Source organism: Hermetia illucens, chromosome 6 (assembly GCF_905115235.1).
Source record: "Hermetia illucens chromosome 6, iHerIll2.2.curated.20191125, whole genome shotgun sequence".
Classification (NCBI taxonomy): Eukaryota; Metazoa; Arthropoda; class Insecta; order Diptera; family Stratiomyidae; genus Hermetia; species Hermetia illucens.
Window position 1 is genome coordinate 53,789,539 of NC_051854.1, and position 72,089 is coordinate 53,861,627.

The 72,089-nt window shown below is 43.8% G+C and overlaps 4 protein-coding genes across 4 annotated transcripts in view; 1 reads left to right on the forward strand and 3 right to left on the reverse strand.

Moving 5' to 3' along the window:
• Positions 1 to 12,424: 12,424 nt before the first annotated feature.
• Positions 12,425 to 14,034, forward strand: LOC119659550 (lysosomal aspartic protease-like). Its single transcript, XM_038067700.1, has 5 exons — positions 12,425 to 12,536; positions 12,685 to 12,763; positions 12,820 to 12,937; positions 13,085 to 13,203; positions 13,272 to 14,034. The coding sequence occupies exons 1-5, from the start codon at positions 12,475 to 12,477 to the stop codon at positions 13,995 to 13,997; spliced, it is 1,104 nt and encodes a 367-aa protein (XP_037923628.1). The 5' UTR covers positions 12,425 to 12,474; the 3' UTR covers positions 13,998 to 14,034.
• Positions 14,035 to 22,674: 8,640 nt separating this feature from the next.
• On the reverse strand, positions 22,675 to 34,799 carry LOC119659580 (lysosomal aspartic protease-like). The gene is made up of 6 exons (XM_038067737.1): positions 34,647 to 34,799; positions 34,423 to 34,525; positions 34,232 to 34,349; positions 34,053 to 34,171; positions 23,346 to 23,607; positions 22,675 to 23,264 (listed from the first exon to the last, which is right to left on the reverse strand). The coding sequence occupies exons 1-6, from the start codon at positions 34,709 to 34,711 to the stop codon at positions 22,762 to 22,764; spliced, it is 1,170 nt and encodes a 389-aa protein (XP_037923665.1). The 5' UTR covers positions 34,712 to 34,799; the 3' UTR covers positions 22,675 to 22,761.
• A 10,469-nt stretch (positions 34,800 to 45,268) lies between these two features.
• Positions 45,269 to 47,369, reverse strand: LOC119659945 (signal recognition particle 54 kDa protein). The gene is made up of 7 exons (XM_038068290.1): positions 47,133 to 47,369; positions 46,884 to 47,060; positions 46,445 to 46,825; positions 46,228 to 46,376; positions 45,911 to 46,172; positions 45,477 to 45,848; positions 45,269 to 45,416 (listed from the first exon to the last, which is right to left on the reverse strand). The coding sequence occupies exons 1-7, from the start codon at positions 47,208 to 47,210 to the stop codon at positions 45,318 to 45,320; spliced, it is 1,518 nt and encodes a 505-aa protein (XP_037924218.1). The 5' UTR covers positions 47,211 to 47,369; the 3' UTR covers positions 45,269 to 45,317.
• A 19,693-nt stretch (positions 47,370 to 67,062) lies between these two features.
• The window catches only part of LOC119660371 (lysosomal aspartic protease-like), an 11,432-nt gene continuing 6,405 nt past the window's right edge, over positions 67,063 to 72,089 (reverse strand). The window contains exons 4-6 of the mRNA XM_038068887.1: positions 67,987 to 68,105; positions 67,353 to 67,916; positions 67,063 to 67,292 (exon numbers count right to left, since the gene is read on the reverse strand). Coding sequence (XP_037924815.1) covers positions 67,131 to 67,292; positions 67,353 to 67,916; positions 67,987 to 68,105 — 845 coding nt within the window. The 3' untranslated portion in view covers positions 67,063 to 67,130. The remainder of the gene's footprint in view (positions 67,293 to 67,352; positions 67,917 to 67,986; positions 68,106 to 72,089) is intronic.

The window sequence follows — 72,089 nt, forward strand, 5'->3', positions numbered from 1 at the left end:
TGCCGTGTTATTAGTTCAGATGACCGAAGACATCCATCGTGGAATATTGAACATTGGCGCAACTCATTAAGGCAGGACATTGCTGGTCTGTTCAAATTAAAACTGGCAATATCAACAAAGGAATGGAGAATAATGCGGAGATAGTTTACTGAAACTATGTCATCCCCAGTGAAACACCCGAAACACTGACACAGAAAATTTCGGTCGTGTGCAGATGACTGCGACAGTACGGCGAAAGATACTCCAGACGCGATTAAAAAGCAACAATCCCAAAAAAGCGGAAACTTCTCTATCCCAACAGACGTCCGGACAGTGCAATTTTCGATGGATAAGCAAAACAATATTGATGTGTGACCCTTGTGAGTTATCCGTCCAACATTTTGTGTGGATTACCACCAAAAACATCTTCTCTCCCACCATGCCCGCAAGGAATTTTGAGAATTTCCCCGAAGAAGAGGTCCAACGAGCAGAATTTCAGATGCAAAGTGCTCACCAGCATGCATGGTTGACATAGCACATACTATCATCATCATCATCAACCGCGCAACAGCCGATGTTCGGTCTACACCTGCCTTAATAAGGAACTCCAGATATCCCGCTTTTGCGCGAAGTCCACCAATTTGATAACCCTTAAAGCTGTCTGGCGTCTTGAATTTCATCATCGTTCCATTTCAGGCAGAATCTGCCTCTTCCTCTTTTTCTACTATTGATATTGCCCTTATAGACTTTCCGGGCTGGATCATCCTCATCGCCCACCACAACCTGTTGAACCGAATTTTATCCACAATCAAACGGTCGTGGTATCGCTCATAGATTGCGTCGTTATATAGGCTACGGAATCGTCCATCCTCATGTAGGGGGCCAAAAATTCTCCGGAGGATTCTTCTCTCGAACGCGGCCAAGAGTTCGCGATTTTTCTTGCTAAGAACCCAAGTCTCCAAAGGATACATGAAAACTGGAAAAATCATTGTCTTGAACAGTAAGAGCGGAACAGTTTCTGTAAACTGAAATAGGCTTTGTTGGCTGACAACAACCGTGCACGGATTTCATCATCGTAGCTGTTATCGGTTGTGATTTTCGACCCTTGATAGGAGAAATTATCAACGGTCTCAAAGTTGTAGCCGCCTATCTTTATTCTTCCCATTTGACCAGTGCGGTTTGATGTTGTTGGTTGATTGGTTTTTGGTGCTGACGTTGCCACCATATACTTTGTCTTGCCTTCATTGATGTGCAGCCCTAAATTTCGCGCCGCCTGCTCAACCTGGATGAAGTCTGTTTTTACGTCTCGTGTCGTTCTGCCCATGATGTCGATATCGTCAACATAGGCCAGTAGTTGGGTGGACTTAAAGAGGATCGTACCTCTCGCATTTACCTCGGCATCACGGATCACTTTCTCGAGAGCCAGGTTAAAGAGGAGACATGAGCGGGTGTGTCGCAGACCATTTTCTTGAGAGTGATCCTGCTGCTTTTATCTGGCCTCGCGCATTGGTCAGGGTCAGCCTAGTCAGTCTTATTAATTTCGTCGGGATACAGTTTTACCCTGGCTATGCTATCATAGGCAGCTTTAAAGTCGATGAATAAATGATGCAACTGATGTGTTTTTCCATCGCTTGCCACAGAGAGAATCCTGCCTAGCAAGAATATCTTACAGATGGTACTCAGCTGCTGCACTGTGTGATATCTCCCTTTTTAAGTATGAGACAGATAATGCCTCTTTATCAGTCGTCCGGCATTGATTCGCTGTCCCATACTTTGAGTGCAAGTTGATGAACCACTTGATCTAATTGGTCGCCTGCCTACATGTATGGGCGTTTATAATTCCCATCTTTTCAACAAATTTCGTATCAATCGGTATAGTCATTTCCGAGAAAAGTGCGTGTGAAAGACAAACAGACACTGAATCGATTTTGTTTTACAAGCAAAAATTAAATAATGCTTGGCAGGTAGGTCAGTGGTCGCTCTGACAGGCCCAGTTATCGGTGTGATGCGTAGTTTTTATGCCACGAGCTCCTTAAATTGTGACTGCTGGGTTAGGAGCAAAGGAGGTAGAGCCTAGCCGGCTCAGATCTCCAGAACCAGCCCGTAACCGTCACGATGAAAAGCAACCCTCCCTCGGTGAAACTAGAGGTCTCCCTGAGGTTCTCAAAGAACGGTTTACCTAGCGTCGGTAATTTAACTCTAGTTAGAGCTGGGCAATTGCAAAAGAAGTGCCAGAGTGCGTCCCCCTTTTCTTCGCAGCTTCAGTAATGCGAATTGTAAAATATACCGAGTCTGCCCGCATGCCCCATATACCGCTGCACACAGGATGCAATTGAACAAGTCTTGCAGACTGCATGTACACCTTTCCCAAAAGCTCTCTCCATGATTTCACTCATAACGTAGGAAATACGCCACCACCTCCACTCGCTCCAATCCAATATCCGTAGAATTTCGTCCACCACTATCAACCAGAGCACCTGGGAGATGGCACCACACCCTGGAGAGAAATTCTGCTCACAGTTCTAGTCAAGTAATCAAGATCAGACTGGATTATCCTAATAGTATGGATATTATCCAATGCGTAAAATTCCCCTGCAATCCTATTCTGATTAAGGTTTTCTTGATGGCGTTGGTATTAATGCTGTTAAATGCTTTCTCTAAATCGAGGACAGCTGCTAGAGTGTATTACTTGGGCTGTAGTGACCGTTCGACCTTGAGAAGAGTGATTTCTGTAGATTGGCCTTGGTGGTAGGCCGAGAGCTTGCGAAGGGTCTCCTTTTCATAATTGCCATCCAGAACGCCCACTAGCGTTCTTCAAAACGAATGAGGTGAGGCTGATTGTCCGAAAATTTTTCGCGGATTCGTGGCCGCGTCTGCCAGCTTTTGGTAACTACGCGTGCTCATTTTCAAGAGTGTGGTAAGTACGCCAAAGGTAAATTTCAACAAGTCAGAGCACAACCCTTTCTTTCTGTTTCTGTAATATGACTGGCATTATGCCATCTAGGCCGGGAGGTTTATGTATATGCGGAGAAACTTTATAGTAATCATAATCTCCGATAAGATAATCTCCCGCATACGGGACTGTATGCAGCAAAGCTTTGATTCATAGTCCTCCTCGCTAACGGGGAACTACGTCAGACCCAGGGCCCTTCGAAATTTTCATGAAAGGATAGGCTCTTGTGTTCTAAGTCTCGCAGATTTGTTGGGACTTTCAATCTTCAAATAATAGGCGAACCAGGAGCACTTCTAGGCAATCTTCATAGCCAATTTGTACCTCTTCGAGCAGTCCTTGTTTCGAGTACCGTTTCCTAAGCCCCAATCTTTAACTCCAGTTCTTCAGTCATTCGAATTTTACCAATTTGCACACCGGAGAGTTTGTTCTTGTCAACTTGATCAAACTTCCTCCAGTCCATTTTCCTGGAGTCCATAAAGAGACCTCTACAGTGAAATTTAGACTCTTGTATCTTTTGTGCTGTGGAATAAATTATGATATTTGATTCGGAGCCCTTTGATGGTTCGGCCTCCTCCAGTCCAGGGCTCCAGTATTAGTGCGATCAGTAGATTAGCTGAGGCGCACTTTGGGTGCTGCACATTTATCTGCGCTACCCTCGGCATAATAAGCTTGCATACATGTTCATCTGTCTCGGTCGGACAGTCGATCTTCAGATCATTTCCCGAACGGCACCTTAAAATCCGCCTATTCCAGTGCCTCGAGACACTCTTCATTTTTTGATAGCAGAAAAGGTAGAATGTTCACCTGAGGTTCCTTCTACTCGATTATTACCCTGTCGCATGGGAATCGTGGGGTTTTGAAGGCCAAGGATTGGACAAGCTTTTCCCTATCCATGTGGATCTTCGGCAACGAGATGCAAACGACCAATCTCCACGAAATCTAATCGTATGGAGCGACTTTAAACTGCACCCTCTACCAGGCGAAGTACGGACCGAGAAAGTCCCTACAGAATTGGTCCTCGTATGTTATGACATGGAACCCACTGACCACTTGGGAGGAATCAAGGCAGATGATCCCTCTGTACCCTTTGCCATCCAGAAGGTGCTCGACGACCATCTCCGACAGCCTAGCCAGTATTGAAGTCCACACGCCTGGCGCTAATTTACCGCTTGGGTTCACCTTCTCCTGATTTCCCAGGCGCTTGTTACTGTATTCTTCGACAATCACCAGGTATTTAGCGAAGTCCTTTTTATCCTCATTCGATATCTTGCTCAGAATATGCTTGACCTTCTGGTACTGTCTCTTGAGCAGGGCTCCAGTGGATATCCGCTTCTTTGATGGTTTTCGGTAGCAATCATTTTGTCAACCCTTGCTTTTTGGGGACGGTCGGCGTCGACGGTTTCAGGCTAAAAATACCCTGGCTGGTACTTGCTACACATAGTTCGGCAAAAACGGTTTCCAAGCTGGAAACCACTAGTCCTTTTTCCGCTTCGCTCTCGTGTCTTATTAAAATCGGTTGACTGTCTGTCTATCACACTATTTTCCTTAGAAACGCGTTTGGTTTTGTCTGCACTGAACCTGCTTTTAGGGCTACGGAATAATACTGAAAGAAATGGTTTTGTAATAAAAGATTTTCTAAGAGCGAAGTGCGAGCTGACAAACTTGACGTACTTAGATAACATCAAGTTACCTGCTAGTGCTGATGACCAGCCTAGAATGGAATTTGGCCTATTCAAGTGTAAAATCCAAGCCAAGCAAAAGTCATCACGAGTCGCCTGCCAGATATAGCGTCGGTGACCTTCAAATCCAAACTATACTTGAAACATTTTTCGTGAATAATAAAATAATTTATTCACTATCCCTTCATTTGCAGATGCAAAATATACCGCAGACAAGAGAAATTCTGCCGTGGAGAAGATGAACTTTTGCTCGTGCCATTGGAGTTAGTGGCATGATTGACGTTGTAGCACATCATCGTCACTTATTTTTACAGCAAGGAGCAGGTCCCCTGCATGCGGCTATTTGTAAGGCAGATTGCGGGCTGAATCCACTTAACTTGCAGGGTCGATCTTTAAATCATCTGTGTGGGATGAAGTCAGGCCAAGGGCGGATCGATAAATGGTAGTTAAAGCCAATGCACGGTGAACACATGAAGTGCCTTTGGCACCATTTTTCGAAATCGATATATGCTTGCGAGCTTTTTGCTGAGGCGGAGGGATTCATGTGTCCCATTCATGACGGCGAGCTGTGAACCTTCAACCTTCAGCTCAAAACAGCAAGAAGTTCGCTATAAACATTTTGAACATGCCACGATAGTTAAACATTCCCCTTTAACTAAATTAATCAAATAGCCATCGTTGTGAGCGAAAAGTTGAACGGGCTGATAAGGTGCCAGCGCTGCTTGAGGGGAAACGGTCTATGTAGATACAGTGATATGCTTGACGAAGCAAACAAATTGCATACCAATAGGAGCAATCCATTATCAAATATATGGCGGTACAATTATATTACTTCTAAGTAGGATTTGGGAGTTATCAGATTGGATTGAGAACAAAATATTTTAGTTTACATAATTGATACACTGCCCCACAATTACTAACGAAAGATGGTGATTGGAAAAATTCTGCACGTCCCATTTGGGAATCCTCAGCCCACCTCCGAAGGAAGTGAGAAGATTCTGGAGAAGAAGAGGGGTTCCCTCTCTTAAAACCCGATGAAAACCCGTGGCAGACACCCACCCCCATGAAAAGTGAGCTTTTTTGCTATCATCATGGCAAAGTTTGAACCCTTTCCGCATGAGAGAGCGAGGATGGGAAGGATATACAGAGGGAAGAGGGCGCTTCGAACTTTGTAATTTCGTTAAACAAATTTGGCAGTCATCCCGCTTAAAGAGCAGCGATGCCTTAAAGTGTAGCAGGGGGAAAGGAGGGAGAACGGGTGAATACTTATTCCTAAGGGATGCTCCTGAATTCCCGTTAGCTTACCTATTTCAGGATTCCCAGGTTCCTCGGGAGGTGGATTATTTGGGAGATGATCGGGGGGCGCAATTCCTGTGGAATTACCTTCTGTTTAGCAAAACTACGTACCTGCCTGGCTTGTCCTTTTGTAAAGCCCGAACGTATATATAGTCGTCTCCCTATTTACCTTAGTAGTTCTTAGGAAAAAATGACTTTAAAAATAATTTATTTTTTAAGCACTCACTGCTTATATTTTACGTTAACGTATTGCAACTAACTAAATTCTTTATGTGAAAAACCCTTGTAGCTTCGTTTGTCAACAAGGCCGACACACCATGCATCATCAAAGACCTTAAAGACATAAATTAATGACTTCAGCACCACGGAACAGTCCGCTTTCCGGTATCTAGGTATCGGTGATCTGAGACTGAGACTTCGTCTACCATCCGCCAGTCTATAATCAACTCTAACACCTTTGAAGTGCAGATTATTAGGTAAATTACTTCACTTCTTCTCGGTCCCCCGAAAATAGGGTCGCACCATACGTTTGCAATCGTGTGACCATCTGAAGAGATGAAATCAACTAACTTCTCTCCTTTTGGATTTGGATACCTCAGCAAAAATGTTGAGCGTTCGCATCGCAGCCTACTAAAACTTCGAGACCACTTCATTCTACATACGTCACCAGAACCGTTAGTTCTTGCATCGTTAGAGGAAACAAAGAATCATAGGGTAAATTACCAGACGAAACTTTGATGTTTTTCCTCTCGTCATTAATCTGGTATTGTACGATGATTGTATCTAAGTCCTTGGAGCACAGCTGCCTCAGCATGGGTTGCCTCTAACCCTCTTGACATCAGGACACAAGTTCTCGATCTTGCACAAGAAAAATATAGGGGCAGTTCTGCAGCTTCGTCAGCAGATAGGAAAAGGATTTGGCATGCTGCGTTTGACCAAACTTTATGTTTATCGAAATAAACTTAGTCTAATTTGTAACGGAAAATAGTCAGATTCGTATGGAGCGGTTGACTTATGAAGGTTTCCCGCACACCATACTGCCAGAGGCTCGATCCCTCGTGTTTGATTTCTCTGAGAATAGCCGCACTTGGAGATACAGCAATTTTGATGTTCTCATCTATGGAAGGTCATCTTCACGCAGAACATCGTGTCTTTTCAACTTAACACCTTGACTGGTTTGCAGTGTCCGGTTTGCATAGATGCGATCATATGAACTGGCATCAAGTCAGTTTCGTTCACGTCTCTGGCTTCCCTTTCTTCCACCTGTTCCGTAAACGGTGCAGTAGAAGTTACTAGCAGGTAGGATTCACTCTGGAGTCCCTTCGCCTGTGCGAACCCCCATACGAGGATCCCCCCACTGTATGCACTATCCTCCGGGCGCAGCTCCATTGTGGGAAAGCGCACCGAAGATACTGTAATTTGCTCCGTCTTGTGCGAGCCAAAGTCGTACGGATGATGACACAACACAGATGTCCGTCCTGCCACCGGCTTGAAGCCCTTCCAGGTTCACGATGTCCAAGCTGCTTGGGTCCATTTCCATATACCACCGGCAAGGGAGAAGAAGAAGGTTCTGAACGGCAGAATTCAGCCTATAGTCCCCCTCTTTAGTGGCTGAAGTTTACTTCTGCCGAGCCTTCCGCTTCCGTTTACGGGTAAATTTGGGCTGTAGTACCGCGGACAGGCTGGTCGTAGTCGAATTTCAAGTTGAGAGTTGATGTAGTACGCCTTCTACAGATTTCTTTGTAGGGAGACATGAATGGTGAGGCCTCCAACATCCGTGAATCGGCCGCGTGGCATTGCTCATGATTGCGGGTGGATTTGAAGTCTGCCACTTTTTACCACTTAAAACCCATAGTTTCCGGATTTTTATTAGGACACCCTTAGTGTAGAGGTAAACTAGTACAGGCTTGGTGGTTGTGTCCGAGGAGGAGAACCGTGGTGTTACTTTTTAAACAAAGCAATAGTAGTGGTAGGATTAAAAATGTTTATTGTAGAAAACAATAAAATTGTCAGTGCCCATCTATGGTAATTCTCGAAGACTTGGTCTCTTAACAAGAATAATTGCGAACTCTGAACCGCGGTCGACGGATTGAACGATGGCGGTGGCCAGGAAGAGAGACAACTTTTAGAGGTGCCGACATTAGCATCAAAACCTTACTAAGGCAGATTTAGACCGGAAGCCGATTGTTGCACCGTTGATAATTAAATTCTCAGTTCTCATTACTGATTACAGCAAATCTAAACTACGTACTAGATTTATTAGCTCTCATAATAGAGACAAAAGTTAAGCTTTAAAACTGTTTGAATTGTTTCATTTTTCACTTGTGGCCAGTTTTCGCGTATTCCATCAGCTTTGAGTAAAGGGAAAGAGTTACCCTGTAGTCTCAATGTCGCTGATATCATAGGCAGCCTTTCATCAGTCCTTCTGAAGGATCATCGTGGGCAGCATATAGTGTTTCTCACTGTCGGTTCTCCAGGGCCACTGAGAAAACACAAAACTACCCGCACACATGATGTACAAACGTGTAACCAATCAAATTGCAATTGAATTCTGTGCTTTCCTGGATTGATTACGAAAAACTGCAAGGTACTGACACCTTACACAGCTGTTCACATATAATAGAGATTCCTCAATGATACTTCAACATGCTGTAGAAACTACGGAAATACTAAATTTGGTTATTCAACCATCATTAATTCTTCGAATAAAAGGACACGATACAATTGGGTTAAAATGTCGTTTACTATTTTAGAGCAACGCGCGGTCAAAGGGTAGTATAGACCCCAGGGCGAACCGTGGATTAGTACCCACGATGGAGCATAAAACCAGAGAACCGTCTACTGAACCAATACCAGCAGCCCTACTAGCAAACCCTATATCCACCTCCACGTGGTGATCGCTGAGAGTTCTTACTTAATGAAAAACTGCAGACGGAGAAGCCGAGTGTCCCGTGCCTAAAAACAGGGCAGCTTATACCGGCTGGTCTTCCACGGTGGGGGTTGGGTAAGGCTGACAACCCTACACGGAAAACCAAAGTTACGAAGCCACAACAGGAGCCTCGGACAGGATGGTTTTGAAAACGACGAACCTCGCAACGACAGCGGAATAACGATTTGCGAATTTCTCAAGGAACGTGCACTTCCTGTACAAACGGAATGCTGCTGAGCAGCTAGCCAATACTCTGTCCCAATATAAGGATGATGTAACAGCGTTGCAAGAGATACGCTGGACAGGGACCGGTTTCCAGAAGCAGAGCCACTACACCATACATTATATAGAACATAAGTGAAAGGCTATGCTGCGTTTAGTTGAGCGCACCCTCGAAGCCTGTCCCGAGTATGATATAAAAATCATACTTGGAGATTTCAACAGCCAAGTAGGGACGAAACCCGTATTCAGGCGATATGTCGGCTCCCATAGCTTACATAGGGATACCAATCATAACAGACTGCGATTATTCAGTTAGCAGTATCACATGAAATGGTTGTTGGAAGTACCTGGTTTGCGCAGGAAGCGGTCTACAAACATACGTGGGCCTCTCCAGACGGGACCACTTTCAACCAAATTGACCACGTGTTGATTGAACGCCGCCACTTCTCAGCCTTGATGAATGTCAGAACAAATAGGGGGGCCAATATATGGCATGGTGCTCCAAGCTCGAATTACGACACCACCTACAATCCCCTCTGACAATCAGGTAAGAGTGAATGCCGAAGCCATCCACAATACAACCCTCCGCGACACGTATAAGAGGGAAATGGATTCCGCAATAACCAGAGATCCTGGAGATGAAGCATCAACAAATGATCTTCACCACCACCTGAAGAACATTATCATTGATACGGTCACAAACATACTTGGCCCCAACCGCAAAAAAAGTCAGAACGGCTGGTTTGACGATGAATGTAAGCTTGCAACGGAACGGAAGAATGCCGCATACCGAGTAATGTTGCATTCTCAAAGAACGCGGACACGGGCAGAGACCCTTAATGAATTCCGTCGAGCGGAGATGCGACTTCACAGACGGAAAAAGGAAGCCTGGGAGGACCAACAAGTCTATGAACTCGAAAAGTACAAGGAGCAATCGCGCCAGGCCCGGAAATTTTCCCTAAAAGTCAGCAGGATGAAGCCTTATACTCCTCGATGCTCATCCTGCCGAGACAAAGAGGGAAATCTGATTTCCGACAGAATGGGCATATTGGAGCGATGGGTTGAGTACTTTGATGAGCCACTAACCAACCAGAACATCGGCGAGTTGGAGTTCCCGCCAACTGAAGACGATGGACGAATACTGCCACTACCAAGTATAGAAGAAACAGTCCGTGCAATTCATCGGCTGAAAAATCATAAGCCACCAGGAGCCGATGGAATTACAGCCGAATTGGTTAAATATGGAGGCGATCAATTACCAGCGAATCAATGCTTAACGACTGGCAATGGGGCATTATCTGCCTCATATATGAAAAGGGAGATATAACACAGTGCAGCAATTATAGAGGTATGACGTTGCTGAGTACCATCTATAAAATATTATCCGGTATCTTGCCAGGCGGGATAGCCCCATACGCCCAGAACATCATTGGCCCATACCAAAGAACCTCCACTCCAGGCAAATCAAAAACAGATCAAATTTTCTCTCTGCGGCAAGCAATGGAAAAACTTTTGGAAAATGGCCATCAGTTAATTCAAGATTACGTCGGTCTGCACCGGGCACTGGCCCAAAAGGGACCATCCCGCCAAGCTCGCCATACCCTACAATTCGCGTTGCCGAGTAGGAAGGGAAACCCTTATGCACTTCCTTTACGATTGCCCAGCTCTAGCTAGAGTCAGGCCGCGGACCCTGGGTAAACCATTCTTTGGGGACCTCAGAGAAATTTCTAGCTGCAGGGTTGGAAAGCTGTTTTCCTTCGTGAATGACCAGACTCTGCCTCGCTGCTCTCATAACAGCAGTCACCGTCTTAGGAGTTTGTGGCATCAAAACGGCGCAGCACAGGCTAATTGGGCTCCTCGGAGCGGCCACTGATACCTAGCTACCTATGACAGCATAGCCAAGGTAAAACTGAACACGACCATGAGAGAATTCGGTATCCCGACGGAAATGATAAGACTGACTAGAGCTGACTCTGATCGATGTGCGGGGCCAGATAACAGATAACAGCAGGATAACTCTCGAGACCATTCAATATCAACAACGATCTAAGACAATGGTGGAAAATGATTCGCGATACAGATGTAAATGCCGGAGGTACCATCCTCTTCAAGTCCACCCAACTAATGGCCTATGCTAATGATACTGACATCACGGGAAGAACAACCCGAGATGTACAGTCTGCCTTCATCCACATCGAGCAGGCGACGTGAGATCTTGGGCTGCACTTTAATGAAGGCAAGACGAAGTACGTGGTGGCAACGTCAGCTCCAAAACCAAAAGAACGAACAACATCGAATCGTACTAGTCAAACGAAAACAATGAAGATAGGAGACTAAAGCTTTGAGACCGTCGATAATTTCTCCTATCTAGGGTCGAAAATCACAACCGATAACAGCTATGACGATGAAATCTGCGCACGGTTGTTGGCAGCCAACGGAGCCTATTTCAGCTTACAAAAACTGTTCCGCTCGAAACATCTCACTATAGGGTCAAAGCTATTACTGTACAAGACTATGATCTTGCAAGTCTTCAAGTATTCCTCGTAAGATCTGGGTTCTTAGTAAAAAAAAACTGCGAACTCTTGGACGCGTTCGAGAGAAGAATCCTCCGAAGAATTTTTGGCCCCCTACATGAGGATGGACGATTCCATAGTCAACATATCGACCAAATCTTGGAGCGATACCGGGACCATCTGGTTGCGAATGAAATCCGGCTCAACAGGTTCCAGTGGGCGGGTCACCTAATCCGTATGGATGAAGGTGTTCCAGTCCGGAAAGTCTATAAGGGCAATATCTATGGTAAAAAAAGAAGACGAGGCAGAATCTGCCTGAGATGAAGCGATGGCATAGATCAGGACACCAGACAGCTTTTAGGGATATCGAATTAGTGGACCTCGGCGCAAAACCGGGATGTCTGGAGTTCCTTATTAAGGCAGGCCTAGAACGGATACCGGATGATGATTTTCGTGCAACCGATTGTCCGGGACACATCCTTACATTTACAAAGCAAGCACTAAAATTGAAACTTCTACAAAAGTCAAATCTATTTAAAATTCATCTACAGATTTTGGAGCTCCATAAAAAAGTTAGCCATGCAAATGTTTCAAAAGATTATCAAAATCCAATTGCGAAACTGTATTAACGAATTATCTGATTAAGCTAATTAAGCTATGACAACACAAGGTTGAAAGATGCACTCTTTTTTACCATTTTGTGTTTATTCAAATCTGAAAATAAAACGTATAATGTGATAAGATAACTTTAAAAATAAAAATCCTCCCTAAAGCGATCATTGCGTCACAACCTAAGAAAAGTATATATAGGGGTGCATTGCTCAGTGTTCTCCTATTGAGCCACTATCTCTAACCTGGTTAGTGGTTGATATTCCTGTTAAGGTCCTTTGTCCGAAATCAAAAATGATCAAGTACGCGATTGTATTCCTGTGCGTGGCGGCTCTCGTCAGCTGTGAACTTCACAGGTAAGGGTTCAAAAAGGTTTTCTTCATATATTGTGCTCCTGAGCTTGCTCATAATCACCTTGATTAATATCCTCTGGAGCTTTCGCATTATTGCGTGGATATGGTCAAAGCAGTTATGATAATAAAAATTTGTTTGGATTTTTAACAGAGTGAAGTTAAGCAAGAAAAGGGGAGCCCGCCTTTACCGTTCTCGCACTGGAACCGAAAGTATGTCGAACTATAATGACGTAGGTGTACCAATGTTCATCAGGTTGATGTGTAATTATATTCCAATTTCTCGTAGATGTCTTACTATGGGCCGATTACTATTGGAACTCCACCACAACAATTTACTGTTGTCTTCGATACCGGTTCAGCCAACTTGTGGGTCCCATCCAGCGCCTGCATTTCAGCTTCATGTTGTAAGTGTCCATTTATACGGAGGTGTTTTCTGTTTGAGAAGCCATTCGGCCATTTTGTACCTCCAAAGACTCGATATCTTTTGACTGGTCACCACCTTCCATTTTGAAGATTTCATCTTTTGACTGTGATACAACATCTTCTTACAGTAAAACATACAAGTTATGACAGTCTTGTATCATCCACCTATGTTCCCAACGGAACATCCTTCTCAATTCAATATGGGACAGGAAGCTTGTCAGGATACCTTTCCACTGACACCGTTGTCGTAAGTTTTATTTTCCCAATGTAGACTTTACCTTATTTCTTTGTAACCTTTTTTAACTGTCACTGCAGGTCGGAGGATTGACGATCACTGGTCAAACATTTGCTGAAGCCACTAATGAACCTGGAGACACCTTCCTAGATCAACCATTTGACGGTATTTTCGGTCTGGGATATAAGGCTATTTCTGAAGACGGTGTCACTCCACCATTCTACAATATGATTAGTCAGAAACTTGTATCGTCACCAGTTTTCTCCATCTGGTTGAACCGTGTTGAAGGAGAATTGAATGGAGGTGAAATCATCTTTGGGGGATCCGATCCAAAACACTACAGCGGCTCGTTCACATACATTCCCCTCTCATCGGAATCCTATTGGGCATTCACTATGGACCATGGTATTGTTGGTGATTTGGAATTCTGTGCTTCTGGCTGTTCTGCTATTGCTGATTCTGGTACTAGTCTTTTGGCTGGTCCACCTGACTCCATCGCATATATTAATGAAGAAATTGGAGCTGCTCAAAGTTCCAACGGTGCGTACTATATACCATGTGGCGAGGCCGGTGCCCTTCCAACTGTTACCTTCTACTTGGGTGGAACTGCTTTCCCACTTACCTCAGCTGATTACATTATTAACGTTGTCGAAGATGGCACAATATATTGTATGTCTGGATTCAGTGAAAATCCAACGGCCGGTGAAGGTGGCCCAAGCTGGATTTTGGGTGATATTTTCTTGGGCAAATATTATACTGAGTTCGATATGGGTAATAATCGCATTGGTTTTGCTACCGCTAAATAAGCCAATTTTATGATGAATCTTCTGAATTCTTGTCAACTTTCATGCAATTGTAATCCATTGAGAACAATAAATGACTTGCTTCGGCATTTTGCTTTGCTTTTCGGAAAAGTGCGAACCTTAAGGGTACACCATTGATATAATCTTCTTGTTTTCGGATATTTGGGTGGGTTTACGGACCAAATTGCGGTCTACTCGAACAGACTACCCGCTTAAACAACCCCTGTTGCGTGAGCGACACTAACCCGACAACGTATGAGGTGAGCCTTATTAAGTGCCGTCTCTCCTATCCAACTTCCTCTTATTTGCCTTAAGATTGCCTGATGTATAACGTCCACTCGCCTCCACATATTCTCATTCTGCAGGACGATCTTATTTATTGTATCCAGGGACACATGGCACTCATCAACAAACGACGATTACTAGATATGAATCCTTTGACAGTAGCCTTCACAAACATTCCAGCCTTGGGTGCGCAGTTCAAAATCTGCCCGAAGAACATCATCTTCGTGTCTATCATGAAGCCAATAACCGCAGGTTTCACCAACCTGAATAGAGAGGATTGTGGGAATGCTCTTGTTTATCAGGACGACCATTTCGGTTTTATCTAGAGCTAGAGTGAATCCATGCTCATTCATCCATCCGTTAACTCGCTGTATCACCATTATCAATGTGCGCTCAACTTTTTTGGCCGTGCATGTGTCGTCTAGTACCACAACATCATCCAACCAGACGCCATCGATCAGGCAACTTCAGCAGTAGCAGATTATCATATAAGACGTTCCAAAAGTCTGGACCAAAAATATACCCTCATTCTACGTTGTCCTTCCCGAGTCTTGTAGAGCAGGGAGCGATCCTTTAAATAGTATCCCAATTTCCACAGAAGTTAATCTGGAATATGGAAACAATTTTCCAATACTTTGAACATCCCGGGCGACTTTAGACAATGGAAGGCGTTTCTTACTTATAGAATCATAAGCAGCGCCATTCATCGACAGTAGCGGCTTGTGTCTCAGTCTCACTGTTTAAACCACATCTCAATTGCATCAATTGTGAACCGCCTTACCCTGAAACCATATTGTTTTGGTGAAAAATATCCAGGAGAGCGTATTGCGTTAGTCAAACTTGGCTTGATGGGCTTCTCAAGCATGTTCAACATATTGAGAGGACGGAAGGTTGATGGTGCCTTGGATCACCTTAGCCTTTGCTTATTAACACGAGGCTCGCAGCCATCAATCGTTGAATATGCTGAGCAGCAAATTTCAACCCTTCGCTGAGAATACGATTCGGTCGCAGTGCATTTTATAATTCATAGGCAAGACCACATCTTTCTGTTCCTTCACAGTGAAGAGTGGGTATTCCTCAACGCCCCCCTCTCATCGACAACGTCAGGGAGGATGGGGTAGATACGAAGAAGTACCCGCACGATTTCTTTCCTCTTCACTGCTTTCAAGGAACAGGCTGATCGATGAATACCAAATTTTCTTTTCTAACCAACTTAGACCAAAGGCCTCATTGATCCCTGCTAACATAACTGAACAGCTCCTGCAAACTGTGTAGTTTTTCCCTGTTGATTTAGTGGTGGAGTTCCTTTTCCGATCTCTTATATAGTGCAGATCTTATGGTTACCTCATGTTGACATTCCGCGGTCTGTGCAATCTGCCAAAATGTGAAGCATTTCCTTCGTAGACTTGTAATTTCAACTCTCCACCACTTCACAGGTGACTTCCCACGATGTCTCCTGTGGTGTCCAGAGGTGGCTAACCCCATAAGTCTTGTCGTTACAGTCTCCTTCTCTCTTATAACTTAGTTTTCAAGAAAGTTTGCCAACTCACAGAGAAGGTATTCCTCCAACACTATTTCAGATGTTTTGAATTCGATCACATAGCGGCGGTATGCATGCCATAAACCAAAAAGGTGCGGAAAATGTATAGGAAAAAGATATATATATAACCAAGGAATACGAAACTAATCTTAATCTTTACAAGGAGACGGAACGCCGTCTGTTTGCATCCCACATGCTCCAGCAAATGTCCAATATTTAAGAGAGCCTAGGACGTAATTAAGAAATGAGGTTGGTGCAATTCGATCGGGGGGAGGCGGGGAAGGATCTACTCTCATAGCCCATCTATGAAAAGGGATGGGCTCGGAGTTTCTTCGGGGGCCCGGAATGGAAATTTAAAAAAGGGATAATAGGGGCCCTGCGTGATTTTCACCCGTATAATTTTCACCTCGGGTTCGTCTTTCCTTCGAATTTTCACCCCAGGCTCGGATTTCCTCTATACGACTGGAGCTAAGCCAAAGATATACCTGAAAAGGCATCAATATGGGTACGTAGAAGCGACGAATTCTCAACAATAGGCGGTCAAATTATTGATGGAATGAAAATATCGGACAACTTCAAGCTGAAGCATATACGTGTACTTAACTTCGAGTTACCCTTAAGCCGGTTGCATGCAGCAGCAAATGAGAATGCTTTAAAGTGCTTTGCGCATAGGTAGACGTAACTCAGAAGAAGAGAAGAACGTAAAGAGCAATTAATAATAATAATAATCGTTGTCGCAACAATCCATATTGGATCAGGGCCTTGAAGTGTGTGCCACCAGTGAGATTTGAACCGCGACCTTCCGTACGATAACCTTGTGCTCTAACCACTCAGGTACCCGGACACAGACCAATTAGGGATCAAAAATGCTTCCAATTAAAGCATCTACGAATGGATTAAAAGCTTCTTGTCGTCTCAGGTGTCACGGAAGAAGTACCAGAGAGCTCAATCTTGGGTCCTCTCCTGCGCGATGTTCAATGGAGTCTTAGTCCTTCCCCTCCGGCTACAACAATCAGTTTTACAGATGATTTAGCTATGGTTATCGTCGCGAAAGAAATCAGGAGATATTAAAGTGAACTAGAATGAACATGAAAACGTAACTGTATATTGTCTAGCTCAACGTAGCGGAATAAAAACGGAGTAGGTCAAACGCTGAGAATGGAATACAATCAGTATTCGGGTTAGTGCCACGCCATTGCTCCAGCGCCAGTTATCAAGTACCTAGGGGTCATGATTAATGCGAAGATCAATTTCAAGATAGGCCTGGACTGAACTGTGCGCTAGATAAAGCGGAAAGTACCAGCATATCGTTAACACGGGGTCCCGGATGCAGCCGCAGAGTATTTTTTAGGGCAGAGTGATTTGCCCCACCCTATTATACGCAGTAGTCTGGGAGAAAGCACTGACCTACTACTTAGTGATGCAATGGTGTACAATGCCTACAGAACAACCCCAGGTGAGGCAGAGTGTGTTATCCAAAAATCACCCCGGTGGGCCTGAATGAATCTATCTGAAAAGGATACAAAGGGTGACAGTAACAACGGTATTATTTGTAATAGGGTCTCTGGACCCAAATGCTGATTCTGCTGTACCAAGGTGTGGATTCGGTGATGACACCGCGAAATGAACTACCAGCTGCCCCGATTCCGGACAGGTATGATAGTTATAGATGGTATAGGAGGTATGACAACCGGTTGGATGATTTCCCCTTTTGTTCTGAATATCCAGTGAGGAAGAGCTCAGAAGATTTTTGCGGTGGAGTTCAAGGTCGAGATTTCGGAAAGTGCTGGTTCTGTAGCGTTGCTAATGCATCGAACGTCGTCAAATTCAGCGCTTTCTAGGTATACACATTGTTCGACGCCTTCGATGTTCTGCACATTAATGCAATTAATGATTCTGATCTAAAGAAATACCTGCCACGTGTAAATCTGGTGCTGAACTCGTATCTCTCGGGGAAGGATAAGATTAGCGCATTGAATGTATACGCTATCCTTTCACTGGCTTATGCATTCGGAGTATTCCCGTGGACCTCCGACCTCGAAAACGTCCAGCGGCCGATATGGACAACCATGTCTAAATTCCGAATACATCATCCAAACTCTGCCGTAGAATGGATGAACCTGACCCGTGACATCGGAGATATGGCGCGGTTAACATGGCGGCACACAAGTGAAGTTCCAAGTCCGAGCAGAGGTGAAAAGAATAAAGTGTCGATACGCTTTTAATTGTTTAACGTTATCCGGGCTTTCTACTTACAATGAATTACTAAGACGTAGGTGAAAAAGATTCGTTTATTTCTAAAACCTCAAGCTTACTAACTAACAATCGTTGGCTACAGAAATCTTTTATAGACTGAAAATGTTATTATTATGAGATCTCTTGTTTAGTCTGCAAGATCACATTGTTAATGTTATGAGATCTCTTGATTCCAATAAGTCGTCTGCAGGATAAGATTGTTATTGTTATGATAAGTACTGGAAAGCCACATCGGTTTGTGTAATTAAATGGAAAACCAAGTCAGCGTTAATTTACTTGTTTAAGATTAGAAAATTGAATATCGCTGACTTGCGAGCACGATTGAAGGGTATATGAGTCATGTGTCTGTGCATGATACTTAACTCACATCGCCAAGTCGACTCGCTGCGCACTTATTTTTACAGCAAAGAGAAAGCGAGTCCCTTGCATGTTGCTGTCTGTAAGAGAGGCTGTGGACTGACTCCACTTAACTAGATGGATCGATCTTTCAATCTTCTGAATGGGATAAAGTCGGACCAAGAACGGATCGATGAATAGAAGTCGAAGGCAATGCACGGTAATGAATTGTCTTTGGCAGCCATTTGTCGAATTGCATTTGCCGAATAGATGGCTGTGTGCTGGGGAGCCCTTTGCTGAGACGGAGGGATTCATGTGTGCCATTCAGGATGGGATGGTCGCCACCCGAGCTTATAAAAAACTCATCATGAAAGAACGGGTGGTCAGTTTTTAAATAGATGGAATCGTCCGAGCCCAAATGCTTGGCACTTAGCACTAGTATTAGGTAAAATATGAGATTGTGGCAAATGAGATAAAATAAAGAATAAATAAATAAAAACAATTAGTGTAATTTTTACTATAACCTACCGCACCACATCCAGTCCCAGATTTCGGAACCATATCGGATTTGCAACGCTGTGCAGTTTGATAACTTGGATCCCTTTTCCTATTCTCGTTTTATACATTTACTTTCTCTTCCCCTTTGAAAAAAATATGCAGTTCATATTCTTCTCTTTATTACCCTGTTATATCAATAAATAAATAAAAGATATAAGATCGAACACCCCATTCGTGACCATATTCGTGTTACATAAATAACAATGACGCCTTATTTAAATAAATATTATCAAAATTTTTCACTGAATAATAAACAGATACACTCAGATAGCTTCTAGCTCTTACTTTGGCATGGACTTCATATCTGCTAAATACTGATTAAAGAAGTTTTCAATGAATATCTTCTAAAAATAGTTACCCCCAAGGAGGATTAGCATATGATTCGAAGAGACAATCGTATCTGTTTTCGAAGTCGTTACTGCCACTTACAATTAAAATGACAAAATGATAAGCTATGATAAGTATAAAATAAGAATTGTCACCTACACGATAATTCATCCAAATATAATGCGGATTCTGAAAATTTGTCTATATTTCACATTCATTCTGGATTCTCTTAATGGTTGTCTCCTTCGGTAATTTTACATATGATTCATCATCATCATCAACGGCGCAACAACCGGTATCCGGTCTAGACCTGCCTTAATAAGGAACTCCAAACATCCCGATTTTGCGCCGAGGTCCACCAATTCGATATGCCTAAAAACTGTCTAGCGTAGTGACCTACGCCATCGCTCCATCTTAGGCAGGGTCAGCCTCGTCTTCTTTTCCTACCATAGATATTGCGCTTATAGACTATCAGGGCTGCATCATCCTCATCCATACGGATTAAGTGATCCGCCCACCGCAACCTGTTGAGCTGGATTTTATCCACGACCTGACGTTCATGGTATCGCTCATAGATTTCGTCGTTATGTAGGCTACGGAATCGTTCATCCTCATGTAGGGGGCGGAAAGTTCTTCGGAGGAGTCTTCTTTCGAACGTGGCCAAGAGTTCGCAATTCTTCTTGTTAAGAACTCAAGTCTCCGAGGAATACACGAGGACAGGCAAGATCATTGTCTTGTACAGTAAGAGTTTTGACCCTATGGTGATACTTTCGAGCGGAACAGGTTTTGTAAGCTGAAGTAGGCTCTGCTGGCTGACAGCAACCGTGCGCGGATTTTATCATCGCAGCGGTTATCGGTTGTGATTTTCGACCCTAGATAGAAGAAATTATCAACGGTCTCAAAGTTGTATTCTCCTATCCTTATTCTTCCTATTTGACCAGTGCGGTTTGATGTTGTTGGTTGATTGGTTTCCGGTGCTGACGTTGCCACCATAAACTTTGTCTTGCCTTCATTGATGTGCAGCCAAAGATCTCGCGCCGATTACCTGCTCGATCCGGATGAAGGCAGTTGGTACGTCTCGGGTGGTTCTTCCCATGATATCGATATCGTCAGCATAGGCCAGTAGTTGGGTGGACTTAAAGAGGATCGTACCTCTTGCATCTACCTCAGCAACATGGATCACTTTCTCGAGGGCCAGGTTAAAGAGGACCCTTGTCCCCTTGTCGTAGACCGTTGTTGATGTCGAATGATCTTGAGAGTGATCCTGCTGTTTTTATCTGGCCTCGCACGTTGGTCGGGGTCAGCCTAGTCAGTCTTATTAATTTCGTCGGGATTCCGAATTCTCTCATGGCTATGCTACCATAGGCGGTTTTAAAGTCGATGAAGGGATGGTGCAACTGATGTCCATATTCCAACAGTTTTGCCATCGCTTGCCGCACAGAGAAAATCGGATCTGTTCCTGAGTTGCCTGGAGTGAAGCCTCTTTGGTATGGGCCAATGATGTTCTGGACATATGGGGCTATCCGGCCTAGCAAGATAGCGGACAATTCCTAATAGATGGTACTCAGCAATGTGTTACCTCTATAATTGCTGCACTATGTGATATCTCCCTTTTTATGTATGAGACAGATAATGCCTCGTTGCCTATCGTCAGGCATTCATTCGCTGTCCCATACCTTCAGCATAAGTTGATGAACTGGTCGACTCTATATTTAACCAATTCGGCTGTAATTCCATCAGCTCCTGGCGACTTATGATTTTTTAGCCGATGAATTGCACGGACTGTTCTTCCTAAACTTGGCGGTGGCAGTATTTGTCCGTCGTCTTCAGTTGGCGGGACCTCCAACTCGTCGATGTTCTGGTTGTTCAGTAGCTCATCAAAGTGCTCATCCCATCGCTCCAATATGGCCATTCTGTTGGAAATATTTCCTTCTTTGTCTCGGCAGGATGAGCATCGAGGTATATAAGGCTTCACCCTCCTGACTGACTTCGCGCCTGGTGCGGTTGCTCCCTGTACTTTTGGTGGCGGCGTTCGATCAACACGTGGTCAATTTGGTTGAAAGTGGTCCCGTCTGGAGAGGGCCATGTATGTTTGTGGACCGCTTTTCGCGCAAACCACGTACTTCCAACAACCATATCGTATGACACTGCTAATTGAATAATCCGCAGTCCGTTATAATTTGTATTTTGGTGTAAGCTATGGAAGCCAGCGTATCGCCTGAATACGGGCTCCGTCCCTACTTGGCTGTTAAAATCTCCAAGTATAATTTTGATATCATATCTGGGACAGGCTTCGAGGGTTCGTTCTACTGCCTCGTAGAAAGTATCCTTCGCCGACTCTGCAGTCTCCTCTGTTAAGGAGGCTTATATTTCTGAACTTGCCTCGCAAGCGCAGAGTGCATAGCCGTTCGCTTATGTTTTCGAAGCCGATAACAGCAGGTTTCTTTTTTTGGCTGACTAAGAAACTTACTCGGAGCACATGGTTTAATGGATGGCCACTATAATATATGGTGTAGCGGCTCTTCTCTAGGAAACCGGTCCCTGTCCAACGCATCTCCTGTAACGCTGTTACATCAGCTCTATATTGGGACGGGGTATCGGCTAGCTTCTCATCAATTTCATCTCTGTACAGGGAACGCACGATCTATGAGAAAATGCGCAAATCTTTATTCCGTTGTCGTTGCCGGGTTCGTCGTTGTTTAATCCGTCCAGTCCGAGGCTCCTGTTGTGGCTTCATAACATGTTGTTTTCCATGAAGGGTTGTCAGCCCTATCCAACCCCCAACCTGGAAGACCAGTTGGTACAATTTGTCCCGTTTTTAGATGGGAGAGACTCGCCTTCGTCCTTCTCCGTCTGCAGCTTTTCATTAAAAAAGAGCTCCCAGCGGTCACCACGTGGAGGTGCAGATAGGGTTTGTTAGTAGAGCTGTTGGTGTTGGTTCAGCAGGCGTTTCCCAGATTTTATGCTCCATCGTGGGTACCAATCCACGTTTCGCCCTGGGACCTATACTACCCTTTGACCACTTACATATGATTACCATATAGTAAATGCTTATGTGAGGCGTGGCACGTCAACCTGTTTCTGGGCCATACAGCTCGTGACCCACTGGGCGGCTCTCCTAGGATAGAACAGGCGACAGGGCGCTTCCTTGGTGAACCCGGTTTTGATCTACTTACCAAAGTTGGAACTATGCTATGCAATGGATGAGTCCCTTCAGCAGCAAATGCTGCCAGAGTACACACGGAAGTAGCTCGTGTGGTGTTTGACTAAATACTGCGCTTAAATAAAGACAGACACTTTAAAAAGAGCAATGCTTCTTCCAATGTCTTCCGTGAGAACTTCAATGGGTAACGAATAAGGAAAAGTTCATTTAAATGATCTCATTTATAAACTAACGATACCACATTTTTATTACATTTTGAACCAAAACTACAAAGCAAATAACTTGCGGCTTAAGAAAAATCCTTACACTGCCACAGCAAACCCCAACCGATTATTTCCCATATCGAATTCTGTATAATATTTACCAAGGAACACATCACCCAAAATCCATTGTGGAGATGTATTCTGTTCATAGCTTGAACTTTCATTACTCTCACTATCTCCGGTAATCGAAGGATTCGGTCCAAATCCTGATAGACAAACGGTCTCACCCTCAATGGAAAGCTGCAAAATGTAATCCGATCCAGCTAGCTGAAAGGCTGTACCGCCAATGTTAAAGGTAATTGGAGGGAGGTTCGCAACGGAACTGCATTGAACGAAATAATCTCCAGTTTCAGGATCTTGTTCAGCTCCAATCAGTTGGTGAATTTGAGAGATAACATTTGCTGGTCCTGTAATTTGGCTGGTTCCAGTGTCAGCGATTGCCTGGCATCCGTTGGAGCAGAATTCCAGACTAGAAATTGATCCGGACGACATTTGGAATTGCCAATATCCTTCCAAGTCAACTGGGATATAGGTGAATGTTCCTTTAAAATGAAATGATTGAATGATTAGCTCCATTTGGTATTTTTAGGGTTTTTTTTTTCAAAATTAAAAAGATACTTTACCGCTGTAATAGTTTGGATCGGTTCCACCGAAAATGATTTCTCCTCCGTCCGGATCACTGGCATCACGATTCAAATAAACAGAGAAAACAGGGCTTGTGATGAGTCCTTGCATGTACATGTTGTAGAAAACAGGTGTCACATTATCTTGGGAAATGCTATTGTATCCAAGACCTAGGACACCATCGAACTGCGTGTTTTTGAAGAACGAAGCAAGGCTGGTTGCTTCCGCGAAGACTTGATTGTTGACTGTCATACCAGCGACCTGTAATTGGATTAGAAAATGACCCCCGTGACATAATTTACACATACAAAAATATCATTTTGACTGTTCATTATTAGTGCGACCACCCTCTAGTATGAATAATGGCGCGACTGCAGGAGGACCAGAAATTTAACACTTTCTGAAAAACCTCGTCAATTCTAAGATATTCAACAAGTCAACTGATGAAGTGTCAGTTCTTTACAGCAAGTCGCAGGAAAAAGAAAGAAATTTCAAAGAACAGCTGGAACCTGTTGTCCCAACAGTATCACAGGTGACCCAAATGCCACCTGACCGTACTACTATCGACTTACGGCCCATCAAAAAGGCGCCAGAAAGGGCAGACGCCGAAAAAAAAACAAACCGGAAACCGGAAGATTGGCGCTTCAGGTGTAAAAGGTTTTGTTGATTTTTTATGTAAGAGTATTTGGGTAAACGATGGTTCCATTTATATTTAACTCGTAGTGTATATAGGTCGAATATATCGACATTCAATTGATATGGTACTGACATCTTATGTCTTAGGTAGTAACACTTTGACGCCAAAGAGGCAAATTTTGACCTATTATAACTTTGTTAATAATAGTAGCATTTCCACCAAACTATCCAAAATGATGTTTCATATTAATCCCTATATTACTGCATTTTCGGATCTAAGATGAACTTAAGAGAGGTTTGTACTGAATATTCGGTTATGAAAAATTTTGCACCCCTCTTTAAGATGTATAGGGACCCCCTTAAGTTCAACATGTAGCAATGTAATTCATCGCATAGGTAGGGGTTCGCAGTTCTAATATTTCTACCGAATTTGGTGTCAATAGATGTAACCGTTTCTGGAAAAAGTGGGTGTGACAGACTAACAGACAGACAGACCGACAGAGAGACAGTAAACCGATTTTAATAAAGCTTTGTTTTCAAGAAAAACCTTAAAAAAGGTATACTGGCAGTTCCGGAAAAGACACAAAACTAAAATTTCGAGAGAAAAGCAGGTAATACTGTTACCAGCAGCCTTTATACGCGGGGATATGGAAAAAGATTATAGATCCCGACCGAAAAGATCTAGCTAAAAATGTGAGCAAGATCCGCTGAACCCAGAAACTGAATCTCATGTTTGAGATCCAAAGATCCAATGGAAACAAACCGATGATTTTCATTACCAAAATAAAAACTCAAACCGCGCAGTGTGCCCGAAACGATAAGATCTAGATGCAATTCAAGGATCTCAATGAATAAAGAAGAAATCCCCACTGCCTTGAAAGGATCCGCTGCGAGCTTTTAAAAAGCTAATGATATTGCAACATAGTAACAATGCGACCACCAATGCCTCATGTTTGAACATTTCGCAACGGCACGATGAATACAGAATATGTACCGAAAAAGAGCATATTGCCAATAGGGACCCCAAAAGTAAGGAGGAACAGGATAATAGACATATTAGTGGAAGCTTCGAATCCCTGCAGTTCCGTTCCCTGGATAGAGCGCTCCATATAACGCAATGCGTCACAAAAACGTCTGACCCACCTATGCCAAGTGGATGCACATTCGCCAGCAGATGACCTAACTATTGATGAGACAGTAACTAACTAACCCTTGGTCCACTTGCCACCGAGCCAAACGAATGGCTCAAAGGGTGGTAGCAAGGATTACTGATTGCAGAAGAAGAAGGACAGGTTGAAGGAAATCTACTCAAATGTGGGCATAAACTCGTGGGATAGCGCCTATCAACTTATTAAAGGACGACCCAGATGTGAATTACTCTCTTATTGAAAAGTGGTTATCCCTTAGCAAGTGGTGGGCATTGACGGCTTCCTGATACCTCTGGATACGACAGCAACTCCTATCGTAGTGAGAGACGAGCTGCTGAAAATCTGGAGCATAAAAAGCAACAAGAAAGCTCCAATCGGAACGACATAGTGAATAAGACGCTTAAGGTTAGGGTAAAGTCTCGACCGAACAAGTTGACTAAATTGTTGTTCGAAGCGTACATGTCTGAAAGGATGTTGCCTCGGAAGTGACAGAGGCAGATACTGTTGCCAGAAGCCGGGCCATCATCCTCCTATACACCAATATGTCTCTTAGACACAAGGAAAAGTGTTGAATCGGCTAATTTCCAATAGATTGCTCCCAGTTGTTGAGAGGCAAGGATACCTTGTAGAGCCCTATACGCAAGTCTTTGTCGATAATTTATAATCCCACTTTTGCTGAGTTACACTCATGTGAAATACTCAGAACTGTAAAAATTTGATTAAAGAGCACTGGACTGATACTTCGGAGAAAAAAAATGGAAGCGGCCTTCATCAACAACCGCCATACGGGATTATTACGCTCATATTGGAAGTGGAAAGCATGTCATCACTTCCAAACCGACCATCGATTAGTAGAGAATGATGATAGAGGCGAAGTTCAGCCTCAAACAACATGTACTGATGCTAATGTGACGAATGTACATAAGAAAGCAGTGATATACTTGTAAACTGCTTCTGGCGAGATTCTGAATGAGGTTGGTGTTCAAAATAATTTCAATAAGAGTAGGGCCATTACATTATTAATGTAATGTGATGTAATGTGTTTGCTATTAGCAAACTGTGATGCAAACCACATTCATATGAAGGAGCTCAGAAGAACCCAAGCTGGCAAGGTACGATCATCAAAAAAAAGCTTTTGAGATGAGATACTCACGTGAAATAGCCTTGAAATCCCAGGCTGCATCTAAAATCGCAATTTTGAGCAGAAAATCGTACGTGGTCCTCAACACAGAGACTGCTCTTTCACATATAAAATAAAGCCATCCCAGCGATTGAAAGGACAATTATCTTGCTCCTTAGATGACCTCCATAGATGCTCCTAAGCCTGCTTGGAAGAGAATGAGACATCTCAAAGTGCAGGCTACGATAGCCTCAACCGAATTAATAATATTTGCTATTAAGACAGGAAGTTGGTGCCCCGCAGAAGTAGTGACTCCCTTGTAAATTGAGGGTAGTAGAAATCACCCAAGGTAGTCCCTGGTTGTCGTAAAAAGTTACTACTTCTAGGCTAGCAAACTACAAACTTCAACACAGTCCCGGGGAGGCCTTTTGTGATGGTAATTGGTAATTGTGAAAGTGGACTCCGACCACACCTTACTCGAAAATATAACGATCAAACATGGCCTTGAGGACCTTAATAGGAATAGTGCGAGGCGAGGATTTTTGCAGCTTTCACCAGCTTCGAAGACAAAGTCTACCACAAGGTTATTTGAGCCTCAACTAGCCGGCATTATACTTTACATTATACTTTTGGATGCGTGAAACAAGACAGGCCCTGACAACGACCTCGGGTGAGACTACCGCATAATGGTGGCTTGCCTTGAGTATCGCACCCCCATCTACAACCCCCAAAACATAACCATGTACGCTTACGGGACCCAGCTGTCGTTCGCCGGAGGAGAAACTGTTGGCCGGCCGGCAGACATCTTGAACGACTCGTAGGAGAAAATTGATGGATATTGGGCCCCCATCAAAACTATTCGTCTCTCCTCTCCAAATTGGGTTGTAAACCTGGACCCGAAGGGGTACCATATACTGTATAGTCTCCCGATGGCCCTGTGTGAGGCGTTCACGATAGACTCCTCCCCAAAACCACAAACAGCTTTAGAAATATCTAGTGGAGTTGGATCTCTTGTGGAAATGTTTTCTCCAAACATAAGGCCCCTGAACTCGACGATCTTCCTGCGGAGCTGTTTATCGCAGCTCCTGATGTCTCTACAAAACAGCTTCTTCCACGCAACCGTAATTCCCTGGAATCTGAAATCTTTCTCCGCAAGTGGAAAAAGAGGATGATTGTTAAGATTCCGGAGAAGGGAATCAAGCAGCATCAAAGAAGAGCTTCAGAAATCTAATTAAAATTTAAGGCAAACTGGTGGCCAAAACCAAAGGGCTGATAGTGAGAGCTTGTTACTTCAACTTACTAAAGCTGGGGAAATGAAAGTTGAAGTTAGAAAGGACATCGTGGAAGCCCTTTGTGAGCATACGGAGGTTGGAACCCTAAGCCATAATATTATTGTCAAATACAAGGAGGTCGCTGAGATTACTACCAAATTAGGCATAGTGCTCTCAATTTCAAATCAAGGAAGCATTATCTATAGCGAACAAAAAATAGCTGGAGGAGAAAAATCGTTCCAAGCTATGCAGAGGATTAGGAGTTGATGGCCATGTAAAGAAATAACTACGATAAAAAACCATCATGTATGTTAGTAATAAACGTATGCCGTTCAAGGAGTACTAGGACATCATAATACAGATAATACCAAAAGTGGGGGCCATCTCAATCGCTACTACAGAAAGCGAGAGTTGACACAGGGGACCAAGAGAGTACTATGTAGTGGTCACTTTGAGTTTAACGGATCCGTTCAACACAGTAAACTAATAATCCAATACTACGCGCTAGCTGAGAAGCATAGTGGCTAGCTACTTCACTGACAACGAGTTACAATACGAAGGCGACGAAGATATAAATTGCTACCGTGTCTTAACCGCGGTCCTACAGTGATCGGTACTGTGTTCACTTTTGTGGAACATCGTGTACAATGGAGTCTTACGCTTGTCTCTACCAGAAGAAAGTAAAAGTAATATGTGTGGCCAACAATACTGCGTAGTTGTTGTGACAGAGCACGTCCTCGCAATGGAAGCAACAATTTGGAGTATCTAAAGCTAGTACTTCCGAATCATAAATTGGAAAGTGTTTTGATAATATGTGGCCTGGAATATTTTGAAATTCGAGTTGAAAAGCCGACCATAAGAAAGAAGCAGGCAATCAAACACCTAAGTTTAACGCCCGACTATAGCTCAAAATTTAAACGACGCGTGGAATACGTAGAAGAAAAGGCATCACTATTGCAAGGAGCGCATCACAAATGCTACCAAATATCGATTGACGCAGATACATCAGCAGAGTGTTGTTCCCTCGAGTCATTAACTGGGTCTATGTTGCTCCTCACTTTATCAACTTCAGGGTCGCCTATGATAGTATAACCAGAGTAAAACTATATACAACCATTAGAGAATTCAATAACCTGACTAAATTGATAAGACTAACTAGGTTGATCCTCATGACAGTCCGACGACGGGTGAAAACAGCAGGGCCATTCGCCATACCCTTCACCGTCAACAACGTTCTAAAACAAGGAGATGCTCTATCATACATCTTTTTTAACATGGACCTGGAAAAGGTTGCCCGTAATGCTGATGTAAATACGAGAGGCACTATCTTCTTTATGTCCACCCAACTACTGGCCTATGCTGACGATATCAACATTATCGGAAGAACAACCTAAGAGGTACTAACCGTTTTCACCCAGATCGAGGAGGTGGTTGTTTCATCACTGGTAATGATGATGCCGCTCCTCTATAAACTGCGACATTAGTAACCAATGAAATCAGACGCAGCTTGTTGCGGTCATACAGGATATATACCCTGAGCTTTCGAAAGTATAGACAGACGCAGCGTCAACCATAGCCAGTTTTTTGCTGATTAACATCAAGATTGTGTGAAAAGTGTGAAGAACGAGGAAAGGGCAACATAAACGGTCAATGGCCCGACGAGATGGCTCAATGAAAAGCCGCTGACAAGATAAGCTAATTCCAACCATCATCATCATCAACGGCGCAACAACCGGTATCCGGTCTAGGACTGCCTTAATAAGGAACTCCAGACACCCCGGTTTTGCGCCGAGGTCCACCAATTCGATATCCCTAAAAGCTGTCTGACGTCCTGACCTACGCATCGCTCCATCTCAGGCAGGATCTGCCTCCTCTTCGTTTTCTACCATAGATATTGCCCTTATAGACTTTTCGAGCTGGATCATCCTCATCATTATCCTATTGAGCCAGATTTTATCCACAACCTGACGGTCATGCTATCGCTCGTGGATATCGTCGTTATGTAGGCTGCGAAATCATCTATCCTCATGTAGGGGGCCAAAAATTCTTCGGAGGATTCTTCTCTCGAAGGCGGCCAAGAGTTCGCAATTTTTCTTGCTAAGAACCCAAGTCTCCGAGGAATACATGAGGACTGGAAAGATCATTGTCTTGTACAGTAAGAGCTTTGACCCTATGGTGAGTCGTTTCGAGCGGAACAGTTTTTGTAAGCTGAAATAGGCTCTGTTCGCTGACAACAACCATATTTAACCAATTCAGCTGTAATTTCATCGGCTCCTGGCTACTTATGGTTTTTAAGCCGATGTATTGCACGGACTGTTTCTTCTATATTTGGTGGTGGCAGTAATTGTCCGCCATCTTCACTTGGCGGGACCTCCAACTCGCCGATGTTCTGATTAGTTCATCAAGTACTCAACCCATTGCTCCAATATGCCTATTCTGTCGGAAATCAGATTTCCCTTTTTGTCTCGGCAGGATGAACATCGAGGTGTGTAAGGTTTCATCCTACTGACTTGTTGGTAAAACTTGCGCGCTTGGTGCGGTTGCTTCCTGTATTTTCGAATTCACAGACTTGTTGGTTCTCCTAGGCTTCCTTTTTCCGTCTGTGAAGTCGCTTCTCCGCCCACCGGAGTTCGTGATAAGTCTCTGCGCGTGCCCGCGTCCATTGAGAATGCAGCATTACTCGGTATGCAGTATTCTTCCGTTCCGTTGCTAGTTTACATTCATCGTCAAGCCAGCCGTTCCGGCTCTTTTTGCGGCTGGTGCCAAGCATGTTTGTGGCCGTATTTATGATAACGTTCTTCAGGTGATTGTGAAGATCATTTGTTGAAGCTTCATCTCCAAGATCTTTGTTCACTGCGGTTATTGCGGCATCCATTTCCCTCATATAGGTATTGCGGGGGGCTGTGTTGTGGATGACTTCAGTGTTAACTCTCACCTGTTTGTCAGAGAGGATTCTGGGTGGTGTTGTTAGTCGAGCCCGGAGCACTATGCCAACTATCTATATGTGGCATAATCGTCACCACGAAGATGTGAATTGCCAATTAACTCAGTTACTATCTAGCCAAGGTTATCCCAAATACCTCCACAGGTTTGGGCATGACGACTCGCTAGCAATTTGCCTAGGCGAGCAAGATAACGTAGAACTTGATGACCGATGGAACGAATTAGGTGCAAAAAAGGTTCTATTTCAGCCAACTTAGACCAGAACTTGTCAGGCGTTTTTAGTCTGAATATAATTCATACCCACATCATGTTTATATATGTACATAGGGAAGAAAATAACACTTTGTAACCACCCCGGTCACGGTGAGGGTTTAGTACTTAGGTCTTTACTCACGGAATCGTGAAGATTAGCCCTTTCCTGGCTGTGGTACTATGAAATTACGATATGTAAAAGCTGGTAACTTTGACCACAAAAGGTTCATTGAGTGGATACTTAAATCCGCCATTTTATGTAAAAATCATCCTCGTTCTAGGCCCAAAAAAGGAGGATTTGAGGCAACGTATTTAGTATAATCATTTTTACTGAGGTTTACAGTGATTGGCAAAGGTGAGAAAAAAGTAGAGGTGGCCCAGCTTAGTCGGGATAACTTCACCATACTGCTTCCTACCCCATCACACCCTTCTTCAAGGGGGTCTAATTCAATTAACCTGGTGCTCCAGGTTGAGGGTTCGGAGCAATGAGCTTCGTCATATACTGAAACAGGATGAACAGTTTCGCACTGGAGAAAACGATCGCACACGAAGAATGAGTTACTACGCTCTTGGCTCCTGGAGGACAACAAAGAACGGGTGCGGGATAACCGACACGAGGTTGCACACAATGTTCAAAAGTGATAAGTTCTCAGGGAAAGGGGCTCTAAAGCAAATGTTATTAACTTCAAACCTATACAAGAAAGATTATGTCCGCTTCGTATCAGTGCAAAGTGTTTTAGTTTATGGCTTGTCAATATACAGGCCCCAACTAAAGGAAAAGATGAAGAAGTCAAAAAACAACTTTACGATAGCCTGGAAAAATACTGAATTCGAATGACGTCAGAATTGCTCAGTAATTTCAACGCTAAGATTAAGCAGAAGGAGACGCATCGAGGAATGAACGGGCACAACCTTCATGATATTTCAAATGTCAACGGCCAACGCCTGATTGACTTTGGAAGAAGCAGAATTTCAGTTATTAAATTGAAATACTTCCCATACAAGCGCATTTACAAAAGAACATGGACATCTATTAAGTAGATAGGCCATCTTCTCATCACCAAAAAGGTGGTCATCTAGCATCCTCAGGACGAGATTATATCGAGGAGCAAACTTTGACTCCGACCACTACGTGGTGAAAAGTGTCTACATGCACTGAATTTCAAAGACCCGCAGAATGAAAACCAACCCATTTCGAAAATACTAGGTGAGCTAAAAAATGATTTAACAGCGAGAGAGTACAAGGATGGAAGAACGATTAGTTCCTAAGCTCTATAATCTCACGGGGAAGCCTGTAGATGACACTAGGAAACGCTTGACAGAAAACACGAGGCAATCAGAAAATATATAGAACGAAACACAAGGACGAAGAGGGAAAAATACGAAAATCTTCGAGGAGCAGCTTAAAAACAATATTAAAGCAAAAGAAACAAAAATAAAACAATTTTAAAAAAAATGACAAAAACATCGCGAGCGACAACAGAAGACAAGCTTACAAAGTAATGGGGAACATGAAGCGTGGATATCAATTCAAAACAAGAACGGAGCAATCATTGTAGACCAAAGTTAACAACGTGAGGGATTGGCGTCTTATTTCAAAGAACTCCTCAACCCCTGACACAACTCAATCATCAGAACGCACAAGAATTATGATCGAGCTTAATGGGAACCTTGAACCGCCAAAATTGGAAGAAATAGAGTCAGCAATCAAATGTCAAAAAATTAACAAGACCCCGGGTATAGATGACATCCCCGCTGTATTTATCAAATCAAGTGATCCATAGACCATGAAAGCTATCCATAGTTTGGTGCTCTCTATCTGGAACCAAGAACAGATTCGTAAAGGGTGGTCAAAAAGTGTGATATCCTCTGCCCACAAAAACGGTAACAAATTGGCATGTAGCAATTACAGAGACATCTCACTACTATGTCCTATAAAATCTTCGCAAAAATTGTAGAGAGAATACCAATAAAGTTTTCGGACTGGAAAGTCGATTATTGACCCGTTATCTACGGTCAAACAGTTGCTAGACAACACAGCTGGGACAACATCCATGTCCAAGGAAGCATTTGACGGTACTGTACTGTAAAAAGTAATGCTTGACTTGGGAATTCCTGCAAAATTGGTAAGCTTTACCAAAATGACAAAGTCTCACACAGCAACACTAGCCAGCGTCAAAAAAAGCCTGACAGATGCATTTAACAAAAACGTTGGGAAAGCAAAGAGATGGGATCGCACCTCTAATGTTCAACTTGGCACTAGAGCAAATTATACAAAAGTTGCCTGTGGACACAAAAGGCACGCTGTTGTATAAGTTTTACTAAATCGTCGGTATAAACACCATCACACCATCTTTCACATCCCCAAAGGAGATTTTTATAAACCTCGACAAAACAGCAAATGTTGGTTCGGTTTACGAATTGACGAAAATTTTGTCGTAAACGAGAAAAATGGCGTCCACTAGACAAAATATAACGATTAATGAGTACAACTTGGACGAACTAAGTGTACAACTAACGAAAAACGGAAATGAACTTGACGAAATAAAACGTCGAATTCAGTTCGCAAATAGAACTTCCTACTCAGTCCTCCCGATCTTATAAGCCACCTGCATTTACAGGGAAACGATAATAATACCTGTGCTATGCTTGGGATGTGAAACATGGATCCTAACACAAAGTTCCGATCAATACCGTCGAAAGGAGCGTCCTGAGGCGAATAAACGATGATAGTAGTGTCAAATATTTGACAACCCAGTTTCCAAATTAATAAAACTTCGAAAGTCGCAATGGGCTTGCCACGTTCAGCATATGAACGACATTCGAATACCTAAAGGAGTATTCGAAGGGAAGGCGGGAGGGCGAGACCTATAGGACCTCGAAAGCACTGGGCAGATTCTATTGATGAAGACAGCTCCTCACTGTTCGGATTTCAAAATTGGAAGATGTGATCGATACATCGATATGGTTGGAGGAAGGACATCCTAAAGACTATGGCCCGAAATGGGCTTTAAAACCTCAACGATGAAGAATGTATACTCACAAAATAAATTTGAACTTTGCCAGCAAGCGTAAGCTGCCAGCACAAATCTAAAATCTCGTCCATTTAGAAATCTCTCCACTTTCTTAGATCTCGGACAGAAATACCCAGAAAAATTGTAAATATAAGCCGTACACCAAAATACCGCAAAAACACATGGCTTAGAAGAATACCTGAAACTTGGCCGGCTATGAAAGTTTATATAGTGACCCTAAACTTAAGGTCTAAAGTTAATTCGTTATTCCGATATGTTTCTTAACTACTCAAAACGCTTAGAGTAAATAAGGTATGCTTACAGTAACTGAATCCTGAGAAAGATATCCAGTCAAACTTCCTGTCCCATACTGAATTTGGAAGGGTTCACCATTGGCGACATATGTGGATGATTGGCTGGAGTCGTATGTGTCATGGTTTTCTATAAAAAAAATCCAATTTATTAACTAATCAATCCAATTCAGGTGACATGATCCATTACGGCATGCCGTTGACATGCAGGAACTCGATGGGACCCAAAGGTTCGATGATCCAGTGTCGAAAAGTACCAAAAATTGTTGAGCTGGCGTTCCAATTGTTATTTCTCCATAATATTGGTTCTGCAAAAGAAGCAAACATCCATTTTGTTAGACGTGCTCCAACACTATAGTTGACAGTATCGAAGGTCCTTACATCATAAGTGTTTGATAGAGGTTCGACTCCGGCAGAAGACTCGTAATCCAAGTCCGTTTGCACTAAGCGGCGCCTAGGTACCTTTTGCTTCTTCAGTTTGTAGCTGCAATTCAAGTAAATGCATGTTGGATAAATTGCACAAATTCGGTTGAGTCACTGATTGATTATATTATTTTTGGGTGATAAACAAAGTTGACAGGTTTGATTAATAACACTGAATTTACCGGAGAAGTTCACCAGTAGTGAGAGCCACCAGACATAGCGCAAGCAACAAGAACTTCAGAGACATTTTCGGACTATTCACTTTAGGAACTGAAACTAAAATGAATACAAGACTCACTTTTCGAAGCGATTTTATAACCGTCGATATCTTGAATGAATTTCAAACGTTATCTATGCCTTCCGATTTGGAGGAACAACAACATGTTTTCAACCTGCTGAAGATACGTCTAGATAAAGGTGGGCTAGCTGATTCAGGGTGAAGAATAATTAGAACGAAATTGGAGGTCACATGTTGAATGACGAAGATCCATGGATGAGCTGGCATTGAACGGTATGTTGAATTCTGGCTAAAATATTTCAGCAACAATCAAAACTATCAAAGCACATAACATTTCGGGGACTTTTAAATTCACAAGGACCACAAATTATAGAATAGAGTTCAAAATGGAGCATAGTACCCTACTTGCAGCTACTATCACATTCACGCCATAGACAAATGTGCCTCCTTTAATCTGCAAAGGAAATGTACGGGGCAGAACATAGCTATTCTCACCGATAGCCAAGCAGCGATCAAGGCACTTAGGTCCAACCAGGTGAACTCTAAACTGGTATGGGAATGCCTTGAGAGACTGAATACACTCGCCTCGTCCAACAAGGTCTGAATACTTTGGGTTCCAGGCCATGCTGGGTTGGAAGGCAACGAGACAGCGGACGAACTAGCCAAGAAGGGAGCAGGAACGCCTTTACACGGACCAGAACCCTTCTGTGGAATCGGAAACAGTTTCATGGCTATGAATCTAAGAAATGAAGAGGAACGGTTGAGGGAACTATACTGGGCGGGCCTACCAAAGCCGGAACAATCCAGGGTGCTCATTGGGGGATACGAACCCATACGCACAAAGGATTGCTTAAACCTCACCAAAAAGAACCTCCGAATCATAGTGGGAATTCTCACTGGTCGTTGTCGGCTGAACTATCACCTAGGAAAACTAGGGATATCTACGGGCACTGCCTGCAGGTTTTGTGAGGAGGATGACGAAACCTCTATACACATCCTGGGACAGTGTCCGGCACTTGTGCAAAGTAGGTCGAGGCATCTGGGAGAACACTTATTACCACATGCAATGTTGAAAGATCTGGAAGTAGGGAAAATACTAAAGTTCCTAACGGTTATAGGCCTGCTTGTGATACTATGATCAATAGGTACACTATAACCAGTAAAAGGGGCACAATAGTTCTTCAAGGACGCGATGCGACTTTCACTTAACAGAATGATGATACTATCACATTTCCTTCACATTGAGAACTTTGCTGGAAATGGTGGCACAGGTAACAAAATAATCGTGCAATAAACTCTTCCAAAGGCTGACAAAATCTCCATCAAAACAGACGATTTTTGAATACTAGACTTTTATTTCTGTTCTATATTTGGGAGACGTCTTTAGCCTCACTTCCATTCAAATCAACCCCTTCAAATTCACCCCCGTCCTTTCCATATGCTGAACAAACATCAACAAACAACATGATCAACGGAAAGTTTTCAGACCAATTAACATTCAAATTGCCACTAAGTTACAAATACTATTTTTTATATTTTTAAATTTTTCTATTGTTTAAAGGCGTCAAGTTTTTCCCCGTAAATATTTGTGGAGCGAGTTAGAATTTTATCTTGATAAGTTTAATTCGAGCTGTTCCCATATTCTGAAATTTGTGTGAACATGAAAAAGTCCGCAAATGTGTGAACGTCCGCTTTACAATTCAATGGATATGATGGATGGGATTTAATTCAAGTTTTTATTTAATATTGAGTCAGACGTTAGGAACTGATTAGGCGATTATGATACTGAAAAGTGACCAAACCGCAGCTTGGTAAATATATCGACTGAAAGTAGACGCAGGTTCATTCGAATAAAACGAATACGTGGATATTTGGAATGATGCAAGCTTATGACTGAGGGAATTATTGGCTTCTTCGCTTGGGCTGCATTGATTCTTAAAAATGTCAATAGCGAGTATATCAAGAAGCATGTACCATACCATGGCGGACAAAACATAACATCGAATTAAGAAGTATTCCACCTTCGCAGTTTTTTAGCCCGCTTCAGGCGTTGGCTTCCTTCAGCATTACCCTCCAACTCCCTCAGTGCAGGATCTGCGTTCTATTATTACTCCACCTAATAGTATTTCAACGTCGGCGTCGACTGCGTTATCCCATCTTGGCTCATCATAACTTCCATACAACTGTTGTCCTTGCCCGATACGGCACTTATCTCTTGCGAGAACTACCCCCAATATTCTGCGTAGGACCTTTTTTTCAAAGGAATTCAGTATTTTTATTGCTGTCTGAGTTAAAATCCAATCTCCACTTCCATAGCATACACAGTTTTATAGATACGCAGTTTTATAATGCGGAGAACGGGGCAGATGGCTTTATTTGCCAAATAAAGACAATTCTTGTCTTTATTTCATCATCATCATCAACGGCGCAACAACCGGTATCCGGTCTAGGCCTGCCTTAATAAGGAACTCCAGGCAACCCGGTTTTGCGCCGAGGTCCACCAATCCGATATCCCTAAAAGCTGTCTGGCGTCCTGGTCTACGTCATCGCTCCACCTTAGGCAGGGTCGGCTTCGTCTTTTTTTTCTACCATAGATATTGCCCTTATAGACTTTCCGGGTGGGATCATCCTCATCCATACGGATTAAGTGGCCCACCCACCGTAACCTATTGAGCCGGTTTTTATTCACAACCTCACGGTCATGGTATCACTCATAGATTTCGTCGTTATGTAAGCTACGGAATCGTCTATCCTCAGATAAGGGGCCAACAATTCTTCGAAAGATTTTCTCTCGAACCCAAGTTTCCGAGGAATACATGAGGACTGGCAAAATCATTGTCTTGTACAGTAAGAGCTTTGACCCTATGGTGAGACGTTTCGAGCGGAACAGTTTTTGTAAGCTGAAATAGGCTCTGCTGGCTGACAACAACCGCGCGCGGATTTCATCATCGTAGCTGTTATCGGTTGTGATTTTCGATCCTTGATAGGAGAAATTAACAACGGTCTCAAAGTTGTATTCTCCAATCTTTATTCTTCCTGTTTGACCAGTGCGGTTTGATGTTGTCGGTTGGTTGGTTTTTGGTGCTGACGTTGCCACCATATATTTTGTTTTCCCTTCGTTGATGTCCAGCCCAAGATCTCGCGCCGCCTGCTCGATCTGAATGAAGGCAGTTTGTACGTCTCGGGTGGTTCTTTCCATGATGTAGATATCGTCAGCATAGACCAGTATTTGGGTGGACTTAAAGAGGATCGTACCTCTTGAATTTACCTCAGCATCACGGATCACTTTCTCGAGGGCCAGGTTAAAGAGGACGCATGATAGGGCATCCTCTTGTCGTAGACCGTTGTTGATGAATGAATGGTTTTGAAAGTGATCCTGCTGCTTTAATCTGACCTCGCACGTTGGTCAGGGTCAGCCTAGTCAGCCTTATTAATTTCGTCGGGATACCGAATTCTCTCATAGCCGTGTACAGTTTCACTCTGACTATGGTATCATAGGCTGCTTTAAAGTCGATGAATAGATGATGCAACTGATGTCCATATTCCAACAGTTTTCCATCGCTTGCCGCAGAGAGAAAATCTGATCCGTTGCTGATTTGCCTGGAGTGAAGCCTCTTTGGTATGGGCCAATGATGTTCTGAGCGTATGGGGCTAATCGGCCTAGCAAGATAATGGAAAATATCATATAGATGGTACTCAGCAACATCATACCTCTATAATTGCTGCACGGCATAATATCTCCCTTTTTTTGTATGAGACAGATAATGTCTCTTTGCCAGTCGTCAGGAATTGATTCGCTGTCCCATACCTTGAGCACAAGTTGATGAACCACTTGGTGTAGTTATTCGCCTCCATATTTAACCAATTCGGCTGTAATTCCATCGACTCCTGGTGACTTATGATTTTTAAGCGGATGAATTGTACGGACTGTTTCTCCTAAACTTGGTGGTGGCAGTATGTGTCCGTCGTCTTTAGTTGGCGGGACCTCCAACTCGCCGATGTTCCGGTTGTTCAGTAGTTCATCAAAGTACTCAACCCATCGCTCCAATATACCCATTCTGTCGGAAATCAGATTTCCCTTTTTGTCTCGGCAGGATGAGCATCCAGGTGTATAAGGCTTCATCCTGCTGACTTGTTGGTAAAACTTCCGCACCTGGTGCGGTCGCTCACTGTACTTTTCTAGTTCACAGACCGGTTGGTTCTCCCAGGCTTCTTTTTTCCGTCTATGAAGTCGCTTCTCCGCTCGACGAATTTCGTGATAAATCTCTGCGCGTGCCCGCGTTCTTTGAGAATGCAACATTAGTCTTCCGTTCCGTTGCTAGCTTACATTCATCGTAAAACCAGCTGTTCCGACTCCTTTTGCGGCTGGGGCCAAGTATGTTTGTGGCCGTATCAATGATAACGTTCTTCAGGTGTTTGTGAAGATCATTTGTTGGTGCTTGATCTCCAGGTCTTCTGTTGACTGCGGTTAATGCGGCATCCATTTTTCTCTTATAGGTGTTGCGGAGGGCTGTGTCGTGGATGGCTTCAGGGTTAACTCTCACCTGATAGTCAGAGGGGATTCTGGGTGGTCTTTTTATTCGAGCTCGGAACACCATGCCAACGAGATAGTGGTCCGAGTCTATATTGGCCCCCCAATTTGTTCTGTCATTCATCAAGGCTGAGAGGTGGCGGCGTTCGATCAACACATGGTCAATTTGGTTGAAAGTGGTCCCGTCTGGAGAGGCCCATGTATGTTTGTGGACCGCTTTCCGCGCAAACCAGGTACTTCCAATATCCACTTCGTGTGACCCTGCTAATTAAATAATCCGCAGTCCGTTATCATTTGTATTTTGGTGTAAGCTATGGGAGCCAACGTATCGTCTGAATAAGGGCTCCTTCCCTACTTGGCTGTTAAAATCCCCAAGTATGATTTAAATATCATATCTGCGATAGACTTCGAGGGTTCGTTCTACTACCTCGTAGAAGGTATCCTTCTCCGACTCTGCAGTCTCCTCTGTAGGGGCGTGAACGTTAATGAGGCTTATATTTCTAAACTTGCCTCGTAAGCGGAGAGTACATAGCCGTTCGCTTATGTTTTCAAAGCCGATAACAGCAGCTTTTGACTTTTTGGCTGACTAAAAAACCTACTCCAAGCACATGGTTTACTGGATGGCCACTATAAAATATGGTGTAGCGGCTCTTCTCCAGGAAATCGGTCCCTGTCCAACGCATCTCCTGTAACGCTGTTACATCAGCCCTATATTGGGACAGGATATCGGCTAGCTGCTCATCAGTTTCATCTCTGTACAGGGAGCGCACATTCCATGAGAAAATGTACAAATCGTTATTGCGTTGTCGTTGCCGGGTTCGTCGTTGTGTAATCCGTCCAGTCCGAGGCTCCTGTTATGGCTTCGTAGCGTGCTGTTTTCCGTGTAGGGTTGTCCCCAACCTGGGGGACCAGTTTGTACGTTTTCTCCGGTTTTTAGGTGCAGGAGACTCCCCTTCATCCTTCTCCGTCTGCAGCTTTTCGTTAAGAAAGAGCGCCCAGCGGTCACCAGGTGAAGATAGAGTTTGAAGTAGAGCTGTTGGTGTTGGTTCAGCAGTCATTTCCCAGGTTTTATGCTCGATCGTGGGTACCAATCTGCGTTTCGCCCTGGGACCTACACTACCCTTTGACCACCATATTGTCTTTATTTAGCCAATGTCGCTTGTGGCTTTTGGTAACACTTTCAAAAGTGTCCGAACAAAATGATGTGTGTGTAGTGGGGGAGAAGCTACAGCCTCTGAGCACTCAGGGTGTGTTGGCACATTGTACTCGCCACCCCCATCTAACGGAATATTCCGGATTCATTAACGTATGACATTACTTCCATTAGTGGATGTGATGCTACCCGTCGCAACTGGAGAACATCGGCACCAAAGATCTGATGTCTGATGCTTCCATAAGCGGGGCATTCACATAGGAAATGCTCCGTGGATTGTGCTTCCTTTCTGCAGGATGGACACGTATCATCTCGTGAACTACGACCAGTCAGAATGCCCACAATACTTCTGCAAATCTTCCTGCTTTTCGACTGGATAAAATTTGCAGTATGTTTATTTAGTTCTGACAGGAAAAGTTTGGTGTGTCTAGTAGCATTAATTCTTCACCACCTGTCATTGTGGGAAGCTTGTTCCCAGTTTTTGAAGACAGACTTAGCCAATGCTACTGACACTCCAATTGCTGGTTCCGGTTCCTTCATAGGGGAGATTGACCCCTCTTTCGCTAAAGCATCCGAGAAGATTTCCCCAGAGTAGTTTGAACGTAATAAATGTAGACATAGAGTTCAAACGGTTTCTGCATTCTTGAACGATTTTCGAGGTGATGAAAGGACTACCCAATGCCCTCAATGCAGCTTGGATATCACTGCAGATTGCGATGCGCCTGCCCTTCAACCTATCGTCAATCACCCAGTTTGCGCCCTTGGGATCGCGTAAACTTGGGCTTGAAAAGCCGTTGCATATTGTCCCAAAGGGAAAGCCCACTTCTCGGTTTTATTTGAGAGGTAGACTCCGGCTCCCGGATCCCGTTCTCTTGTTGAGCCATCGGTGTATATCCCGCCACGCATTCCTCTGGGACTTCCCAGTTTTCTCTACGCTTCAAGGTAACTTCACATCTTCTACTAAACAGATGTACACGATACTCGGAAGACATTGTAAGAACTGGATTCAGTACTCCCAGTAACTCTACCAGTGCTCTATGCCCCCTACATCCGTTGTTTCCCCATAGATCTAATCGAATTAGTCTATGAGCTTCTCTCATTACAGTGCTCTGAATAAATATATCCAGGCGCTGCAAAAAGAGTAATGCATTTAGAGTTGCGCCGGATGTCGGGCTCATGGCACCAGTGATACCCAGACACACAGTTGTTTGCAATGCGGTTAGTTTACGGCGAAAACCTTTCTGTCTCACCTTAACCCACGACACTACGGAAACATAAACGAACATCGACCTAATGATAGCAAAGTATATCCACATTACCACATGAGGCCTGAGTCCCCATGTCGAGGCGAAAGTCCATCTGCATAGCCCATAAGCTGTAAGAGCTCGTTTCATATTTACCCCTACATGTTTGTTCCAAAGAAGTTTTCCATCTAGAGTGACTCCCAGGTATTTCATTTCTTCACAGAGTTGGAGCGAGGCAAAGTCCGTCCAGTTTTCTCCTTTTTGTGAATAATACCATTGTGGTTTTATTTGGATTAACTGAAAGGCCATGTCTGAGGCACCAACTGTCTATCAAATCAACAGCACGTTGTATATTTCTACACACCGTTCCAAGATCCCGATCAACAGCAAGCACAACCACGTCATCAGCATAAGCTTGGGCGTGTATTGACAAATTTTGCAGTTCGCACAGTAGTGAGTCGATCAGCATACTCCACAGAAGTGGCGGCTGCACACCTCCTTGGGGGCAGCTTTTCGTTGCTTCTGTTGTGAGATATCGATCGACACCCACCTCAACGCACAACAATCCCTGCGTTAGCGTAGAATGGATCCACTTAATTAAAGCATCATCAACACCATGCTTTCTGGCGGCATCATAAAGTTTTTGAAAAGGCGCACAATCAAAGACCCCTTCAGTGTCCACGAACACCCCTATCACGTACTCATCATTCAAAGTTGCATCCACTACAACCGAAGAATGAAGAGCAGACTCACAGGACTTTCCACGCTGGTAAGCAAGTTGGTTTTCATTAAGTGGGTGCGACCTAAGGGCGTTTCCACGAATGTGACGCTCCAATAATCTCTCCAAACCTTTCAGCAAGAATGAAGTCAAGCTGATCTGTCTGAAGTTCTTTGGATTAGAATAGTCATCTTTCCCAGGTTTCGGTGTGGAGACTCCCTTAACCTTTTGCCAAGTGGAAGGCACGTAGCCCAAAGCAAGAAATCCTCGAAAAATATTTCTTAGCGGTTGCTCTAAGTGCTCCATACCCTCCTTTAGCATTGCCGGATAGATGCCGTCCATGCCAGGTGCTTTGAAATGTTCAAAGCACAGTATGGCAGCTCTAACCGTTTCATGGGTAACAACCGCTTTTGCAGTGTCCCAATTCCTCTTGCAACACCTTCGTGTTGCACCCACTTCTGAGACCTGCTCTCCTGGGTGGTGCACTTCCTAGAGAGTCTGTATAGACTCAACTCTGGAGCTCGTAAAAGTACCATCCGGCTTTCTAGGAGAGTCCAACTTGGCCTCAACTTGGACTCATCCTTATTAAGGGCTCTGCACAACCTGGAAGTCTATTTTCCACCATCCAGTTCCTCACAGCATGCTCTGAAAGAGTCTCGTTTCGAACGTTTTACGAGACTCTTATATTCACGCTGTGAGTTCCGGAAATTTAGTCAGTCTTCATCATTATTGCTTTTGCAAGCACGATTTAGAAGTCGTCTGGTTAATTTTCGGAAACTTTGCAGTTCTCCGTTCCACCATGGAACCGTTTTACAACTTTGGTCTCGGGAAATAGGACAAGCCTCTTCAAAGCACTCTAAAAGTGTACGATTCAGAATTTTCAATTGATCTTCTATCGCCAAAGGAGTCCTTAGTCATCTAGGAGATTTTACTTTGTCGCCAAGAAGTTGATTGAACTTTGTCCAATCCGTTTTCCTAGGATTCCGTCTTTGTATTACAGGCTGTCCGTCTGTAATAGTTAGACTAAATTCTAAGCAACGGTGATCTGAGAGCGAGACTTCATCTAGTACTCGCCAGTTTCTAATCAACTCTAACAACTTTGAAGTGCATATTGTTAGGTCAATTACTTTACTTCTTCTTGGCCCCACGAATGTAGGGGCGCACCCTACGCTCGCGGTCATCAGACCAGCTGAAGTGATAAAATCAAACAGCTTCTCTCCTCAAGGATTGCATTTGCTACTGCCCCAACAAATATGCTGAGCGTTCGCATCACAACCTATTAAAAGTTCATGGCCACTTGGTTCTGTATACTAGTGTATGCGTTGGCGGAGGGCATAGGGTAAGTAGGCAGAGGCAACTATAACGTTTCTCCTCTTACCATTAACCTGGTATTGTAAGTTGACCGCAACAAGGTCCTGTGAACAGAATTGTCTCAGTATGGTTGCCTCTAACAATTTTGACATCAGAACGTAGGCCCTCTATCTCGAGGATCTTTCATCGGAAAAGATCCTGGTTCCCTTGACTGATCCAACGCCATAGATTCTGTTAACATGGACCCATGGCTCTTGAACCAGAAATATATAAGGACAGTCTTGCAACTTTGCCAGCTTTGCCTCCAGTAGATAAGAAGAAGCTTTGGCATGGTGCAGGTTGATTTGACTCTTATGTTTGTAGCCATAAGTGCAGTCTAATATTAAAACCGCCGCTAACTGAAAAGCCTGTTGCATTCAGTGTGGATCTCATCGGGGTTACCAGCTTGTTCTCACCTTCCACTGAAAGTTCCGCTTTCTTGCGTCCAATCTCTCTGGATATCGCCACACTTGGTGGTGTAGCAACGTCCATGTCCTCATTCACAAGAAACTTCGCCTTCTTTCGCAGTGCCTTCCGTTGTTGTTGGGTAGCAGCCCTCCCAGGTTCACGGAGTCCGGGCTGCATGGATCTATTTTCACATACCGGCGTCCGACCATTTGCGTCCACATTACCAGCTTCCCTTTCTTCCGTTTTTCCAGGTACAGGTGGAGGAGAAGGTTCTGACAAGTAAGCCTGTAGTCTCTTCTCCTTTGCGGCTGAAGTTTCCTTCTGCCGAACCTTCCACTACCGTATTTTAGAAGAGTTAGGTAACAGTGTCACCGACCGACCGACCATAGTCAGATTTCCAGTTGTTCTCATTAAGGGAGTTATTGTACTATCCTTTTTGGCTGACCGCGTCGTAGACACCGGGTGTAGGTTTTTCACTGAAGTGGAGAGCCTGTCTTCCACAGATTTCTCCGTGGGTGAACATGTTAAGTGAGGCCTCCAAAATCCGCGCCTCGGCCACGACCTGATTTCTCAGAGTCGCGGGTAGATTCGAAGTCTGTGATTTTTTACCACTTGGAGAGTTACAATCCTTTGTTTCCATCTTCATGTGTTTTTGGACATTCTTAGTGTAGTAGTAAACTACCACAAGCTCCCCCACCACAACAAGGTGCTGTCCGAGGATGAGAACCTGCCCAGAACTGAGCGATTTAAATAACTCCGGTCAGATACTTTACGCATTATTGTAACCTAGATGAAGTGTGATCGACGTAATCTAAAATTTACCGCAATGTCGCCCGCTATAGTTCTAAGTGTTGGGCGACTATAAAAGACAATGAACGGTGTCTTACGGTAATGGAGACGAAAATGTTACGTTGGCATCTTCGATGGTATGGTCACGTAATTCGCACTAACGAGAGTTCACTGGCCAAAATTGATCTGAACATCGAAGTCGATGGTAAACGATCAAAAGGCAGGCCTTAACAACGGTGGCTTGATACGTTGGATGGTGCCTTGCGATTACATTCAGATTCGCATGAGCACGGGACAAAGGCTAAAGAAAAAGAAGAACCCCTGCCGGTCAAGCTGGCAGATCTTCGTCAATTTAAAATGAAACCTCCACAACATTTGTATACAATCGATTATATATTTCTTAGTCCAAACATCTGCTATACTCAAGATTTCCCAAAACCCCCCATTAAATTACTTAAGCCCCCAGCCGCTCCTTGCTGCAGCTGCCGCATCATGCTCTGCAGACCGGACATACCGCCCATCTGAAACGAAATCGCTTTTAGTATCGACGCCTAGCCTATGACACCCGCTTCCAACTTTACCTGTTGTAACATTCGTGGATCGATCATCTTCGCCATTTGTTGATTGAGTTTTGCCATCTGTGTCGGGTTCACGTTCTTCGCCATATCGCCTGCCTTGAAGAGACCTTTCACGCCGCCCATCTTCTTCACAACAGCCGCAAACTTCGTATAGTGTGAAATTAGTTCTTTGACTTCACGTTCTGTCACGCCCGAGCCTTGCGCCACCCGGATCACCCGAGTCGGCTGCTTGCTAAATAGTTTCGCTCCGTCTCGACTATCCAGTTCGCTGTCACACATACTGTCCATCATCGTCATCAGTCGCTTGATTCGTGCCATCGACTCTTGTTCGCCGCCTTTGGTCATGAAGTCTTGTGAGAAGCCCGGGATCATGCCCTACAATGAAATGAAAGTCAATTAACTGGAATGGCGAAACTCAGAAGGGAGCAAAAGCTCACCATAATCTGCGAGAATGGTCCCATTTTCATAATATTTTGGAATTGTTCGTACATATCACGAATTGTGAATTGACCGTGTTTGATCTTCTCGATCAGATCCTCGTTGTCGTCTAGCTTCAGTTCGTTTACTTTGTCAATCAACCCCTCGATGTCCCCCATGCCCAGTAATTTGCTCACGAATGGCTTCGTTTTGAAAGGCTCGAGGTCGTCGATGTGTTCTCCGGTTCCGATGAAGATGATCGGGGAACTGGTCGCGGCAACTCTAAAGGTAAACGGAGATCACAAACTGATCAACGGCAGAGTTTTCCTCTACTTACGCTGATAGAGCGCCACCACCCTTAGCGTGGCCGTCCAACTTGGTGATGATCACGGATCCGATGTCGACTTTCTCTTTGAAAGCACGCGCCTGAGCCTCGCAAGCCTGTCCGATCGTGGCGTCCATCACGAAAATGATATTGTCGGGTTTCTGAAATGAAAACAGGAATGAGTGCGGTGACTATTGCTGAGGAGCTGCGGTAGATGAACGGGGCTTACGATAGCATTTGCGACCGCCAACATCTCCTCGAACAGCGACTCCTCCTGCTTGTGCCGACCGCTCGTGTCCACGATGATCATCTCGAAGCCCTCCTTCTTGAACATCTCCACACCGTCCTGCGCAATTATCACGGGGTCAACTTCCGTGTAGCTTCCGTAGAAGGGGATCCTGGCCTTCGTGGCGTTTTGCTTGATCTGATCGTAGGCACCAGCACGGAAGGTATCCGCGCACACAAGGCATGACTTCCAATTTTTCTTCTGGTAGTGGTAGGCCAGCTTCGTGCAAGTGGTCGTCTTCCCTGATCCTTGCAGACCGACAAACATGATAATATTCGGACGTCCTTTCACTGGTTGGTATGGCTTGACGCTGGGATCTACGAGCTGAGATGGAAAATTCGAAACTGAAACAGTTCGGATGCTGCCTGCCACGTATACAAACCTTAATTAATTCCTTGTAAACTGCGGATTGGATCATTCGTCGCTTGTTCAGGCCGCCAGCCATCTCGTCGAAGTCGATCACGGCCCGGACATTTTCCCGCAATTGCTTGACCAATCGGATGTTGACATCAGCCTCGAGCAGCGCCGCGCATATCTCCTTAAGCATAGAATTCAAAACCTGCGAAAACAGACATGATTTCAGAAGAGCAAAGCGAAAAACTCGGAATTTCAAATTAGAAAGCGCCTTCACCTCCTCATTGATGACAGTCGCCTTGCTCAGCGAGTGGAGGGCCGTCGTGATTTTACGGCCTAAATCTGCTAAAACCATGTTGGCGGGTAATTCTAAAACGTGTCAGCGTTGAATCTACAATATTTGTTTCGAATTTCGTTGCGGCGAATGAAATGAAAAGTATTTTCGCGAAATACGAGGAAGGTGCACACGTCGATTGTGGATTGACAAGTCTGCAACGATGGCTTTGACGTTTTTAGATATATCATTTGTGATTGGATAAATGTTGTCAATTGCTTGGCGACATCTGTTGAGATCTTTGGTTGTGGTGAAAACAACATCCATAATTTTGAAATAATTCACCACGGAAGTTAATTGTTTCCCGACACCACACTAAATCCTGATTTTCCAATGAAACAAATACTTTTCAGTAATATAGGCATTCAACTGAAATAAATGAAATAGAATCCCACCCCGAATTAAAAATTTCTTTTCTCCGATTCTAAGAGCACGACTAATTGCCAATATGGTGAAAACCTGAGCATTTCCTGTCCAAGGATTATTCTAATATCTTTTTTTGAGAATTAAGGGGTCCTAAGTCCGCATCGACTTAATGCTGACCGGACCAAATGGGGAGCAACTTACTCCCTTTTTTTGGTCCACGGACCCCTCGTCAGGCGAAACTTTACAAAAATGTCAGGCGATTACGGCTTTACGGTTTCTTACCAGAGGCAAATCGTCAGATGTTGCCTCACCTCTGCGCTGGGAGCAGCGTGACCGAAGCGTGTTTGTAAAACAAAACCTTATTAAAATCGGTTTACTGTCTGTCTGTCCGTCACACGCATTTTTCTCGGAGACGGTTATAGCGATTGACGCCAAATTTGGTAGAAAGGTGGGAACTGTGAACGCTCACGCATATAGTGAGTTACATCCTCTTACGACGAATTTAAGGGGGGGTCCCCATACATGCAAAAGAGGGGCGTAAATTTTTTTTTCATAAAATATAGTCATGTGGGGTATCAAATTAGTACTTTTCGAAGCCGGTATTAGTTTTGACTTTTGCTGAAAAGGTGGGGAGTGCGGGGGGTTGAAAGTGGTCATTTTTTTAACGAACCCATTCTCAGAAACTACCCAACCGAAAAATCTGGAAAAAATCAGGGGGCTGCCACTATATGGTGCCTAGGCTCCGAAATACCCTCCATATCGAGACCTGTTCAAATAAAGTTAATAATAGTATATTACTATAATTTTTAGTAATTGACAGGAGAACCCCCCTTAAATTCACCCTAGGATCACAAAATTTTGCAGCAATGTAGGCTACAATATAGATCATGATTCTGCCAAATTTGGTGAAAATCGCACTATTACTAACAAAGTTATACTAGGTCAAATCTGCGCTCCTCTGCAAATTCAAGACTATAAATGTCAACATCACTTGAAAGTGGCTACTTTCACATAATATATGCATATTTTACGTGCTACATGCTAATGGGACAAATACACACCCAAATCTCTTTATAAAAGAAATACACAAAACCTTTCATACCTGAAGCGTCTAGCTTCCGGTTTCCCGACTTGTTTTAAGAATAGTTAAGAAATTAAGAGAAAAGGATGGTTTCTACACGAAAGCTGACAAAGGAAATGCGGTTGTAATAATAAATAAGAACGAATACAACAGTGCCCTAGAAGAAAAACTGAAAATGGGAATTTTTTCAAGTTGAGAGACAATCCCCTCCCCGAATCCATAAAAACGGTAGAAAAGGCGCTCAACGAAAGTAGGAAAATACTAGGAAACATTGCAGACTTAAGGATGCCAAACCCGTCTTTACCGAGAATGAGGATCCAGCCAAAAATTCACAAGCAAGGTAATGAGACACGAGAGATCATAGCGGACACCAACTCTCCAACCTATAAAATCGCAAAGTGGCTTATGAAAGAAATAAGCACCATCGGAAATTATCACAGCAAATATTCAGTAAAAAACAGCATGGAGCTAGTAGAGAAACTTGTTGCACACAAAAACCTGGAGGAAAGCGATTGTCGGGTATCATTTGATAATAAAAGCCTTATATCCGAGCATACCAACCAAAGAAGCCATTTGGAAACTCGAGGATTGGCTAACGGAACAATGCGTGAAAATAAACAAGAGGAAAAAGGCGAAAGTCTACACACAATTAGCAGCTCTTTGCATGAATGAGAACTACTTTGTCTGCAGAGACCAATTCTACGAAACCACCTCAGGAATTGCAATAGGGAACCCGTTATCCTCCTTGATAAGCGAAATCTTCATGAAAAGCATAGAAGAAGAAATTGAAAAAAGGGGCATCATGCCAAAATTTTGGGAACGTTGCGTAGACGACATATTGGTTGTAATCCCAAATGAAGATATCAAGAAAACACTGGCACCAATAAATAACATACACCGCAACATAACTTTCACAATGGGAAAGGAAGATGACCTAGCAATAATAAGAAACAACAATAAACTCGAGTTTGACATATACACAAAGAAAACTCACACACAGCGAACTTGGTATGGTTCAATCGAAACACACATATGGGAAAATGGCGGCTTACTACAGTATGATACATCGGTTGCTAGTGACACCATTGACAGAATAGCGATTCAAAAAAGAAATAACTTATATAAAAGACACAGCGGTGAAAAATGGATATAGTAGGGGGGAAGTAGACAGAATATTACGTAAAAAGCAAAATAGAATAAATAGGGACCAACTCACAACACTTTACAAACAATAAAAAAGGGATAACGCTCCTATCAGAGCGAGCATTACAATTTCATCGTCAACGGATAAAATAAGGAATACGCTCTCAAAACACAACATCGAAACAGTAAGCACAAGCGTTAAGAGACAACTGAGGACTAAGTTAGGTTCAACCAAAGACAAATTGAAACAAGTCGGGAAACCGGAAACTTGCCGCTTCAGGTATAAAAGGTTTTGTGTTTCCCTATGTGAGGAGCATAACGTAGTTCTCCATTGGCTTATAGCATTGACCCGAGATATTGAAATCGCTCAGTTCACCATTGCCAGAACTGACCGATTTAAATATCTCGAAGGGCAGGCTACTGCCATTGCCAGAACTCAGCGATTTAAATATCTCGAGTCAATGCTATCAGCCAATGGAGAACTGCGTAATGAAATTGTTTCACGCATTAATGCATCCTGGATGAAGTGGCATTCCCCAACTGGTGTTCTTTGTGATCGACGTTTCAGCACACGTGCCAAATCTAAAATTTACTGCAATGTCGTTCGTCTGCCGCTCTCTATAGTTCTGAGTGTTGGCCGACTATAAAGGACAATGAACGGCGTCTTGCGGTAATGGGGACGAAGATGTTGCATTGCACTGGTGGCGTGACACGTTTTGATTACGTCTGAAATGAGAATATCCGCGATCGATATGGGTTTGCACCGATCGTGGAAAAAGTGCAAGAGAGGCGTTTTCGCTGGTGTGTTCACGTAATTCACACTAACGAGAATTCAACAACCAGTATTGGTCAGAACATCGAAAGCAATGGTAAGCAACCAAAAAGCCGGTCAAAACAATGGTGGCTTGATGCGCTGGATGGGGACTTAAAGGTCTCGAGATTACATCCTGATCAGGCATTTGATAAATTAAAATGACGAAACCGATCACCACGAGCCGACCCCGCTTGTGAACTAAAGGCTGAAGAAAAAGAAAAAGATGTGAGGAGCGACGAGTGCACGACAGCTCCGTGTAATATAGCTAAAAATTCCATTGCCCTCTATTTCCTAGAAAGCGATTTAAATAAATCATTTGTGTTGATAATGGTCAACCTCATACGCTTCACACTCTGAGTTTAATATTATTAGCAAATGCCAACAATTTAACCAACATCAAATATAAACAAGTAGGGAAACCGGAAGCTGAACGCTTCAGGTACGAAAGGTTTTGTGTATTCCTTAGTACGTAGCACGTAATATATGCATATATTATATGGGAATATCCACTTTCGGATGATATTGACATTTATAGTCTTGAATTGGCGAAGAAGCGACAACTTTGACGTATTATAACTTTGTTAGTAATAGCGCGATTTCCACCAAACTTGGTAAGATCATGCTCTATATTATACCCTATATTGTTGCGAAATTTCGTAGTCCTAGCATGAATTTAAGGGGGGTTCTGCAGCGAATTACTAAAAATTATAGTAATATACTATTATTAACTTTATTTATGCAGATATCAGTGTGGAAGGTATTTCGGAGCCCAGGCACCATACAGTGACCGCCTCCTGAATTTTTTCAGATTTTTCGGTTTGGTAGTTTCTGAGAATGGCCCCCGTAAAGGATTGGTCACTTTCAACCACCCGCACTCCCCACCTTCCCAACAAATGTGAAAACTAAGACCAGCTTCGAAAAGTACTGACCGAGACCTTTAATTTGATACTCCACATGACTATATTTGATGAAAAAAAAATTTACACCCCCCTTTTGCATGTATGGGGACCCCCCCTTAAATTCGTTGTAAAAGGATGTAATTCACTGTATGCGTGAGCGTTCACAGTTCCCAGCTTTCCACTAAATTTGGTGTCAATCGCTGCAACCGTCTCCGAGAAAAATGCGTGTGACGGACAGACAGACAGACAGACAGCCTGTGAGGAGTTGCCAGATCTCCCATCAGGCGCGACCCCAGGTGGCAGATAGGGGCATACCTATTGATGTGTAAATATGTGTTCATGGACTTTTCTTTTCTGACTGTGTATGGGCTAGTGTTTGCTCATCTCTGGTGCGTGGACCAAAATGGCTATGGGAAGGATACCCAGAACATAAAACCACCATGGAAGACGAGAGAAGGAGTAAACTTACGGTGCAGGGGCTCGGAACCCCAGTACCGGCGGCTTTTGGGAGTGAGCAAGCGGGCTCCCGGTCGTCGATATCCCTCGACCGCAGTGCCTCGGTGGTGGACAACTTGGCCACCTTGGCATATAAAGCTACAAGTGATTTGGATCTGGAGAAGGAAGTGTTCAAGCGAAGTACGACCTTACCGAGAACACCAGTAGCAAGAACAACCGAGGATGAATTGAAGATGGATCGTTGGACGACAAAAACTGTAACAACACCCACAGCACATGTTCAAGATGCGCGACAGCAAGAGATGCTCCAGGAACAAGATAAGGATCCATTCAAAAGAAGCTCATCAACTTTGAGATCTCCACCAATGCTAAAGGCGATGAAGGAAAAAGTACAGGCAAGATCAATAACTGGCAAAAGTGAAACAGCGTATAAAAGGAGTAACCCTGTCGGGGTTTATAAGGAGCGGAGTCCCGATCCGGAGGAATTACCCTGCACTCAGTTTGGGACAAAGATAGTTGAGCTGTCCGAGTTTATCAAGGACAAGCACAACGTGCACCAAGCCATAAAGAATATGGTGAGGGCCATTAGAGTCCTCTATAATAGATCACAGATGGAGGAGAAGAATAATAACAACACGCCGAACCCCGCTGTACCAACAGTATCACAAGCGACCCAAGTGACGCCTAACCGTACTACCATCGAATCCCAGCGAAATAAGCGAGTACGTGAAAAAGAGGCGGATCATTTAAATAATCAGCAGGCGCCTAAGAGAAAAAAAGGCGGACAGGACATCCTGAAAACCAACACCAACAGTTCAGAAGGAGGAAAGCATACAGCGAATCTAGGAAACTCGACCAGCGTTGCGAAGCCCAAGATGAACGAAAACGATGGATGGACTAAAGTAACCAACAAAAAAGCGAAACGAAAAGCAAAAGTGCGAACTCGTCCAGATGCGATTGTTATCTCCAATAAGGGCAATCTGTCCTACGCGGAGATACTCAAAAAGGTCAAAGCTGATCCCGACCTAAAAGATCTGAGCGGAAATGTTAACAGAATCCGAAGAACCCAGAAAGGGGATCTCATGTTCGAGCTGAAAAGATCTAGCGGTAGCAAAACTGATGACTTTCGCACTCAAGTGAAAAACTCACTTGGGGAGAATGCCGCAGTGCGTGCCCAAAAACATGAGATCTATATACAATGTAAGGATCTCGATGAAGTAACATCGAAAGAAGAAATTTGTACTGCTCTGAAGGAGCAATTCAAGTTGAAAGAACTTACAGAGGAGTCTGTTGTCGGTCTACGGAAAGCCTATGGTGGCACTCAAATGGCCGCCATACGAGTGCCAGCGGAGGCAGCGCAGATGTTGTTAGCTGCCTGAAGGGTTCGGATTGGATGGGTTGTTTGCCGTTTAAGGGAGCAAACTTCACTAAAGAGGTGCTTTAAATGCCTCATGTTTGGGCACTTCGCGAAGGCATGCACCAGCAACATTGATCGGTCCGATCGATGCAGAAGGTGTGGGGAGAAAGGCCATATTGCCAGAGAGTGCAATAGGGACCCCAAATGCCTATTGTGCGTAGCCAAAGAGGGACAGGATAACCGGCACATTGTCGGAAGTGCCAAATGTCCGGAATTTAGGAAGGCGCTCACTGCAATGAGAAAATGAGGTTTATTCAAATAAACCTCAATCATTGCCGGGTCGCTCAGGATTTACTTGAGCAGACCACGTTCGAATCTAAGATGGAGGTTGCCATCATAAGTGAACCGTACCGAAACCGCCACGGTGGCGTATGGGTCACAGATTCGACTGGTGGAGCGGCGATATGAGCTTGTGGTCGACAAGCCATACAATGTACTGCAAGTCAGGCAGCCAGTGGCTTTGTGTGGGCGAAAATAAGTGGTGTATATGTATACAGCTGCTACGCCCCACCAAGTTTGACACTGCCTGAATTCGAGCAAATGCTTGATAATCTTGTTCTCGACGCAAGGGGACGAAGTCCAAAGGTGATTGCTGGTGATTTCAATGCTTGGGCCCTAGAGTGGGGTAGCAGAGAACCAAATGCTAAGGGGCGCAGTCTATTAGAGGCTTTTGCGTAGCTGGACATGGTTTTGGCTAACGAAGGTGCCGTAAACACCTTTCAGAAAGGGGGGTCAGGGTCGGTTGTAGACCTGACCTTTATCAGCCCTGCGCTGGCGCGTGGTATGTCCTGGTGCGTCAGCGAACGCTACACCCACAGCGATCACCAGGCAATCTTCTTTGAGACATGTGTCGAGCCACAGGGCAAAGAGCATCATTCCCGAAACCGAAAAAGGTTTCAGGTTGGTCTGCAAAATCTTTGGATGAGCAGAGCTTCTTAGAGGTGTGGTTAGATCAACCTGATATAGCGGGCGCCTCTACGGAAAGAGCCGTCCATCTGGCTCAATGCATCGTCAAAGCATGTGACGCGTCTATGCCTAGGAGGTGCTCATTCCCCAGTAGAAGACCAAACTACTGGTGGAATGATGAACTGGCCGGCCTTCGATCAGCCTGCCACCGAGCCAGAAGAGCGGCTCAGAGGGCGGTAGGTAGAGTCGATCAGGGGCAGAAAGAGTGCGCCTATAAGGCAGCCCGCAAAACCCTCAAGCTCGCCATCTAGCGAAGCAAGACAAAATGCTTTAAGGAGCTCTGCTCAGAAGCGGACATCAACCCGTGGGGGAGTGCTTATAGAATAGTGATGGGACGATTCAGAGGACGCTCCTCTCCGCAGATCACGTGTCCCACCCTCTTGCTGAAAATCATCCAGGGGTTATTCCCCCAGCAAGAGGAGAGCACCGACATATTCCAACCACCTCTGAATGTGACGGCAATTCCTCCAGTCACTAGAGACGAACTGCTGGAGATCTGCGGCAGAATAGGAGACAATAAAGCGCCGGGCCTGGACGGAGTACCGAATAAGGTCCTTAAGCTTGCCGTGAAATCCAGGTCAGACATGTTCGCTGAGTTGTTCGAAGCGTGCATGTCCGAAGGAATATTCCCGGCGGCTTGGAAGCGACAGAAGTTAGTACTTCTGCCTAAGCCTAGTAAACCTCCAGGTGAACCATCGTCATACCGACCCATATGTCTTTTGGACACGGTGGGGAAAATGTTAGAGCGGGTAATCTATAATAGATTACTCCCGGTTGTTGAGAGCCAAGGCGGCCTTTCAGATCGGCAGTATGGGTTCCGAAAAGCCAGATCAACCATTGATGCCATCAAATTGGTTACTGGCTTGGCCGAAGATGCACTTCACGGAAAGGGTAGTATCAGCAAATATTGCGTGGTAGTAACCCTGGACGTGAAGAATGCATTCAATTCGGCCAATTGGAATCTAATACGCAAATCCCTGCCGAAGATTGGTATTCCCGCCTATCTCGCTGCTATCGTCGATAGTTACTTAACTGAAAGGAGGCTATGGTATGACACTGATGACGGACCGCAGGAGTACGTTGTTTCCGCCGGTGTCCCACAGGGCTCCGTATTGGGCCCACTACTGTGGAACATCATGTACAACGATGTACTTAATCTTCCCCTTCCGGAGGAAGCCACAGTGGTGGGTTACGCTGACGACATAGCACTGGTTGTTGTCGCAAAGCATCTTGAAGATGCTGAGTTATACTCAAGGGAGGCAATCAGTGCTGTCAAATGCTGGTTGGAGAGCTCTGGTTTGACGTTTGCGGAGGAAAAAACAGAAGCGGTCCTCATCACGAAGCGCCGGAAGAGAAATTACGCTTGTGTTAGAATCGGGAATCATATCATCACTTCCAAGCCGACCATCAAATACTTGGGGATGGTGATAGACAGGAAACTCAGCTATAAGCAACACTTACAGTATGTTTGTGATAAATCATCCACTGCTAGTATGGTCCTGACGAGGATGATGCCGAACGTGGGAGGGCCACGGCATACCTCTAGGTTGCTTATAGCCAGGGTGGTGACCTCGATCATGCTCTATGCGGCCCCAGTTTGGAGGGAGGCGTTGTGGATGTCAGGGAATGCTACCAAACTGAGTTCAGTCTACAGGAGGACAGCCCTGAGGGTATGCTCTGCCTTCAGGACTGTCTCCGATGATGCAGCATTCGTCATCTCTGGAATGATGCCGATTGATATCTTGGCAGATGAGATGGCGAATATATACAATGCAAAGCCAACCTCTTCCTCATCGCGGACGAGGAAGACGGAAAGGGACAGATCCATAAATAGATGGCAAGAGCGGTGGGAACGCTCGGGAAAGGGCCGGTGGACTCACAGACTCATTCCTGCCATCAAGGAGTGGTTGGAGAGACGACACGGTGAGATTAATTATAATCTTACCCAGTTTCTCACGGGACACGGAGGATATCTCCAATACCTTCACAGGTTTAAATTGGAGACCTCACCCGATTGTCCAAATTGCAATGGAGTCCCAGAGGACCCAGAGCATGTTTTCTTCCACTGTCCGAGATTTGTGGAAGAAAGGAGGAATCTAGAGGGGACTCTAGGAGAGGTGCTGGTACCAGAAAATCTGGTACCGAAAATGCTAGCACATCAAGAGAATTGGGATGCGGTCAACTCCATGATCGCATCTATTCAAGATAAATTGCGAAAGGCAGAGGAAAGGAGAAAAGCGCGGTCACGTGCGCCGCGTATAGAAGAAAGGTGACAAAGCTAGAATGAGCTGACTCCGCCCCGTGATGTAATACCTTATGGTGGTTCCACGGCGCAGGGAGGGAGTCGGGGGTGGTTTTAGTGGGTAAGAATCTAACACGCTGGTGTGTCCAGACTTTAAAGATTTCCGCCTCTCAACAAAAAAAAAAAAAAAAAAAAAAAGACAGACAGACAGACAGACAGTAAACCGATTTTAATAAGGTTTTGTGTTTACACAAAACCTTAAAAAGGGCTAGGGAGAATTAGATTCTTCTTGAATGGAATTTTAATATTTCACTCGAATTTCAATTATTCTCGTTAATTATGACGTCAGCATCTTATTTGCATGGCTTAGGATGCTGTTAATTAGCACGAAATTCATAAGTTTGAACTTCTATAGCTTTGACACTAATAGTTGGATTTTCATGGAACTTGGCATGTGTATGCACGAGGCTGTCCTCTATGTCGGTGCAAAATTTAGTACACTTTGGAGTAACTTAAGGGGAGTTTTTTAGTCAATTTCTAAAAGTTGATAATATACTATTAGTAAATTTTTTGAGCAGATACCGGAATAGGACATCTCTCGAAGATTAGATTTCACATAAGTGTTTAACACAAAATCTTAAAAAGTGCTGCAGATAAGTAGATTCTTCATAAATGCGACTTTAATATTTCACGCGAATGTCAATTATTCCGGGTAATTATGACGTCAGCATGTGATTTGCATGGCTTTGGAAGCGGTAAATTCGCGCGAAATTGCGAAAGTTTGAACTGCTATAACTTTGGCGTTAATTACCAGATTTCTACGAAATTTTGCATGTTTATACGAAATATTGTCCTCTATGCTGGTACAAAATTCGGAAGTCCTAGGATGAACTTAAGGGTGGCTTTTCAGTAAATTTCTAAAAAGTAGTAATATACTATTAGTAACTTTATTTGAGCAGATATCGGAATGGGACATATTTTGAGGCCTAGATTTCAGCTAGGCGCGCCACCCTGATTTTTTCCGGATTTTTAGGATGGGTAGTTTCCGAAAATGAGTCCTGTCTCACTTCAAGTGCGTACATTTTGACTCATTACTCACGCACTTTGCAATTTATGCCAAAACTAATGTCAGTTTCGGAAAGTACAAATCGAGACCTTTCATTTGATACCCTACACAACTATATCCGGTGAAAAAAATTTTTGAATCTCCCCTTTGCATGTATGGGGAGTCCCCCTTTAAACTCCACCTAAATTTATGCCACTCACTGTACGCGTGGGATTTCATAGTTCCCATCTGTCCACCGAATTTCGTTCGGAACGGTTTAGCCGTTTTAGAGAAAAATGCGTGTGACAGACAGACAGACAGACATTGAATCGATTTTAATAAGGTTTTGTTTTACACAAAACCTTAAAAAGAAGAGATGAGTGGAATCTATAAGGTCAACTGCCCAGAATGTGAAAAAGTATACATTGGGCAGACCAAAAGACTAGTGACCACTAGATTCGAGGAGCACCTAAGAGAGTACAACAAACGAAAAAGCGACGATCCTCGAAACATCAAGTCTATGGTTGCAAGGCGCATGGTGGAAGAGGGACATGCCCTAACGATGGACAGCGTGGACGTTATAAAGCGGGTGCGGAAACCCCATCTCTTAGATGCAGCAGAAAGCATATACATCATCAACGAAAGGAGGCAGGTAACCCTAAATCACGACCAAGGAAACTGTGCAACGAACCTGGTGAAAAAGCTATGCCGCAGGTAAGAAAAGTAAAAAGATCTGGGAAATATGGGTAGGATCAGGAAATTAATCATGCAATGCAACACGTCGTCTTACAATATACGATCCCCTTGATAGGCGCAGTTATATTAGATTAGGTATAGGCGCGGGGGTCTCGGTCCTCCTTATCCGCAGATCCAACAAGCTTTTCCATTAGCAGCTGAAATTATCGACAGCAAACTTAATGCTTTTGGCTCAAACATCAGTGTTTCCATATTAGGCGCGGATTTTCTGTGTCACTATGGGCTACTGATTGATATGCAGCATAGGTTCCTAGTAGACCCTCCTCAACCTCACTTAGGACGTCAAAGAAAATTTCAACCTGTTCACCCAGCACTCTTTCTATCGTTTTTGAAAACGTTGCCGATCTACGTATTTGTGCACTTCTTTGAAAATACCGCTACATCACTATCGAGTGTAGTCTCTCTGAGCCAATTAAGCATGATGTTCAGTACCACATCAACACTACTGGGTCGCCGATTTTCTCGAAGATGCGTTCTATAGCACCCCAGAAGCTCGCCTTTGCGCGAAAAAGTTTGAACAACTACTGAAGTTGGGTATATTCAGACCTTCCAACAGCAGTTGGTCATCTCCACTCCATCTGGTGAATGGATGACATTCTGGTCGTATCTTTCATCGAGTCCAAACATTTGACACATCTCGAGTGCATTTTCCAACATCTTCTTAATAATGGCCTAATTTTTAACGTTGAAAAGTGCAGATTTCTCCAGCAATAGGTAAAATTTCTGGGCCATTTTATCACCCCTGACGGCATGCAATCCGATCCAGACAAGGTGCAAGCGATCGCGAGATTCATGGCCAAAGCCATTCACCACCAGGCTTTACTTAACGTTTTCCTGTCTCGTTCTCAGATCAAAGAATCATCGGAGGTTGTATGGTCTCCAAGAGCCGTCCAAGCATTTGAAATAACCAAATAACAGCTGATAGATAATGCACACCTAGCCGTGCTTGTCGATGCATCAGGTATTGCAATAGGCGCTGCTCTTCACCAATTGGTAAACCAAAGTTGGTAACCGTTGGGTATCTTTTTAAAACAGTTGAATCTCGCTCATCAGAATTACAGCGCCTATGATCGTGAACTACTAGCCGCACATCTGAGCATCATCGTGTTCACGCACCATAAGTTTCTAACTTTTTCCTTAAGGCCGAAGCCTGCAAAGCATCCCCTCGCCCCTTAACCTTAGCCTACATCAACCAGTTGACACCGGACATCCAACATATGTCCGGTGAAGACAACTTAACCGCTGATGCCTTGTCTCGGAACTCTGAGGTCAACATCCCTGCCGCAGTCGATTTTTCGGCAATCGCTGTGATCCAGAAAGATGTCGCAATTCTTCAGAGCCTGGAGTCGGACTCCAAATACGAATATAAGGTGTTCCTCACCCTCACATACCTTCCCCTATTTACTGCGTGATCCGTTGAAAAGGACCTAGGCCATATATTCCGGCCGCTTTCCGTGAGGAAATATTTCGCTCGGCGCACGATCTTACACACCCCAGTATTCGGACAACGAACCAACTAGTTTCCAGCAAATATTTCTGGCCGTCCATGATCAAGGCCGTCAATTCTTGGGCCAGAGAGTGCATCGCATCGTAAAGGTGTAAAGTCACTAGGAATGCTAAGAAGGAATTAGATGTGTTCCCTAAGTCAAGAAAGCGCTTCCACAACATACATCTCGACATTGTAGGCCCTTTGCAAGATTCGCATGGCTATAAGTATTGCCTCACAAACATTGATCAGTTTACCCGGTGGCCTGAGGCAATACCTCTGAAAACCAGTACAGCTCAGTCATGTGCTAAGGCCCTCTGTCGAGAGTGGATTCTGCACTTTGGTGTTCCCGCCGTAATCATCACAGACCAGGGAATACAATTCGAATCCAATCTGTTCTCAGAGCTGGGAGAACTCCTTGAATTTAAACGACAGCGGACAACCGTATAACATTCGCAGTCCAATGGGATACTAGAACGTTTACATCGCACACTTAAGGCCGCAATTGTGTTCCACGGGCATTTGTGTGCCTGGCCAGACATACTGCCCACCGTCCTATTGGAACTTCATACTGGCTGCAAGGAGGGCTTGGACGCTTCGTGCGCGGAGATGCTATATGGAACTACCCTGTCGCTCGCAGGAGAATTCATCTTTTGAAGCGATGAATCAACGGCCCATCACGAGTGCCTACCAATTTGCGCAACGTTATACGTTAAGTCCGCCTAGTACCAACGACCTACCGAAATCAACAGAGAACCTTCGTGAATAAAAAGCTCAGCAAATGCATTCATGTCTTTCTGCGCGTAAATGCCGCGCGGAAACCTCTGTCACCGCACTACTCTGGACCACATAAAGTCCTTCAGCGTATGTAGGACATCCTTTACGAAGTCGACGTGAACGGAGGCCGAGACTCAAGCCAGCATTCACAGAAGCGGAAGCCGACCTGCAACCGTCATCGGAGAATGTTTCCTAAGCAGTCCTCGAGTGTCCACCTTATTCTACCTTGGAACGATCTGCTCGAACTACTTCAACGAGTCGCGTGAGACTATCGAAGCAGCGTATTACCTATGCAAGTTTGCGTGCTTCAGCAATAACGGCTAGGCAACATAGACCTACAACCCCTCCCCCGTCGGCACAGGAACGTATCCGCCAAGCAGGAAGCACGTCCAGCTTAATAACAATATCAGGAACCGTTCATCCTGACACCTAATATTGGAATGTCACTCGGGAGGGAGTACTGTGCCGACCGAGGTTGCCGCGCTCACCAGCAGGGACGCGAGATGTTTGGCAAATTCGTACGTATCTACCAGTGAAACTGAAGCATCCATCCGGTTAACACCTAACCTACAAATCGTTAAACTTGTTAAATTCTTTTTCGCTTAAATAAAACCATTGTTGCTACTTTTGTGCTGAGTTTTTTTTTTTTTATTTATGGGCTATCGTAATTAATTGGGTTCAATTGCAGACATTCGTAAAATTCCAGTCGTAATCATGTTTTTTAAATATTCCAAAAACATTTGTGTTTATTGCCTTCGTTCAATTGAACGGCATAGACAGTTTAGAAACCAACTCCGAACCACGCCCTCTATTTTGGCGTTCGTGACTGCAATTGTATCTTTTAACTCTTACAGATGCCACTAAAGAAATGATCAGTGGTCTTCTAACAGAATTTCCGAGGCCCATTGATACGGCAGAATGACATGTTATCGACACTAGGTTATAGAGAATGTGTGGTGGAGGTTGACTTGATCGATAAAACTAAAAGAAGAAATCCACACTGAACAAATAGAACTTTTATTCATTTTTAAAGATTAACAAGGAAATTAAACCGAAGTGTTCATCGTACAACACGTCCGCTCGTGTCAAGCCAAGTGAGTGGTGTGACACATCAATAGAGGGAAGTTGGCCACGCATCTCTATGATGCCATGCAGTTGGTAGTGGATCCCTACACTGTGTTTCTAGAGAAAGAAGGAATAAATATTTGCAAGCAGTTGATTTTGCAGGGGAGTTCGGACATACAATGGAAATCTATACTGCATTTCGCACAGTAACAAAGAAATTTACTTTCAACCGACAAAAAGACATAACTGATACTTTGATTGATGAAATTTGAAATAAATGAAATATTCCTTTAGTTTTAATAAACATCTACTGCACGCACCGAAATTTGGTCACAATTTTTGAAATTTGGCAGTTTGACAAGAATTTGAACGTAACAACCAGACGGATGGCAATGGGGAACACCCTTTCACCCTTTTTGGGTGACATATTCATGGACAAGTTTGAGAATGATCTACATTCCAAACACCTGCTCCCAAAGATCTGGTCAGGGTATGTAGATAATATTTTCACCATTGTCCATAAAGACAAAGTGGAGGAGATGCTGGAGGTCCTGAATAAGGTACATGAGAACATGGAGGTAAAGGACAATGGCGAATTCCCATTTCTTAATTAACGGGAACGTGACGGGTTCAATTTTTGTAAATTTTTTTTTATTATTGATTTTGGTTGAAAATACATTTAAAAATATGTGGTAAGAATATGAAAGTCATATTCGATAAAATGAGTAGCCAGTGTATATAGTGCGGCAGGTCAAAGTCGCATTGACCCTCGTACTTCTTGTATCGCGCCTTTCTCTTCAAAACGTCTGCTTTATATGAGCATGTTACACATTCTCGTTTTGTTAGCATGTTGTATAAATATAAGAGAATACTTTGCAAACTGGTTTTACCAGTTATGATTCGGATTGTGCACTGCAAAGTCACTACTATGAATACTGTAATAAATTTTGAAACGCGGTTTTCTCAAAACGTGGGTGGCGTGGGTGATTAGAAAAAAAACTTTTGGTCATTCGCTTTGAGATTTTAATATGTTATTGTACACATTCAAAGTAATAGAATGAACTTTGGAGACGGAGATAGGTGCTAAATATTTTTATTTACATCAGGTTTTTTGGCGCAAAAAACCGAAAAAATTGTAAAAATCGCCGCCTATTTAAGGTTTTGTGTAAAACAATCTTATTAAAATCGATTCACTGTCTGTCTGTCTGTCTCAATCTAGGACACGCATGGCGGACTCTTATCGCTTGAAACCTCCCACATTTTCTCCACACTCTCCCCGCGGCACTAACGTTCCGGTATTGCTTCGCGGCGCTGTTCAGTTCTTAGCTGTTCACTCTCAATACACTGCTACCCCTTTGCGTGGATTTAATTGCAGTAGCTTCCCTTCTATGTCTCCGTTGTACTTCTGCTGCTTTTAGCTGCTGCTGGATCCGTGTCACCATTGCAAGTACCGCCTCCCATGCTGTATTTGATTGCACCATGTACCTTATCATATTTTCCACCGTTAAACGGGTATTTAGCTCTATTTCAAGCTTTCTCCTTGAGCTTTTAAATTTTGGGCAGGCGAGGAAAACGTGTTCTGCGTTTCCAGTTGCACCTGCACACGTAGGACAATCCGTATCATAAAGTAGCTAACGCTGTCGGAAGTAATTGAAGATTATATTTAATATATATTTTGGTGTTTGTGCCGCGATGAGCGCTTCGATGATATAGTTCCATCTGGTAGAATTTAAGGCGTTCTTGATGTGAAAAGTCACCAGTGCGCATTATTTCCCTTTGTCGTAGGCTTTTCTGGCTGGTTTAAAAACCAGTTTGGTAGCATCAACCGCAGACCGAACCTTCCGGAAACCAAACTACCTATTCGATAACTAACCGCCACTAGCTTTTAGGGATATCGAATTGGTGGACCTCCGCGCAAAACCGAGATGTCTGGAGTTCCTTATTAAGGCAGGCCTAGACCGGATACCGGTTGTTGCGCCGTTGATGATGATAATGACTATGACGGTCGAGGACCTTGCCTATTGTATTCAGAAGACATATAGGTCTATAGCATGTTGGTTCACCTATCGGCTTACCTGTCTTCGGGATCAATACAAGCTTTTGTATTTTCCACTCTGCGGGGAAGGACCCTTCTTTTAGGCAGTCTGTATTGGTCCATTCTCATTGCCAATTTCAGCGCATTGTTAGGGATTCGATCAATGGCGGGGGCTACGGCATCCCGGACCTTTTTCACTGCGTCCAAGACTTCGTCTGTGGTCACTGGAGGTATGTCTTCGGCGCTCATTGGTATCATTGGGAAGATTGTTTCCGGATGTTGGGGGAACAATGTCGAAGCTATCTCCCATAATAATCTGGGGCACATAATAGGGGGGGACCTTTGGCCTTTTATTGCTGACATATCGGACTTGTACGCGGGAATCTGGAAAAATTCAGGAGGCTGCCACTATATGGTGACTAGGCTCTGAAATACCTTCCATAACGATATCCCTTCAAATAAAGTTAATAATAGTGTATTACTATAATTTTCAATAATTGGCATCCTAGCAGCAATGTAGGCTATGATATAGGGCTTGATTCTACCAAGCTTGGTGGAAATCGCACTATTACTAACAAAGTTATAATAGGTCAAAGTTGTCACTTCTTGGGAAATTCAAGATTTTGAATGTCAATATCACCCGAAAGTGGGTATTCTCACACAATATATGCATATATTACGTGCAATCCATTAGAAACAAAACCTTTCATACCTGAAGCGTCCAACTTCCGGTTTCGCGACTTGTTTTTAAGGTTTTGCGTAAAACAGAACCTCATTAAAATCGATTCACTGTCTGTCTGTCACACGCACTTTTCTCTAAAGCGGCTGAACCGATCCGAACGAAATTTGGTGGACAGATGGGAACTATGAAACCCCACGCATACAGTGAGTGGTATAAATTTAGGTGGAGTTTAAAGGAAGGCTCCTCGTACATGCAAAGGGGAGATTCAAAAAAATTTTTCACCGGATATAGTCGTGTAGGATATCAAAGGTATGAAAGGTCTCGATTATTACTTTCCGCAACTGATATCAGTTTAGCCGTGAATTGCAAAGTGCGCGAATAAGGAGTCAAAATGTACGCACTTAAAGTGAGATAGGCCTCATTTTCGGAAACTACCCAACCTAAAAATCCGAAAAAAATCAGGATAATGCCATTCCGATAGCTGCTCAAATAAACCTACTAATAGTACATTACCAACTTTCAGAATTTGACTGAAAAACTCCCCTTAAATTCATCCTAGGACTACTAAATTTGCCACCGACATAGAAGACAGTCTCGTGCATACACAGCGTATCAAGCCACCGTTGTTTCAGTCGGCCTTTTGGTCGCCTACCGTTGACTTCGATATTCAGACCAATATTGGCAAGTAAATTCCCGTTAGCCCGAATTACGTGACCATATCATCGAAAACGCCTCACACGCAATTTTTCCACGATCGGTGCAACCCCATATCGATCGCGGATATCCTCATTTCGAACGTGATCAAAACGTGTCACGCCACCAGTTTAATGCAGCATCTTCGTCTCCATTACTACAAGACACCTTTCATTGTCTTTTATAGTCGGCCAACACTTAGAACTATAGAGAGTGACAAATGGACGATATTGCGGTAAATTTTAGATTTGAGACGTTCGCTGATACGTCGATCACAAAGAACACCAGTTGTGGAACGCCACTTCATCCAGGTTGTATTAATGCGTGAAGCAATTTCATAACACAGTCCTCCATTGGCTGACAGCACTGAGCAATTTAAATATCTCGAGTCAATACTGTCAGCCAATGGAGAACTGCGTTATGCTTCTCGCATAGGGAAACACAAAACCTTTTATACCTGAAGCCGTCAAGCTTCCGGTTTACCAACTGGTTTATTTTTTGCCGAAATCTCTTGATTGTGGTTCATTTTATAGAGAATTTCATGCTGATTAATACCCTATTTTTCGTTTTTTGTTCGACATCTCAGTGACCTGAAATCACCCATGTCGTCAATTGTTGACATTTTATTAAAAAAATTGTAGAAAAAAAAACCAGCCTGGAAAATATCATAAATCTTTTTTTTTTTTAACTTTAACATTATGACAATATATATGCAAAATTTCATCCAAATATCTGTTTTTTTCTAAAAAAATAAGCCGTTTGAAAAAAATCGACAAATCAAAATTTGAACCCGTCACGTCCCCTTTTAGGAGCTTGTTTTTAACAACGTTCAATACACATCAGAGTGAAATTATGCGGTGTTTCCAACGATTAATTAATTGAAATAATAAAACTTGTTGTTTCTTTTTCGTTGGTGTTGGTTTGTATTCTTGCAAATACCGATATTTCGGGAACCACTTGTTCCCTTCATCAGTGCAAACAAGTTTTCATAACTCTCTTTTCTTATTATTATTTTTTATCTGACGTTTCTCGCCACCTACTCTGTTCCTCACTCTTGTAGCGAGGTCTGAACTGAGTGGAGCGCCGGTGGCGTCATCTGCCCGCTGGTATTCGCGACATCCGAAAACTGGTTTGTTATTATGGCTATTCATTTTTGCTACCCCAGCCATGCCCTATTATAAATATAAGAATAATGTCATCTGAACCCAGAGATTTGTATCTATGAAAACGCCTATCTTTTTTACTTGAGCGGCGATATTTTCCAAACCTCCGTTTCTGGGTTAAAAGCTACGAATGGCTATCATGTGAGGTTTGAATCTCGCTGGAAGGTGCACTTTAAGCATTATTCAGCAATTGAATTCAAGATGTTTCTCAAGAAAATTGGAATCAAATCTCACAAGTTTATCTGGGTCAACCATCAAAGCTTCCTTCCTAATGCGAATACCACTCACGTGAATAGACCTTATCAATCGCGACAACTTAAGAACGAGGAAGAACCAGAATTAAGAGAAACAAAAAGGATCGTTTGAAGCAAGATTCCCCTCAAGCGGACAATCGATTTGCTGCTTGTTTGAAAACCCATGAATGCCAAAACGGATGTGTGGACTTATTATTGAATGCTTCGATGACCTCCATTACTCGGTACATTACGCCGGGCTCATCAATCAAATGTGAGGTCGACTAGAAGACGCCGAGAAGATACATTAACCCTGAAAGACGCTAAATCTCAATATGAAATATCGGATCGAGCCATCGGTGATCCACAGGTTCATACCTCGCTGCAGGGTATACGCAGGATATCCTGAAATTACGCTTAAACTAAGTAAATGCCAAACAGTACACAGAAATTAGTCGATATCCTTAATAGAACTGCGGTTGGGATCTACTATTATATGTAATGCTTCTATGGAATCTTATATAGAATATATAACAGTATAAAAAGACAAAAAATTAGTGCTCAATCTGTATTCAATTGAAAGCAGGAACCATATTCATCTCCATATTTGAGTGAAATGGGGTTAGTCAGACTTCGCTTTTGCAAAGCCAACTAGATTATTTTCAATGTCGAACACAGTGTAGTAGGCGCCGATGAAAACATCTCCAAGGGTCCACTCAGGTCCACCACTAGAAAGATTTAAAGTGAAACCAGTTTGGCAAACAATTCCACCATTATCAGTTCTCTACAAGAAAAGAAAATTAAGGGTTTTTTACTGAAAATCGATTTCTAATTTACACTTTACCTGAATAATGTAGTCCTTCCCTTCCAACGGGAACATCTTGCCTCCAAGTGTAAATGTAACAGTCGGCAAATAAGGAATTCGGTCGCAAGGTACAACATAGCCCCAAACGGAGTCCGCAGTTGCACCAATAGCTTTATTGATAGCTTCTACTTGATCCTGTGGTCCAGCTAGGAGACTGCACCCAGTGTCAGCGATTGCCTGGCAACCGTCCTGGCAGAACGAGTAGTTTCCAGCCTTACCACCATCCATATCGAATTGCCAATACCCTTTCACTGATACAGGGATGTAGAAAATTTGTCCTACAAAGTGACTGCGATCGTAGCCTCCAAGGACCAGTTCACCTCCGTCGGCATCGCTTTGGTTGCGATTCATGTAGAATGCAAACATCGGTTGGGGGATTAGTCCCTGGCTGTAAAGGTTGTAGAGGGGTGGAGTGATATTGTTGATGGCCATTGAAGCGTAGCCCAATCCAAAGATACCGTCATATTTCATCCAGTAGTAGAAGTCGCCTGGCTCGTTTACCGCTTCTGCAAAGGTTTGATTGATGATGCTTAGACCTGCAATCTAAGTTAAGGAGGATGGCGAAGAAACTTTTAGGAGGTACATCTCATTTACGTAGCATGTTCGAACTCACCCTGACTGTATCGGTGGACTCAAAACCACTTAAACTTCCGGTCCCATAATAAATTGCAAAACTCTTCCCGTTAGGAATGTAAGTTGATGACAATTTATTGTTGTACGTTGCATGGTTTACTAAAAATCGAAAATTTTGGGAATGTTATCGTATTGTTTCATGAAAATGGTGATTACTTTCGGACGGAAACTCCAAAAATATCAAGCAAGTTAGCTCAAAACAGATGGAGCATAAAACATGGGAAACACCTGCTGAACCCACAACAACAGCTCTACTACCAAACACTACCTCCACTTCCACGTGGTGACCGCTGGGAGCTCTTTCTTAATCAAAAGCTACAGAAATGGGACAAATTGTACCAACTGGTCCTCCAGGTTTGGCGTTGGGTAGGGCTGACAACAATACACGGGAAAAAACTTGTTACGAAGCCACAACAGAAGCCTCGGACTGGACTGATAATACAACGACGGACCCGGCAACGACAACGAAATAACGATTTGCACATTTTCTGATGAAAAGTGCGCTCCCTGATCAGACCGAATGCTGCCAAGCTAGCCGATAGCCTGTCTCAATATAGGGCTGATGTAGCAGGGTTGCAGGAGATGCGTCGCATAGGGACCGGTTTCCTGGAGAAGAGTCGTTACACCATATATTATAGTGGCCATCCAGTAAACCATGTGCTCGGAGTAGGTTTCTTAGTCAGCCAAAAAATGAAACCTGCTGGGAGACTGCAGAGTCGGAGAAGGATACCTTCTACGAGACAGTAGAACGAACCCTCGAAGCCTGTCCCAGATATGATATCAAACTCATTCTTGGGGATTTTAATGGCCAAGTAGGGGCGTGGGCCCCTCCAGACGGGACCACTTTCAACCAAATTGACCATGTGCTAATCGAACGCCGACACTTCTAAGCCTTGATGAATATCAGAACATATAGGAGGGGGGGGGGCAATATAGATTCGGATTACTATCTCGTTGGCATGGTGTTCCGGGCTCGAATAACAACACCACCCAGAATCCCCTCTGACAATCAGGTGAGAGTTAACACTGAAACCATCAACAACACAGCCCTCCGCTACACCTGAAGAGGGAAATGGATGCCGCAATAGCCGCAGTCAACAGAGATCCTGGAGATGAAGCATCAACAAATGATCTTCACAATCGCCTGAAGAACATTATCATAAAAACGGCCACAAAAATACTTGGCCCCAGCCGCAAAAAGAGTCGGAACGGCCGGTTTGACGATGAATGTAAGCTAGCAACGTAATGGAAAAATGCTGCATTCCGAGTAATATTGCATTCTCAAAGGACGCGGACATGCGCGGAGACTTATCACGAACTCCGTCGAGCGGAGAAGCAAGTTCACAGACGGCAAAAGGAAGCCTGGGAGAACCAACAGGCCTGTGAACTCGAAAAGTAGTTTTACCAACAAGTCAGGAGGATGAAGCCTTACACGCCTCGATACTCGTCCTGCCGAGACAAAGAGGGAAATCTGATTTCCGACAGAATGGGCATATTGTAATGATGGGTTGAGTATATTGATGAACTACTGAACAACCAGAACATCGGCGAGTTGGAGGTCCCGCCAACTGAAGACGACGGACAAATACTGCCACCACCAAGTATAGAAGAAACAGTCCGTGCAATTCATCGGCTTAAAAATCAGAAGTCGCCAGGAGCCGATGGAATTACAGCCGAATTGGTTAAATATGGAGGCGACCAATTACACCAAGTGGTTCGTCAACTTGTACTGAAGGTATGGGACAGTGAATCAATGCCTAACGACTGGCATTATCTGTCTTATACATAAAAAGGGAGACATCACGCAGTGCAGCAATTAAAGAGGTATCAAGTTGCAGAGTACCATCTATAAGATATTCTCCTCTATCTTACTAGGCCGGATAGCCCCATACGCCGAGAACATCATTGGCTCATACCAAAGAGGCTTCACTCCAGGCAAATCAGCAACAGATCAGATTTTCTCTCTGCGGCAAACATATTTTGTTGGAATATGGATATCAGTTGCACCATCTTTTCACCGACTTTAAGGCCGCCTATGACGGCATAGCCAGGATAAAACTGTACACGGCCATGAGAGAATTCGGTATCCCGACGAAATTGATAAGACTGACTAAGCTGGCCCTGACCAATGTGCGAGGCCAGATATCGAGCAGGCGGTGATTGGCAGGAGATCTTGGGCTGCATATCAATGAAGGCAAGACAAAATATATGGTGACAACGTCACCACTAAAAACCAACCAACCAACAACGTCAAACCGCACTGGTCAAAGGGGAAGAATAAAGATAGGAGACAACAACTTTGAGACTGCTGATAATTTCTCCTATCTAGGGTCGAAAATCACAACCGATAACAGCTACGATGATGAAATCCGCGCACGGTTGTTGTCGGCCAACAGAGCCTATTTCATCTTACAAAACCTGTTCCGTACGAAACGTCTTACCATAGGGTCAAAGCTTTTACTGTACAAGACAATGATCTTGCCAGTCCTCATGTATTCCTCGGAGACTTCGGTTCTTAGCAAGAAAAATTGCGAACTCTTGGCCGCGTTCGAGAGAAGAATCCTCCGAAGAATTTTTGGCCCCCTACATGAGGATGGACGATTCCGTAGCCTACACAATGACGAAATCTATGAGCGATACCATGACCGGTAAGTTGTGGATAAAATCCGGCTCAACAGGATACCGTGGGCGGGTCACTTAATCCGTATGGATGAGGATGATCCAACCCGGAAAGTCTATAAGGGCAATATCTATGGTAGAAAAAAAAGATGAGGTAGACCCTGCCTGAGATGAAGCGATGGCGTAAGCCAGGACGCCAGCCGGTTTTTAGGGATATCGAATTGGTGGACCTCGGCACAAAACCGGGATGCCTGGAGTTTCTTATTAAGGAAGGCCTAGACCGGATACCGGCTGCTGTGCCGTTGATGATCATGATGGATGGTGCAATGTCACTTATGAACGGGGGGGTTTAGAATTCACTTAAAGCATTCCCTGAGACAATATCCGGGACCAGGGCGGAAAACACGCGGACCTTTCTGTTATATCTCAAACTTTAGCTATTTCGCTGTGTGTCTCTTTTCTAGGTTCCATGGAAAAAAATTCCTTTTCTTCTCCTTTTCCCAAGACTAAACAATCTACAAGTATATCGCGAGTATACAGTGATTTGTTGGTGGCTAATTATGTCATTGTACATAATATTCTATAATCGTATACGCAGAGCTTTGTGAAATACATGAGTTCATCATTATTTACGTTCTGGAACCCTTGATTCCTCCGGTAGCTGTAGACAAAAGCAGCAAGGCCATCAACAACCTATAGCAGTCATTATCCATTTTTGCACTTCCTCCATAATATTTCAAAGATATATGAGATATGAAGATGATAACGGCTCGTCGGTTTAACAGCTCTGGGTACCGACATAATCCTCTGCCTTCTCGTAATGCACGGGAGATCTCTATAATACTCAGCGAGCTGGAAAGCCTTATGAGGTTTGGCTTGTCCTGTTGTAAATTTCTAGTAGCTCTTCTCTAATTACTGCAGATACCACCCTTTCCCAAGTCGCTGAAGCTAAGCACAATTCCTTTGCTGGGAGAATAAGTCCTGAATGAATTTTCAGCAGGAGTCTATAGCTTTTAAGGGATCCATAACACAAACTCACGTTCGCCTTGTGTGAGTGTCTTCAATAGTCTCCCTTGCTTTGCCACACTGCTAACTTGAGATTTCTTGCGGCTCTTTTATAGGTTTATTATTTTCTTCATTATTAGCGCTACCTTCTGCGCGGGCACTTGATTTCTCTGAATCTCTACAAAAGCTTCGTTTCTCGGTTGTACTGTTCACTTCCTTGTGGGGTACATGGCATCCACAGTCTGAGGTTTCAATGCTGTGCAAGTGGTAAGCCTACAGCAGCGGAATAGCACGAATACGAACACAAACATTCGAACCCAGAGTAACAACATTGAAAGCCCAGCGGCGGCCATTATCATGCCGAACTGGCAAGCTAACTATGAACTTCCGTTTTTCAGGTCATCTCTGTAAAGTAAAACTTAGAACGTAGCCACTACACATATATGCGAAGTATAGCTG

Bases quoted from the DNA above. Each gene is read 5' to 3' on its own strand.
- LOC119659550 (XM_038067700.1), top strand. From the start codon at position 12,475: ATGATCAAGTACGCGATTGTATTCCTGTGCGTGGCGGCTCTCGTCAGC. The intron at 12,537-12,684 runs GTAAGGGTTCAA...GATTTTTAACAG, and splicing joins GTCAGCTGTGAACTTCACAG to AGTGAAGTTAAGCAAGAAAA. The intron at 12,764-12,819 runs GTAGGTGTACCA...AATTTCTCGTAG, and splicing joins GTATGTCGAACTATAATGAC to ATGTCTTACTATGGGCCGAT.
- LOC119659945 (XM_038068290.1), bottom strand. From the start codon at position 47,210: ATGGTTTTAGCAGATTTAGGCCGTAAAATCACGACGGCCCTCCACTCG. The intron at 46,173-46,227 runs GTAAGTAGAGGA...GTTTACCTTTAG, and splicing joins GGTGGTGGCGCTCTATCAGC to AGTTGCCGCGACCAGTTCCC. The intron at 45,849-45,910 runs GTGAGCTTTTGC...ATTTCATTGTAG, and splicing joins GACCATTCTCGCAGATTATG to GGCATGATCCCGGGCTTCTC.
- LOC119659580 (XM_038067737.1), bottom strand. From the start codon at position 34,711: ATGTCTCTGAAGTTCTTGTTGCTTGCGCTATGTCTGGTGGCTCTCACT. The intron at 34,526-34,646 runs GTAAATTCAGTG...CTTGAATTGCAG, and splicing joins ACTACTGGTGAACTTCTCCG to CTACAAACTGAAGAAGCAAA. The intron at 23,265-23,345 runs GTAAAGTATCTT...TTCATTTTAAAG, and splicing joins CGATCCAAACTATTACAGCG to GAACATTCACCTATATCCCA.